The following is a 72,089-nucleotide window of genomic DNA, read 5'->3' on the forward strand; positions in this document are numbered from 1 at the left end:
TGTTCAACACGCGCTGGGCCCACTTTTTCAACTTTCTAAAAAATAAGCTATCAGTTCAAAAGTAGCTTTTACACTTTCCAAAATTTCAAAAAGCTATCACTTTATGTTTTAGATAAAAATATTATTTATAATCTACTTTGTTAATATATTTTTAGTTAGTTTATAGATTTCAATGTTTGTATATTTTATTTCAAATTTGGGCTTGTAAAATTTTGTAAATATTATATATATAATTTGATTTTATTTATAGATAAAAAAAATTTATTTATAATCTAGTTTGTTAATATATTTTTAGTTAGTTTATAGTTTTCAATGTTTATATATTTTATTTTAAATTTGGGCTTGTAAAAATTTGTAAATATTAAATATATAATTTTATTTTATTTATAGATAAAAAATATTACTTATAATCTACTTTGTTAATATATTTTTAGTTAGTTTATAGCTTTCAATGTTTATATATTTTATTTCAAATTTGGGCTTGTAAAATTTTGTAAATATTATATATATAATTTTATTTTATTTATAGATAAAAAAAATATTACTTATAATCTACTTTGTTAATATATTTTAGCTAGTTTATAGTTTTCAATGTTTATATATTTTATTTCAAATTTGGGCTTGCAAAATTTGTAAATATTTTATTTTGTATTAAGATCAGAAGTTACAATTATATTGTTATAGTTTTCAAATTTAAAGTTAACAATTTACTTTGTAATTATTTCGTTTTGTATTCAGTTTGACTGTATCCTTTAATCTTATTAATTTAACATAATGAACGTTGATATTTAAAAAAAAATATATTTTGTACTCATGTGAATTTTACCGTCTTTATGAAAATTTCTATTCATTTAACGTTTCTTAAGTTTTGCTTATCACACAGGTAGGTGAAAATATATTTGATCTCTTTTTCAAACACCGTTAAGTGGTAAAGAAAAAAAAACCGAAAGAATCGACTAAAACTGAAACAAAAAAAAATGACTTTGCGTGGTTTGATTTGGTATTTAGATTTAATAAACCAACAAATTGGTTTAGGTTTTTTTTAATGAAAAACCAAACCAAACCGACCTATGTACACCCCTACTTCTAAGTCATCAAGAATCGTGGTTGAGTTCAAAGGTTAGCTTTTTCTTGATTTTATTTTGTTAGCTTTTCGAAGAAAGGAGCAATTTAACTTATGATAATGGAGGTTTTTTTTTTCCAAACATGAACAACAATAATAAAGAAGAAGACAATTGAGTTAATATTTATTTTTTTCAAGTTTATTTGAACACATGGCCAATTTTTATTGGTCAGTGCTGTCTAAAAACTGCACCCACACACCTAACATAGGTGAAGTCATGGACTCAGCCACGTAGGCTGAAAAGTGGTAAAAAATTAACTAAAAAATAAGTTCGGGGGGAGNGGGGGGGGGGGGGGGGGATAGGACTTAGTAAAGGTTAGGTGTGTCTCAGGGATTTTGGGCATATGCTGGGGGGTACTCATGCATTTTCCCAAAAAAAATATATTCAACAATATCAAACAAATTTAATCAACCATTTTTTATAATTTAATATGACATCTGGTTAAAGTCAACAAAAATCAATCCTAAAAAATAATGACTCAAGCTCTATAGTCATGCCTCCAAATTAATTTCTTAATCGAATTACCCATTCTATAAGAATTTCAAATATATGCTTAGACTCCCGATCCTAGTTCAAATCGACATTTAAAACTCCAATATATATTTTCTTAAACATAGACAATTTTTCAAATTTCACATAAATTTTATATTTAAGGTAAATGTAATGGTAGTTAATACATATAATTACAGATGAGTTTAGATTGTTAATCTCAATTCAAATTATAAATTTTCCAACAAAAATTATGCTAACTCGAACTTAAAATCACAAAAATGATATTGAAATGAAATAGACTGTGAAACTCAACATTTTATAGCATACTTTCTCTCCGCGGTTGAAATAAGAAGCCATGTGATCACGAAGAGCAATCAAACATAAACCCTACACAAATACGACAAGAGGCTTGCGACCAGAATGACAAAAAAAGATCCTAGCATCATCACAACACTAATCTTTCGACCGCGAGAGTCTACATCTAGAAAATTCAAATAAAATCCTACACAATTAAATTGAGTGTTTTCGTTAGTCTCAAAATCCATTTGAGCCTCTCAAATCCTAACCTAAACCCTTAAACAAGTGTCAAATGGTTATACTAACTTGTACACAATCTTGAATTCTAAAACGAGACGCTAAAATGTAAGCATTACGAGTTGAGTTACTACAAAACATATATATGTAGGGATGACAATGGGGCGGTGCGGGGCGGGGGTGGAGTAAGTTGAGCTTGATCTGCAAAAATTTTAATTCATCCCGCTCCGCTTAACAACATTTTTTATTTCAACCGCCCCACCTCGCCCTGCATAAATTTTTTAAAAATATTTTATTTTTCTAATTAAGTTTGATACTAAAAATAAAATTCATAAACACAAATTCATATTTTCATTAAGTTGTATTAATTTAACAGAATAGTGACTTAAAATTTTACTTTTTAGATGCCAATTGGGAAACATGTAAGAGAATATATTATTTTTTATTGAACAATTTTCATTATTTTCTTGAATATTTTAGTAGTTTTACAAAAATTATCTTAATAAATAACACTCTATCACTCTTATAACATGTAAGAAGTTAAAATTAAGTTTGAATCCACATAAAATCACATATACTCGCAATCCGTCCCGCGCCCGCCCACATTAATTTTTAAAAAACCCACTTCAACCCCCCCCACATCCCACCCGTCTCGCAAAACCTTAAACCCACCCTGCATAACCTTAAATCCACCCACCCCATTGCCATCCCTATGTATATAGAATTGTTTATACATCTCAATGTTAGCCCCATATGACTGATTGATTTTGATTAATGAGCCTTAAGTAAAATAATCCTTCACAAGAGAAGAAATACAAAAATGACAGCATAAAGAAAAAGCGAAATAAATCATAGCAAATTATAAATATTTGGAGGATCAATCTGGGATTAATCAAGACAATAAAAGATCACATACTGCAAACAAACAAGTAAATCACAAAGATAGATGGATACAATCAAGAAGGAAATTTGTCTTATTCAAACAAGAAATATGCATGCCAAGATTAGGGGAAGAAAATCATCAAGTCTAGATTTACGAGAAAGGAAGCACCACGCTAGAAGAAGAAAGTTGCAATAATATCTAATCACAGATGGGATGAAATTATTGCACACATGAACATATGTGACATGGATATGGTAATACAATCATCCTCAATCAAGAAATCATTACAAATCCTTCATTAAAAAACGTATCCTTAGATTTTTTTTTTATTGCAATAGCAAAGAGCTAGACCATATAAACTAGCTTTAGAATTAGGTGAAATCGGCGCACTTTACTTAAATTGATGTACTATATTTATTTTACTTTTTATAAAATAATGTATTCTCTGTCTGCAATTGTAAGAAAAAAAGAAAGAAGAAATAATTCGAGTTATACAAGTAGATGTTGTGTCTAGAAAGTAAAGTCTGTAAGAAGTTAAAAATCAAAATTGTTGTACAGTCTACAAATAACTTTTAAGGGAACCCTTAAACCCCAAGAGAACTAGACTAGACACCACATTGGTGATCCGAATCAGTATGAAATTTCTTGTCATCTTTACTTTTACTCTTGATATTTTGTTATTATATATAACAATAATCTGTAGGCAAATCAACTTTCCCCTTCAGACAGTCGACTAAGGAGGAGTTTTTTTTTTAATTCACAACCCTTTAATTTTCAGTCAAGAGAGCACCCACTGACATGGCCGAGTCGTTAATAAGATGGTTTGAAAACTATGATGTCTCATATTCAATTTTACTAGGTAATTTGTTTCATATATCTAAGCCTCGAAGGATAGAGTTGTTAAATGTTTACGTATTTGAATTTTGATTCCTATTATGCCCCTCACAAAATCAGCTATATTGCAACTTTTTTTTATACAAATAAATGATGAGGTTAAGGGGGTAAATGGTAAGAAAATAGGGTGCAAATAAATTTTTAAAAAGTACTGGATACAAAATGCTTTGGATGCAGTGTGCACGGCTCTAAGGCGGGAAATTATATTAAGCAGCGACGATAGAAGAAAGGGGCATTCCAGAAACCATTTCGTCGGGAAAATGGCCGGAGGCGGAGGACGGGTGATAAGGGTACTAAATGTGGCTGAAAAGCCGTCGGTGGCCAAGGCAGTGTCGGGGATACTATCGAAGAACCAACCAGGTGGCATGAGAGTAAGAGACGGACGTTCCAGGTACAACAAAATCTTTGAGTTCAACTACACCATTCGGAACCAGCCTTGCCAGATGCTGTTCACATCCGTCACGGGCCATCTCATGGAGCTTGAGTTTGACGAGCGTTACCGGAAATGGCACTCGTGTGACCCGCTCGACCTCTATAATGCGCCTGTTCGGAAGTTTGTCCCTGAGGTACCTCTTTATCCTATTTACCTTAAGTTTATCTCCTGCCGAATATTTGTTTCCTGGTAGTTTGGTCACTTGTTGAATAAGATATTGAACTTCATGTATGCGGGAGAATCCAATCCAATTGCTAATGTGATTGCAAACGGAGGCTTTTCAATGTAAATGATTCAATTTGCAGAATATGGTAAAGTTGGTCTGAACTTAATCAATTTCTGAAAGGTCATTTGCTTTGATGTATTACTGAAGTCGTGCCTGTATTAAAACTGCATCAATCATGTCGTATTGGTGTATTATTTTATATTAATGGAAAATGGAAAGTAAGATTCAAAATTTGATAAACTCTCCCTTTAGCTTTGATACCATGTGAAAAACAAGAATAGAGAAGGTAGGATTTGTCTTTTATGTAAGAGACTTCAGCCACATATGTCAATAATGTCATGGAGAGTTGTAGTTTCCTACTTCAAAATGAGATATGGCAATAGAAGAGTGTAAAGTCCTATTGTAAGCAAATTCAATTAAAGACAGATGTTCCTTCCAAGAAGCATACTTCCTTTTACCCATAACCTTTAACATATTTTCCCGAAGTCCTATTGACCACCTAGGTTTGAGGGTGACCTGAATTGGAAAATAACAAATCCGAAATAACTAGGAAACTACATGCAATTTATGTAGATGCTCAACAAATAAAGAAGCAACATGTGTAGCATCATCACTCTTGTGGAAAGGATTAAAGTGTGTCATCTTTAAGAATCTGTCAACCACAATACAAATACATTCTCTACCTCTACTAGTCCTTAGTAATTGAAACACAAAATCCGTAAAAATGTCAAGCCATGCCACCAAGAATTTGTAGGAGGTCCTAGCACTCCCATGGATAGATTTTGTCTCCGTCGTGAAACAAATTCAGTTGCAATGCTCACTGATGAATTTGGACTTTGCTTCAAAATAGGTATGGAATAGCATTATCAGAGGGAGTAAAAAGATTGCAAAGAAGAAGCCCTAGATTTGTTTGCAAGAACTGAATGCATAAAATAAGCTCTTTTTTCATTGGATCAATGTTTTTTGCTTTGGACATATGGCTACTCAGGAGTGGAAATCACTCACATATAGTATGCTGATGATCCACTCGTTCTATGTGGTGCTGCGGATCACAATTGAGGCATATCAGGATAATTCTGTTATTACTTGAAATGATCTTTGGTGGCTTAAAGACAAACCCAAGTAAAAGCTCTATCTCTGCTGTTAATGAAGTGCATAACATACATGATTTGGGATAATGTCTTGGGTTGCCAACTTGGAGAACTACCCACAAAATATCTTGGTATGCCATTGGGTGCTAGGTACAAGTCTAAACCGGTGTGGAGAAAATGGAAGAATGTTAAAATAAATTGGCTATTTGGAAAAGGCAATATCTATCTCTTGGGGGCAGGGTAGTTTATATAAACAGGGTTCTTGACTCCCTCCCTACATTCCTTATGTCATTGTTCCCAATGCCAGCTAGTGTGAGAATGAATTCGGACAGGTTCAGATGGAATTTTTTATGGGGTGACAACAAAGAAATGAGGGCTTTTCACTTGGTTTAATGGGACAAGGTGACAATAGATAAAAAAAAGATGTAGTCTTGGTGTCAAGTACTTGAATTTGCATAACGATAGCTTATTAATAAAATGGTTGTGGAGATTAAAAAGAAAAAGGGGGGGGGGGGACCTATGGAGAACAGTTGTTTCTAGTAAATTATGGAGCACAATCTTCTTGGTTCTCTAGCCTAGTAAATGCTTCCCATGGTTTTGTGTCCATGGAAGCATATATCTAGCTTGTGGCCCTTTTTTTGGTGTGATGAAGTAAGGTTTTGTATAGTTGGCATCAAGAAGATGCAAAGTTACAAAAGATATGTTAGCTCCAACAACAATAGGCCTTAAAGCATAGGGAGCTAATCAAAAGCAAAAGAGGGTTTTGTTGTTACACAAGGATAAAGGTTGGTAATGGAAGAGATACAAGGTTCTGGCTAGATGAATGGATAGGGCTTACTCCACCAATGTCTTCGTTTCAGAACCTCTATGCCTTCACCTTAAATACTGGTAGTTGGTTTCACATTGCTGGATTAGAAGTAACTGGTGTCTTAATTTTCTTAGAAATTGTTTCAATGGGATATTCCTAGAATAGATACACTTTTGAATGATTTGGAGAGGGTGGTCTTGAATGATGAGGGGTCTTATACACTCAAATGGACTGGAAGAGAGTTTCCTCTGTGAACATTTGTTATAAGATTCTCAACAGTGAGGGGGTCAACACTACTAGCTGACTTTGGAGATGAATATGGAAGTCTAAAGCCCTCTGTAAAGTTAGTTGTTTCATGTGGTTAACCACACTTGATGCTTGCCTCTCACAAAACAACCTTTAGAGGAGAGGTGTATTAATTTGTAGTCGATGCTTCATGCGCAACAGTGATGAGGAAAGTACCAACCACCTTGTTCAACAATGTTCAATTGCAAGACAGACCTGATTGTTGTTTTGAAACCTATTCATAGTCTATTTTATCATGCTGTTTACAATGAAGGATCTACTATTGAGCCGGCGGGTTTGGGGGATGTGCAGATCAGTGAAGATGGTGGAATATAGTGCCCAACTCGTATATGTTGGGTAATAATATTTGAAGGAAAGACTAGCAAGTTTTTTTGAAACTTTAGAATAGTTCAAAGGAACATCAATTGAGGTAGATTGCTTGATATGGTTAAGGAATATGCTGAACAAATTTACAGTGAAAGCAGCATACATTGTATTTACAACCTCAAACAATCAGAGTGGGACTTGGCCTTGGAAGATGATCTGGAGGGTTAAGATCCCCACAAAGTTACATGCTTCTCTTGGTTGCTAGCTAGAGATGTTGTACTCACACAAGATAAACTCACGAGGAGAGGCTTAAATCTTTGCTCAAGGTGTTTTCTTTGTAGTAAGGAAGTAGAGACAATCTCTCATCTCTTTCTTCACTGCAGATGGATTGACCAGTCGTGGAAGATTTTTATTAACTTGAGGTTGCATTAGCTGGACTATGCCGCGAAGAGTATATGAGGTATTGAAATGCCGATTGAAAATTGTCCCAGCTTGCATTTGGTGGACTGTGTGGTTAGAAACTAACCAAGTTTATTTTGAAGACAAAGCCATTTGTAGCAGAAACTAAAGATGAAATCTTTAGGGCTTTTTTTTTTTGTTGTGTAAACATAGATTAATGGAAGAGTTAGAATCAATTTTTGATGTACTAGATTCCTTATGAGAAGATAAAGGACTAGGAGCTTATTTTTTTGCTCATCTGGATGTAAATATGGGGGACTACACACCCTTTGTGTAGTTTGTTATTAATACACAAGAATGTTACCTGTTAAAAAAAAGAAAAAATAGAAATGCTTGATGCTTTGAAGACAAAACAGAGGCTGTAAAGAAATTAAAGTATACTTGTGGTATTTGGTTTAATTTACTGGATGTGAAACATGAATTTGACATGCTTGACTTTATAGACTCACTATAGAGTAGGATCTATATAAGCGAAGCCTTTTCTTTTTGTTTTGTACATATATATATTTTTGTAATTCTCTGGCACTAAGTGCCAAATTTCTGATTTTAATATAATTACTACTTACCATTTTAAAAAAAAAGAATAAGTAGGTGTATATAATGTCTGGGGAACAACCTAGACTTAGCTTGTTTTCGTTCTACACATTGACCACACTTTTTCACCATCACCTCTCATCTTAGGCCAACAAATATGTTTTTTTCCAAAATGTCTAAAGTCCTGGGAACCCAAAATTCCCTATCATCTACCACAATTGCTCCTCTCGCAAACAATTCCTTTCAAGAAGACATAGATACACACAACTTTCCATCCTAAATAAGAAACCATCAAATTTCTGAAACCTTCCAAATTTCTCTGGTTTTCCACACCTAGCATAAACATCTCCAAACCTTCTTCTTGTACTTGAGTTTGATGTACTTGAGCTGAGGGTCTTTCAGAAACAGCCTATCTATCTCCACAAGGTAGTGGTTAGGTCTGCTTACACTCTACCCTCCCCAGATCCCACTTAGTGGGATTTCATTGGGGATGTTGTTGTTGTAATATTTTGTATTAATTGGCACTTCACTTCAAAAAGATGAGCACTGCACTTCTCGCCTCTGTGAAGTGGGCCCTCATTTTTTTTGTCACCTCTCACCTTCCAAAACGCCAGTTTCAATAAATTCTACCCAATTAGCGCCTTTTGCTTACCTTACCTTGGCTCTTAAGATGTCTTAAAGATTCATGAACGGTTCTAACTACAAACTCCTTGGGCCAAAATTAGTATTGCCAATTAGGTAGGCCTCATTTGAATACAACTTCCTATCACACGTGGAATAGTTCAAGATTGGACATGAACTGGCTAACAACACTTACTGCAAAAGCAATGTCTGGACGAGTCACAACAAGGTAGTTTAACTTTCCAACTAACCTCCTGTATCTCTCAGGATCATCAAAGGGGTCGCTATCATCTTTCATAAGCTGCACATTGGGAACCATTGGAGTACTGCAAGGTTTAGCTGCCAACTTTCCAGTGTCTGCAAGAAGATCAAGAATATACTTTCTCTGAGACAAAAGAATTCCCTTTTTGTTTCTATTTACCTCTATACCCAAAAAGTACTTCAACTGACCCAAGTCTTTCGTATGAAACCTAGTATGCAGGAAGGATTTGAGGGAAGAGATCCCTGCATAATCACTTCCTGTGATGACAATGTCATCAACATACACAACCAGCAGGATAGTGCCAACTGTTGATTGTCGGTAGAAGACTGAGTGATCACATTTGCTCATTTTCATCCCAAACTCCAGGACTACCTCACTGAACTTCCCAAACCAAGCTCGGGGACTCTGTTTCAAGCCATACAAGGACTTCTTCAAATAACAGACTCTCCCATACTCCCCCTGAGCAACAAAACCAGGTGGTTGCTCCATATATACTTCCTCTTGAAGATCACCATGAAGGAATGCATTTTTGATATCCAACTGATGTAAAGGCCAATTCTCAGAAGCAGCTAGAGAAATGAACAAGCGGACAGAAGTAAGTTTCGCAACCGGAGAGAAAGTGTCTGAATAATCCACTCCATAAGTTTGAGCATACCCTTTAGCCACAAGCCTAGCCTTAAGTCTTGCCACAGAACCATCTGGATTAACTTTAATTGTGAACACCCACTTACATCCCACTGGNCCTATATATAGCTATGCATATTACTAGGATTAAGTCTATATACATTCTATAACAATTATTAAGTTTCTCATTGAAGTAAGCTACAAGTTTATAGCCTTGCATTAACACAACTTCCAAAGTAATTGTAGTAGAGGTGAAGAACTATCCTGCCTGGATGATGTTTAGAGGTCATTATTCAATTCCACCCTAGACTTGTTCTAACATTGTTAGATATTGAACACTAAAGCATCCAGAAGACTTTCAGGATTTGAAATGGCCAATAATTTAGAGTCTAACTGGGAAGCCACACACCTCCAATATGCTGATGACACATTAATTTTCTTTGATGTTGAAGAGAGTCAACTCAGAGTACTTAGGACTATTTTGGTTCTATTTGAGGGCATGCCAGGGCTACACATCAACTGGTAAAAAAGTAATTTGTATCCTATTAACACATTGCTAATATGGAGCTTTTGTCTCATGTCTTGGGAGGAGATGTAGGTTCACTGCCTACTACATACCTAGGAATGCCTCTAGGAGCCAAATCAAATTCTAAGGGAATTTGGGATCCAATAATTGAGAAGTGTGAAAAGAAACAGATAGGGTGGAAGGCTCAGTACTTATCTTGGGGGGGGGGGGGNGGGGGGGGGGCATGGCCACTCTTATTAGTTCAGTGCTTGATGCTCTATCAATATATATGATGTCTTTATTCTCCATTCTAGATGGGGTTATACAGAGGATTGGTAAGATTAGGAGGGATTTTTTGTGGAATGGGAACAAGGAGAAAAAAGGATTACATTAAGTCAAATGGTGCAAGGTGATGCATGGGAAGAAACAGGGTGGGTTGGGCATCGGGAATTTAAAATGGCAGAGTAAAGCACTCAAATTGAAATGGTTGTGGAGTTATTCTCAGGAACCTCAAGCTTACTGAGTGGACATAATAAGAGCTAATATGGTGAGGATAACAAGTGGATAACAAAGGAAGTAAACTCCCCTCATGGAGTGAGCTTATGGAGATCCATAAGAATACTTTGGCCTCTGATGAAGGTTCACACCTCTATCAGGGTAGTTATGTTTGCAGAACATCTTTTTGGGAGACTAAATGACTTTCTAATTCTTGTTTGAAAAATCTCTTTCCAAACATCTATTGCCTAGATCTACAACAAGAGAAAACAGTAGAAGGAGCATGGTCAACACAGGGATGGAACTTCCGGTTTAGAAGAAACCTGAATGATTGGGAAGTGGATACATAGTTGAGTTGTTCAGAACTCTGGAACAATTCAAAGGCACAAAGGAAGATCCTGATAGACTTTGGTGGAAAATGGACAGTAGAGGATGCTTCAAAGTTAGTTTAGCTTATAAGCTTCTCAATAGAGACCTTCAACTGATGGATAACTGGCCTTGGAAGAACATATGGAAAGTTAAAACACCTTATAGAGTAGCATGTTTCAAATGGTTGCTAGCTTGGGAAGAGGTGTTGACACATGACAACCTTAGCAAAAGAAATTTCAACCTTTGCTCAAAGTTCTACATGTGTGGTGAAGAAACTGAGACAATCAGCCAACATCTATTCCTAAATAGTAGGATCACAAATCCTATGGAAGATCTTCATTAGCCTCTGAGGTATTGTTTGGGCAATGCCAAGAAAGATTATTGAGGCCTTGCTGTGCTGGGAAGAAGCAGGTACAAGGTTGACACATAGAGATAGCTGGAGTATTGCCCCAGCTTGCATTTGGTGACAATCTGGAAAGAGAGAAATTCCAATGAAGACATTAGCAGTTCAGTTCAAAGGATTAAGTTGAACTGCTTTAGACTTTCTGTTTTTGGGCTAACTAGAGATGCATAGAAGATACTGCTTCAATGATAGACACCTTTGATTTTTGTTAGGCTGATGAAGAATTTGTTCTTTTTTACTTGTAAATATGGTTTCAGCACAACCTAGGTGTTGTATTGATAAATATATACAGATTGTGTATCTATGAGTGTGCCACATAAGTAGAAAATTCCACATATATGCTTGGGTGGATGACATGTGGCATAAGTGGGGTGTTTTTAAATTACTTAGTCAAGTAGAGGGGTGTTTTTAAGGCTGTCAATAGTGGAGGAGTAATAATTCATGCTAAGTTTAGGGTGTTTTCAATACTTATTTTTTTTTTTTTGGATGAAGTAGTAAGAAATTTCATTGCTGGCATCAAGAAGGTGCAGAATAGTACAAAAGTTAGGAAATTGACAAAACTTCATTAGCTCAATTACAAAAAAGACTAAACTAGTACCAGGGAGCTAACAAAGTTCAAAAAGTTCTCAGGAGAATCTATGGGTGAAAGATTATGCCAACTATATAGATACAAAATACACCTAGCCTTAGAAGGCTGTGATTGGTCCAAAAAGCGGGTCACAGACGGATTTCTCGGTTATAAAAAAAAAATTAAAAAATACACCTAGCCTTAAGAGAGCGATTTGGAGTTGATAAACCTTCAAAACATCTGCTGTTCCTTTTTGACCATACACACCAAAAGATACTAGCAGGTATCATCTTCCAGATTGGCTTGATGGCCTTACTAACTCTTCAGTTATAGTAGCATTCAAAGGCATCTTTGGTGCTATGTGGCATCACCCAATTAATACCAAATATAGACAAAAACATACTCCACAAGTCAGCGACTGTACAATGTAAAAATTGATGGTTGTTGGAGTCAAGGTTCTGTTGGCACATGTAATATTTATTGGCAATCTGAAATTTTCTTTTCTTAAGGTTGTCTTGAGTGAGGCAAGCTTCATGAAGAGTAACTGAAGCATATGATCTTTGTTGGGAGCATAGTCTTCCATATCAACTTCCATGGCCAGTTATCAATATGAGTTTGCATAGCCTGCTTTCACTGAGTATTTACCATCCTTGTCAGTGCCCCACCTTAACTTGTCTGCTTCTGGACATTTATCACCCTGCCTTCTAGCCTAAAAAACAAGTTGACCACTTCTTTGATTTCCCATTCTTGTAGGTTCCTTTTGAATAGTACATTCCAGGTGTTGTCTGCCCTATTATGAGAGATGGAAGAATTTGGTTCATGTGTTACTTGAAATAGACTTGGGAATTTCTCCATCAGAATGATATTGTCCAGCCACCTATTCTTCCTATGAGAAATATAGGAGAAGAATATTATTGAATTGTTGTCTCTACATTATTACATAGACCATATTTATAGACACTACAATAGACACTTTTTCAACTAGGACACTACAATACAACCATTTTCTAAGTAGGACACTAAATACTTTTCCTATTCCTACTTCTATTCTAAGTAGGATTGTATATACCTATTATTATTCTAACTCTCCTCCTCAAGCTAGTACATACAAATCATATATATCTAGCTTGTTACAACAAAATTATGTGGTTGCTCCATGTAAACTTCTTCACAATGCAACGGTCGCCGAAAAGTGCTCAAAATCTAGTATAAAGTATGTACATCGTGTTGTGATCAATAGACGAGTCAATATTAAACAAGAAAGTCACTGAAAAATTGGTCTGAACATGCTCATACGTCGGAGTATTATATTTGATGGCTAAAAGTAGTCACAATCTAACAAATAATATTATATGGGTAGGGTCGGAATGATGGCACGACCCAACTGGAAATTAGAAATTATATAGGAAAGATCGGATTGATGGGACGATCCTATTGAAAAAAGAGAAATAATATGGGTAGGGTCGGAATGATGGCACAACCCTAAAAAAGAGAAATAATATGGATAAGGTCGGAATGATGGCACAACCCTACGCAAATCAGCTTTGAGGAGTCACCAGAGAGACGAATGGAACTATGCAAATCAAATCTGAGGAGTCAGCAAAAAGATACACGGTGCTATGCAACTCAGATATGAGAAAGTAGTTCGGAAAAATCCACGGTACTATGCAAATTAAATGTGAAAAGTAGTCCGGAGAGATGCACGGTGCTACACAAATCAGATATGCAAAAAAAAGTAGTCACCGGAAGGATGGCACGGTGCTACACAAATTAGATGTGAGAAAGTAGTCATCGAAAAGATGGCATGATGCTACATAAATTAAATATGAAAAAAAGTAGTCACAAGAAAGATGGCACGGCTCTACAAAAATACGACGGATATAGGGTTGACACAAAACAGCCTTAGGAAGTCATCACAAATAGATGCACGGTGACCTGTCTGGCTGAGTTTTCTTCCCTTGAATATGGGGTTCATGCATATATCATTGGTGTCACTTTTGTTAACATAATCATTGGCCAGTCGGGCGGCATATATGGATAATAGCCACCCTCCGACAGCGGAAGTTTTTTTATTCTCTACCAAAATCGTAGAGACTTTGATACCATGTGACAAATAATGGAGAAGAATATTATTGAATTGTTGTCTCTACATTATTTCAACCATATTTATAGACATTACAATAGACACCTTTTCCAACTAGGACACTACAATACAATCCTTTTCTAAGTAGGACACTATATACTTTTCCTATTACTATTCCTATTCCTATTCCTATTCTAAGTCGGATTGTATATACCTATTATTATTCTAACACTTCCAAAACCTGATTTGTATACCGTTGCCTGTTGCCAATTTAGTGTTTTGAAAGAACTCATCTTTAAGCTTGCATATACTCTTCCATAGGCCTTAACCATGAGGGGATCTGGACAGCTTGGAGCACCAATGATTTTAGACTCCATGTTTTGCCTTGATTATTTCCTTCCATAGAGTTTGATCCACTTGAGTGTACCTCCATAACCATTTTATGAGTAAGCATTTGTTGTGAAGAGCTAAATCTTTTTTGCCCAATTCTCCCAATTGTTTTGGCAGTTTGCGTACGATGCCAGGTTTCTTACTTTTCATTCTCCAATCCAAAACTTTATTGGCAATTAGAGCAGCGTTGTGATCTGCCTGTCCTTAATGAAAGCATTTTGATGATTGGAAACAGGTTTGCCCATTACACCCTTGTGCCTTTGTGCTAGTACTTTGGCTGCAATCATGTAAACACTCCCAATTAGACTAATTGGCCTATAAAAGATTACAATCTTGTTCTGTGTTAAAGCTTCCAATAGCTCATCCAACTATCTATACCATATATTCTTTACACTAAAAGTTCAAATAAGATGGAAAACCTCCTAATCTTCCACTTTCTACTTGTCAAGTATCCATCTAGCTCGTCTCTCCAAATATACACAATGGCGTAACCTTCCAAATGTGCTTCCCCCTCCTCCCAAACAGAAGTTCTAGACTCAAGTTACGTACCGCCAATATAAAATGCTTCAAGATAACCAATTTTTTTTTCTTTTTTGTATTCCTGTCAAATATTGTTGTATTTGTGTTTTTCCTTTTTCTGTTTTGTTAAGTGAACTTGGGCCGGGGTCTATTGGAAACCGCCTCTCTACCTTCACCAGGTAGGGGCAAGGCTGCGTACACACCACCCTCCCCGGAACCCAAATGTGGGATTACAATGTTGTTGTTTTGTAAAGTGAAAACCAAATACAATTTTCTCTTTTGGTATATCACAACGTTGATGTGATTGAAATTGAGACATCATTTGTAAAAGCATATGAAAATATGGCCTAAAATATTTCTGGTAATTTGTAGGATAAGTTGGATATCAAAAGGACACTGGAGGCAGAAGCCAGAAGTTGTCAGTGGATTGTATTATGGCTCGATTGTGATCGAGAAGGAGAAAATATTGCATTTGAAGTGTTGGATGTATGTAGACAAGCGAATCATAACCTTAATGTGTGGAGAGCTCGGTTCTCTGCCTTAATTGACAGGTTCTGCCAGCTAGTTGACATCTTCTGTTCCATACTAAGTTTTTATGTGCCACTCACGAATTGTCATTTGTACTTTCTGAAAAATACTTTTGAGATCACCAGGGAAATTCACCAATCAGTGCAGACCCTTGTTCAGCCAAATCAGTTATTTTCTGATGCTGTAGATGTTCGGCAAGTGAGTCCCGTTGCTCAAGTCATTCTTATTTTAAGACAGTGAAAAACTTCTTTAGATCTGAGACAAGCAAGTAAAGTTTGACCTTCATGTTCCTGTGGCAATTAAACTGCAGCAACATTCTTAAATAATAAAATAAGTACTAACCATTATATTTTGATAGGTGGAGCCTTTTGGTCAAGTATGATAGAATGGCCTGATTTGGTTCCTTGCTGTATTTTGCGATTTGAATTTGCAGGAGATAGATCTTCGTATTGGAGCTTCTTTCACAAGATTTCAGACAATGCTTCTGAGGGGTGCATTTGTCCTTGATTTTGCTACAGATGATAGAAATATTGTCTTAAGCTACGGTCCCTGCCAGGTAACAAATATATTGCATTTTCAAAAAGTGAATTTATTTTACAGTCTGAGGTGTAAAAGTTTTCATCGTACTCCATATGTTTTTGCTGCAGTTCCCTACACTTGGCTTTGTTGTGGAGCGGTATTGGGAGATACAAGCACATGAACCTGAAGAATTTTGGACAATCAACTGTACTCACAACTCGGATGAAGGCACTGCTACCTTTAACTGGATGTAATGTTGCACTTGGTTCCATCATAAAATTATTTCTGAAATAGAAGGTCAAGGTACCTATAATGATTTTGACTTGGCAGGCGTGGTCATCTGTTTGATTACACATGTGGAGTAACGATTTATGAGATGTGCATCCAGGAACCCATTGCAACAGTGAGCTCCAAAAAGCCAATTCTCATAGCTAAGCCTAATTATAGAGTAGAAATTTGAGGCTGCAAAGCTCACTTAATTATGTTGTTTTGGAAAGGTTACCAAGGTTAAACAGCAAGAGAAACTCAAATACCCCCCTCATCCTTTAAGTACAATTGAGCTTGAAAAGCGTGCATCCAGATACTTCCGTATGAGTTCCGAGCAGACAATGAAGGTTAGTATTACTCAAAAGTTTTTCATTGGAATGTCTCTTTTCCTTATGTTTATTTATTTTTAGTTTCCTTGTTATGGAAATATTGCAAGTTTTTCCTTTTCTTTTATTTACCTCTTTGGTTTCTTTGTAAAATTGAACTCGTTAATTTAGGTAAACTAAGGTATAAAGTTTACATGGATCATTTGAGAAATGTAGGAGAAAAATATTATTGAATTGTGTACAGAGACCCTATTTATAGACATTATAATACAATCCTTTACCAAGTAGGATACTACATACAATTCTTATTCCTATTCTAAGTAGGATTGTATATACCTATACCCATTCTAACACCCCCCCTCAAGTTGGTGCATACAAATCATATGTACCTAGCTTATTACAAATGTAATTAATACGAGGACCGGTAAGGGACTTGGAGAAGATATCTGCAAGTTGATCACTTGACTTCACAAATTTTGTAATAATATCTCCTGAAAGTACCTTTTCTCTAACAAAGTGACAATCAATCTCAATGTGCTTAGTCCTCTCATGTAACACTGGATTTGATGCGATATGAAGGGCCGCTTGATTATCACACACAAGTTCCATCCGACCGATTTCTCCAAATTTTAGTTCTCTCGGCAACTATTTGATCCATTCTAGCTCACAAGTTGCTACAACCCTTGCTCGATATTTTGCTTCTGCACTAGATCGAGCAACAACACTCTGGTTCTTCTTTTTCCACGATACTAAATTACCTCCTACTAAAACACAATATCTGAATGTAAAATGTCTATTAGAGGGTGATCCTGCCCAATCAACATCTGTATATCCATTGATATGGTCATGGCCTTGATCCTCGAAGCGTAGTCCTTTATCCGGAGCTGACTTTATATATCGCCAGATACGAACAACTGCATCCAAGTGACTATCACAAGGGGAAGTCATAAACTGACGTACAATACTCACAGAAAAAGAAATGTCAGGCTAGTCATTGTGAGCCATCTATACCTTTAAGGATTATTGAGTGGCTCCCCCTATCCCAGAAAGAGTTTAACATTTGAATCCATAAGAGTGTCAATGGGTCTACATCACGTCATTCTTGTTTCTTCAAGAATGTCTAAAGGCATACTTGCGTTGAGAAATAACAATATCCGATCTAGATTGAGCAACCTCAATACTAAGAAAATACTTTAGTCTATTGAGGTTTTTAGTTTGGAAATGTTGAAAGAGATGTTGCTTTAAATTCGTGATACCATCTTGATCATTGCCGGTGACTACGATATCATCAACGTAAACAACCAACGAAAATACACAAATTTGGTGCAGAATGCCGATATAACATAGTTTGATGAGCTCCACTACAAGTCATGCCAAACTCCTGAATTATTGTGCTGAACTTCCCAAACCAGGCTCCATAGAGTGACCTACACAATCGACATACAAGGGTACTAGACTCCCCCTGAGCAACAAAACTAGGTGGTTGCTCCATATAGACTTCTTCCTCAAGATCACCATGCAGAAAAACATTCTTCATGTCCAACTGATGAAGAGGCCAATGACAAACGACAACCATAGATAGAAAAAGACGGACAAATGCTATTTTAGCCATGGGAGCGAAAATGTCACTATAATCTAGCCCATATATCTGAGTATACCCTTTGGCAACAAGGTGAGCCTTCAAGTCGATCAACTTGACTGTCTGGACTAATTTTGACTGCATCAACCCAATGACAACAAATAATAGATTTACCTGCAAGAAGGTAGACAAGCTCCCAAGTACCACTCGTATGTAAATCAGACATCTTATCCATTATAGCTTGCCTCCAACCAGAATGAGAAAGTGCTTCACATGTAGTCTTAGGAATGGAAATAAAGGACAAAAATGATACAAAGGCATAATGGGGCAATGATAGACGATGATTACTCAAGAAAGTATAATGTGGGTTAACATTTTGAGTGGATCAAATACCTTTTTGAAGTGCAATCGGTTGGCTAGGAGTAGTTAAGTCCGTAGTAGGAGAAGGGTCTAATGTATGACATGGTTCATCTAGGACTAGTGCTAGACGCGGACGACGATGATAAGTCAGGAGTCGTGGCACTACGACGGAAGATGTAGAAGTAACTAGATTTCTCAAAAGTCGGTTCAGGTAAGACCTTAGATATATCAGGATGATCAGAAGATGAATAGTAAGGTTGAGATTCAAAGAATTTGACATTGGCGAACATAAGGTATTGACAAAGATCAGGTGAATAGCAACGATACCCTTTTTGAACTCAAGAGAAACCAAGACAGCCACATTTGAGAGCACGAGGAGCTAATTTATCTTTACCTGGGGCTAAGTTATGAACAAAGCATGTGCTCTCAAAGACACGAGGGGGGATAGAGTAGAGATGTGAGTGAGGAAACAATATAGAATGTAGAACCTGATTCTGAATAGAAGATGAGGACACTCTATTAATTAAATAACAAGATGCAAGGACTACATCACCCCAAAAAGGCAGCGGAACATGGGATTCAATGAGAAGAGTGCAAGCAGTCTCAATGAGATGCCTATTCTTCCTTTTTGCTACACCATTCTACTGAGGGGTGTACAGACAAGATGTTTGGTAGATATGCTAGGGCTCTTGTAATCTGTAAAATAGGCTTGCATTGTTTTAGTGATGTTGTGAATAAAATGTTACCAATTTCAAAATGTGTAATACTTGTATGCATAATTTCTAGTGCATCAGAACTTTGCAATCACATTTACTAGGGGCGTCAAGGGGGCGAGTTGAGGGGGATCAAAATAGCTTGAGCCATTAAATGATTTATAACCTAACATTACCCAATTTTACTTAGATCAAGATGGGTGACGTCACTTTGACTAAACTATGGGTCATAGCCAAACCTTCTGAAATCAAATCATTTTTCCATTGATTTGTTTGTTTTTAGTACCATCGTATTTAATTACCAAAAGTGGAAGTGTATAATGAGAAATATTCATAAAAAATTAAATAAAATTTCATTTTCAACTTCTTGTCAATGTATACTTATGTGCCAAATTGGGCTGTTTTGAAGCTTTTGGATGCATTTTTTTGGGTTGTTGTGCCAAATTGACCAATTAACGAATGTATTTCTAGCCCAACCTGCCCAACTTCAAGGGACTCGGATGAATACGTGCTTGTTGACTAAATTTGATTTCCTTTGTTATTTTCTGTGTTACTTCTTGTGTCTCAGATTGGTTGGTGTTAGTTAGGCATTAGTAGTTTGAAAAAATGTCTACTTCCTTTGTCGTTGTCGCATCTAATATAACTTCTTTTGGGAGGCCAGAATGCAAAGTGAGTGATGTAACATAAAATCACAAGAGCATGGATAGAAGATAGGATAATAGAAAATGGAGATAAAAAGAAGCTCGACACAATTGAGTCAATAAAATAGGAAATTATTGAAATGAATCACAATTACCTCCTAAGTTGGAATCAACAAGCACCTAAAGTTATAGGAACCCTCTATAAGGAATGAAATCCTCTTTCAAGTGCCACACCAAGTTTGGATCATCCAAGGGCATAACCAATCTTCACCATTTAGGCTTACAGTCATCAGAAATCTGAGTAAAATAATGAATTAATGTTCTATTTAAACCAGGGCTAATTTACTAACAGTTACTTAATTACCCTTAAACTAGGCCTAAAATTAGAGAAGAGCGGAAATACCACAATTTGACAGCTATTAGTCTCATCCTCGATCACACCTTTACCACTGACACTGGCTTCCGCGTTTTCAATGAGATCCGTGATCACAAAGGCCATTGATTGCTCTGTGTTTGTGTTTGGGATCAGCTCAGATTCAGAAATCCTGCACCTTCTATTTTGCTCTGTTGTCCCCTTCCTCGGCCTGATTCTTGGTTTCTAAGACCTGTTGAAGCACTCTAAACTTATAGTGTTGAGAATGAAGCCTCCAAGCTCTTGCGTGCCACGTTACATCAGTGAGTCACATGAACTGCGATAGGTTTATTGTTGCATATCTTATTCCAGTATCCTTTTTCTAGGTCAGAGATTGATTGTTCTGGTGATCAGGATTATGACATTATTTGCCTCATTGATTCGGCATGCACTTTACTATTGCTGATGCATATGTTTTATTTCAGAACACGCTTACCTGATTAACTTCCTCTATTCCTTTTCGAGTTTTTGATAGGTGGCAGAAGATTTATATCAAAATGGGTTTATCAGCTATCCTCGCACAGAAACTGATAGCTTCTCGGAGAAGACCGACTTGCGTGTGAGTTTGCTATTTCTTTTTTGATAAGCTAAGGATAAGTCATGTTGTATGTAGTGTTCTTCAAGCTATGCGCCTGTGCCACTGGTTAAATCATTATGATAAATATGTGAATGGAAGATAACTTATGAAAATGCATCACTGCCATTGCCCCATTTCACTTTATACACATGCAATGATGCACTATTATGTCCAATAAACCAACTTCCCTCATAAACTCCAAAATATACAGTATGCTGTTGCTGTATGAGTCAAACTAATTCCTTACTCTTTGTGTACAATCAATGTGTGTCAGCATTAATGGGAAAGAGGAAGTTTTACCAGAGATATGCTGGTGGAAGCGTGATAGGAAATGTACTTCTACTGATGTTATTGAAGCTTAGGTTTCTTCTTCTTCTCTTGATCCCATTATTCACTTTAAAAAATCGAACTGGGTGATCCAAACTGCTCTTTGGTTTGGTTAATAATTTTATAGGTTTTTAGTGTTTTTTAAGATTTTGATTATTAGTCACAGTTTGTTGTTTGTAAAGGAATAACTATCGAATATACTGAAACTTTATTCTGGTGGATAAAATCTATTTTTTTGCTACATGCGGTATGCAAATAATATGATGCTGTAAACATTCAGTTGGGTTGGATAGAGATGGAAAATGAAGGACCATTTCTCTGAATTCTTCTGCACTCTCAACTACAGCAAAAACAGGAAGAAACATAAGCTTTATTGTTATTCAAGGACAAAGCAAATCAGTCATTATTACATCGGTGAGTACATATAAAGGAGGGGGGTGGGGGGTTGGGGTGGGGCGGGGCGAGGGGGACATAGCACACAAAGTGGCAAGGTTCATCTAGAACCAGAGAAAACAAAGGAGATTCCACCCATAACCCAGTTGACTTCATCCTTCAAAGAGGTCTGCTCAAATAACAGAACACAGCTACAGACAAACAATGATAACATAAGAATCATTAGAGGCTGTAAGTTTTGGTACCAAAGTTGTACAATTTTATTCATCCATAGAGATACAAATTTATAGTATAGAAAACTAAACTAACTAGCAATCAAATCCCTTGATTCTGGCAGATTTGAGAATCAAGGGGTGGTTTTATTGATCTAATATCCTAACCTATTCCATATCATATCAGATATGATTTTATAAGATCAATTTAAATCCTACAAAATCATATCTGATCATACTTAGATATTTACAAATCAACAGAGGCATGTTACCTTTCTAAAAAAAAAAACAAAACAAATCAACAAGAGGCACATCAACATCAGAGAAGGATCTTCTAAGCAGATGTATGTCGCAAGTTTCAGAATCCAACACATGAGATGCCAACCCCAAACAATGTGAAGTGGTGGGCATGCAATAATTGGAAGATTGCTTCTGGAATTAGTATTTATGCGATGAACTATGGCCAATTCCTCTTCGGCTTCCCTTCATGAAAAGTTGCTGAACATGTCCAAACTGGAGAATGGATCTGGAAAAAAATGAAGCTAAGGCTTGAATGGTTAGCCCAACCAACCACGGGATGCTGGCCAGCGGAGATACAGAGGGACTGGGTATGGTTCAGAATCTTAGGGCTCCCACTGAGAATGTGGTTGCACAAGATGTTCAAGCAGATCGGTGACCAGTTCGGGTGGATTCATTGAGACAGAGGAGACAACTCTCGAAAATCACCTTCACTAGGCTTGTATTAAGGTGCAAGGAGACGGAAAGAGAGGTCTGAGAGAGATAGAGGTGACCAACAAAGGTTATGTGTATATGATTCTGATAATGGGTGGAGGCGCCGGTCACCGTCAGAACAGAAAAAGTGAAGAGAAAGGTGGAGGGTTTTGGACCAGTGGATAATACAAGGCTGGAGAACATTTTCGTGAAAGAGTCAGCGGATGTAAGGGGTTGCCACGTGGGTTCAGCAAAAGGCGGAGAAAATTAAAATAAAATGTCACCCAGCTGTCAGTTTTAGGAGAAGGGCCCACTATGGACTGTGGCAGGCTCTATTGGATTGTGTGACCATCTCGTTTTGAAGTTTAAGCTGTTAAAGAGAGCATACTTTATTCATTTAATTCTATCATGTCTCAACACACATCCTCACACGTGTGCCTGATTCTTTTTTATGGGCTGAACACGTGGAATATATTGTTTTGATTTTTAGGTGACGCTAAGATTTGAACCCTGGGTCTTGCCTGCTCTGTTACTGCATTGAATTGTGTGACCATATCATTTTTAAAAGCTTAAGCTGTTAGATAGTTTAATTGTACTCCCTCCGTCCAATTTTTTGTGAGGTAATTTGACTCGGCACAGAGTTTAAGAAAGAAATGAAGACTTCTAAAACTTGTTTCTAAAATGAATGATAGAAATTTGTGTGGCTATAAATAATTTTATTAAGGGTAAAATGGACATTTTAAAGTTAAATTGTTACTTAATATAGAAATGTGTCAATTCTTTTTGGGAGTAACTAAAAAGGAAAGTAAGTCATATAAATTGTCCAATTGGGACAGAGGGAGGAATTGTTTAATTATATTATATTTCAACTCCTCTCAAATCCAAAAACAATTTTAGCCACAGGGCTTTTGTTAATGGTAATAATGCAACTTGTGATGTGTGAGTAGGTGCACAACACGGCTTAGAACCCTGTCACGAACAAAAGCTTTGTATTTAAGTGGAGAAAGGTAGAGAGGTGGACACATTATCTATCGAGTGTCGAAATGTGCACCAGTGACCCACAATGATTTCTCAGTTATCAAAAGAAAAACAAAAAAAGAAGCCATAAGCAAATTCAATATGAGTTTGGATTAGAAAACAGTTTCCTTCTGTTTGATTCTGCATAAATTTTGTATTGGGAAGTGTTCAGATTTTGTTGTGAGAGTAATTGTTTCTGGATTGTGCTGAGAAATGACTTTTTTTTCCAGATCAAAAAACAATACTGTTTATAACTAAACATTTTTCTTTTGAAAATCAAAACAATTATTTTCCATCATACTATTGTTTTTCAAGACATTCAACCCCAAAGATAAGAACTGGTCAGTACTAGTACTTATGCTCTTAACTCTTAAGCTTAATAACTCATACAAATACAAGCAACCTGTAACATATTAGGAGAAGTATATCCAAAACACTTACCAGCTTAGTCAAGCTGAATGACCTTATTGCCTGTATACATGCTGTAGCAGAGGGCAGAATAAGATAGCTCAGCAAATTCAGGAAAAAGCTAGGAAATTGCTGTTATTAGTCTTAACATTAAATCACTGATAAAAATTGAGCAGAGAAACTTCAGCAACAACTAAAACGTGGAATTCAGTTGTGTCAGTTAACCAGAATGCTGGTGCTGCTTAAGTGTGATATTCACGTGACCAGAATGCTGATTCTACATAAATTCTCTGAACTGTTTCAAATGAGTCTGTTGATTCTTAGAGTTCACTATTTTAGGTATCATTATGAAAGTACTCAGTTGATTACTTTGTGTCAACAGACAATGGTGCAAGAACAAGAAGGTCATCTTGTATGGGGCATATATGCGCAGCGCCTACTAGACCCTCAATCAGGACTGTGGAGAAACCCTAGTGGAGGTGGGCATGATGACAAAGCCCATCCTCCTATTCATCCAACTAAATTTTCTGCTGGCGAAACCAGATGGAGCCAGGATCACCATGTTAGTACTGGATCTGACACTATTCTTAGTTGGTGGCAACTTATATAGAAGGAGTTGCTCTATGACTTCCCCTTTCACCTATGCTGGATTACTTTTCTACTACTGACATTTGTTCTGTGCAGAGAGTGTATGAGTTGGTTGTTCGCCATTTTTTGGCCTGTGTTTCTCAACCTGCTGTTGGGGCTGAAACAATAGTTGAGATTGATATTGCTGGTGAATCCTTTTCTGCATGTGGGAGAGTGATACTTGCAGTAAGTTTCCAATTACGATACTAGTTTCTATGTATGCATTCCGTCTGACTGATAGCACATGCTTTGATAGCAAGCTGCCTTTTTTTTTTCTTTGATGAGGTTGACAATGTGCTGCCATGAGCAGAATAAAGGGAGCATATAACATGATACTTTTTCTAAATTGCTTCTTAGTTCTTGTAAAATACAAAGAAAATGGACCAATTTTGTTGTATTATTCCAAGAACAACAGCTATTTGTAGGTGTACAAGTAAATCTGTCTAAAGAAAAAAATCAGAAAAAGTTCTAAATATCTCTACCTATGATTTTGTTATGTATACTATATGTAGACATGTGTATGCAACACTCCCCCTCAAGTTGGAGCATAGATATTAATCATGCTCAATTTGTTACAAAGATATTCCACCTGATTTCTATTTAAAGCCTTTGTAAATATATCACCCAATTCCTCCCGTCTTCACATAGCTGGTGGAAATCATGTCCTCTAGAATCTTCTCACGGATAAAGTGACAATCAACCTCGATATGATTCGTCTGTTCATGGTATACTGGATTTAAGGCAATGTTCTAAGCAACCTGATTAGCACACCAAAGTTTTGTTGGAGAAGAAGGCTTCAAACCAACCGCAGCTAAAAGATGATGTATCCATCACATGTGGATTGAGCCATAGTTCTATACTCAGATTCTGCATTAGATCTAGATACTCCATTTTGTTTCTTACTCCTCCAAGATACCAGATTTATACCTATAAATACACAATAGCCAGTAGTAGATCGTCTATCAATTCTTGATCCAGCCCAATTAGCATTTGCAAAACACTCAACACGAGTATGCTCATAATCTCTATACAATATGCCAAGGCCAGGAGCTCTTTCAAACAGCACAAAATTTGTTACAAGGCTGCTCAGTGTTTGACTATTGGTACATACATGAATTGACTGATAATACTGATTGCATAGGCAATATCTGGACGGGTCAAGTGAGGTAGTTCAGTCTCCTAATAACCTTCTGTATCATTCTGGATCATCAAATAGTTCAACATCATCCTTAGCAAGATGTACATGAGGAACCATTGGTGTGCCACAAGGCTTAGCTCCCAACTTTCTAGTTTCTGCAAGTAGGTCAAGTACATACTTTATTTGGGACAAGAAAATCCCCTTCTTGCTTCTTGTTACTTCTACACCCAAGAAGTATCTCAACTTCCCCAAGTTTTGGTATGAAACTTGGCGTGTAAAAACTTCTCTAGAGAAGAAATTTTTGCACAATATCTCCTGTAATAATAATATCAACATAGATAACTAAAAGAATAATACCAGTAGTTGATTGTCTGTAGAATACTAAGTGATCACAATTGCTCTTTTCAACCCAAATTCTTGAACTACATCGCTAAATTTTCCAAACTAGGAATGAGGGCTCTGCTTTAGACCTTATAAAGATTTCCTCAACTGACAAACTTTCCCATTCCCCCTTGAGCAACAAACCTACGTGGTTGCTCCATATAAACCTCTTCATAGAGATCGTAATGAAGAAACACATTCTTGATATCCAACTAATGTAAAGGCCAATGCTAAGAATTAGCAAGTAGAATAAACAATGGACATAGGTGAGCTTGTCTACTAGGGAGAAAGTGTCGAAATAATCCACCCATAAGTCTGATCAGCATTGCCTTTAGCCACAAGTCTGGCTTTAAGTCTAGTGAGAGAACCATCAGGATCTGCAAAAACCCACTTGCATCTTTCTGCCTTATTTCCTTTGGGTAAATCCACTAAATCCCTAGTGTGATTTTCATCTAAAGCATGTACCTCTTTAAGCATTGCATCATGCCATCCAGAATGATTCATGGCTTTTTTTTAATGTTTTAGGGATAGTGATAAAATCTAGAGAGCCAATCAAACAACTAGATGCAATGCATAAGTGATCATAAAAAACAAAGTTAGCTATGGTATAAGTGGATTTGCACTGATGTGTACCTTTTTTTGAGGAACTTTTTTTTTTTTTGAGGAACAACACTGATGTGTACATTTCCGAAGAGCAATAGGAAGGTCTAGATTTTCCTAAGGATCAAGTGGAGAAGGATCTATGACGAAGGAGTTGATGTAGGGTGTGTATCATTAATCTCTCGCCTCCTTCAGTAAACTTGAACAATTGGCTGTTTTGCCGGAGTAATTGAAGAAGTTCTGAAGGCACAATAGTTGATTGGTGCTTTATAAAAAAACTAATAGATGGAGGAACAATATTGGCCAATTGTTCTGTTACAACATAAGTAACTTGATAAGACTAACCACTCATCTTCCTTCCCCCTTACTTGTAGAGACGGGAGGTGCATAAAAGGGTGGTGTAGTCTCTGTAAATACCACATCAATTAACATCAAATTATCAAGTTCAGTAGAATGACACTAACATTGATACCCCTTTCGAAGGCGAGAATAGCCCAAGAGAACACATTCTAACGCCTTAGGATCCAACTTAGTAACAAATGGTCGAACATCTCGAACATAACATGTGCTTCCAAACACCTTAGGTTCCACCGAAAACAATGATTTTTTTTGGAAAAAGAACACTATAAGGCATATTACCAGCTAACATAGTTGATGACATGCGATTGATCAGAATACAAGCACTAGAGACAACATTAGCTCAAAATTGCTTAGGAACCTTCTTTTGGAACAACAGTACCCGAGCTATAAATAGATGCCTTTTCTCTCTCTCAGTTGCTCCATTTTGAGAGGGTGTATCAACAGACGAAGACTGATGGAGAATACCATGTTATCTCATGTAAGAACTCATGTAAGAATGAAATAATTATGACATATATTCTTTGGCGATATCATTCCTTAGAATGCGCGTTGGGGCATCAAATTGAGTTTTGACTCTAGCATAAAAGGCAGAAAAGTGAGTAAACACTTCAGATTTGCTCTTCATAATGAAATTCTGCATAAGCACAGTCAAGTTTTCTATTTTAGTTAATAGAACTCCTAGTGGTTTCTTTTCATCCCAAAGGGGATTGAGACAAGGTGACCCCCTGTCACCCTTTTTATTCATCTTAGCAATGGAAGGTTTGAGTAACCTAATTCACACAGCAAAGAGGAAGGGTTGGGTAAGGGGCTTTAGGGTGGACAGCAGTGCACAAAATGGCTTGGAGATTACACATCTGCAATATGCAGATGATACCCTTATTTTTGTGAAGCAATGACAGAGCAAATGTTGATCCTAAGAGTAAAATTCATCATCTTTGAAGCAGTCTCTGGATTACATATCAACTGGGGGAAGAGTTTCATTTATCCCATAAATGAAGTGGCTCAGGTGGAGAGTCTGGCAGGGGTTTTGGGTGGTAGGGTAGGGGAACTACCAACCATATACCTAGGTATGCCATTGGGGGGAAAGAGCAAATCAATAGGGATCTGGAATGGAGTGATAGAAAAATGCGAAAAGAAGCTTACCAACTGGAAGAGCCAATATCTGTCTAGGGGAGGTAGATTAACCATGGTTAATAGTGTGCTAGATGCAATACCTGCTTATATGATGTCTGTGTTCCCAGCACCAGACAATGTCATACAGAGGATAGATGCTTTGAGAAGAAGTTTTTTCTAGCAGGGAAATGAAGATAAAAAGAAGTTTCATCTAGTCAAATAGGAAGAAGTCATAAAAAATAAGAAAGAGGGGGGACTAGGGATCAGGAACATGAAGAAACAAAACAAAAGCCTAATGCTAAAATGGCTTTGGAAGTTTATGACAGGAGAGAATATGCTATGGAGAGAGGTGATCAGGGCAAAATATGAAATGGAGAATAGGTGGATGACAAAGATGGTAACCACACCATATGAATGTAGTATCTGGAGATCAATAAGAAATCTTTGGCCTCTGTTCCTTTCTAGAATCAGATTCCAGGTGGGTAATGGAATGAAGGTGTCATTTTGGGAGGATAGATGGATAGCCCAAAGAACCCTGAAATAATTATTCCCAGACTTATATACACTAAGCCTTCAACAAAATGCAACTGTGGCTGAAATGTGGACAGGACAGGGGTGGAACTTACATCTTAGGAGGAATCTAAATGATTGGGAGATGGGGAACATAGTGGCCTTCCATGATACAATGGCACAATTTAGCAATTTGACTAGGGAAGAAGACAAGGTTGTGTGGAAGATTGGTAGCAAAGGGGTTTTCAGTGTCAAGTCAGCTTACAAAGATCTTAATCAATCAAATTCAAATGATAGGATGGAGCTATGGCCATGGCGGATGATATGGAGACCTAAAATCCCATACAAGGTAAATTTTTTCACATGGTTACTAGCAAAGGAAGCAGTGCTGACACAAGAGAATATAAAGAAGAGGAAGTTCCAACTATGCTCAAGATGCTATTTGTGTGAGGAACAGGAAGAGACAGTCAACCATCTCTTTTTGCATTGCAAATGGACAGATCAATTATGGAGAATATTCAGCTGCCTTAGAAAGATCACTTGGGTGAAACCAAGAAACATAGCACAACTCCTAAATTGTTGGATCAATATTGGCAATACTACAATTAAGGAGGAGAGATGGAGGATTGTCCCAGCTTGTATATGGTGGACAGTGTGGAAAGAAAGGAATCAAAGATGTTTTGAGGGCAAGAAGAACAATGTGCAGAATTTCAAGATGAATTGTATAGCTCTTTATTATTTTTGGTGTAAACAGAAAGTCTTAGTACAGGCAGAAAAACTTTTTGATGTTTTAGACTATTTGTGACAAAAAGCACAGATGGAGTCAGTCTAGTTTGTAATACTTTTGGAAGAGGGGCTACTTTGATGTAGTATACCTGTGGATAAATTATAGAAAAAGTTACCATTCTCAAAAAAAAAAAAAGTATATCCAAGTCATTAGAGAAAAATCATTCACAAAAGTGACAATATTTATGCCCAATTTTAGCAACAACTAGACATGGTCCCTAAACATCAAAATGAATTAACTCAAAAGTTGACTCGACTCTCTTATTAACCCTTAGACCTAATGAGATGCGATGATGTTTAGCAAATTGACATGACTCACATCCCAATGAGGAAATATTTTGAAACTGAGGACAAAGCTTTTATAACAGAGGTAGTGAAAGATGTCCCAATCGACAATGTGAATCTAATGGAGACATGACACTCTAGCAGACAACATACTGAGAGTCCCACTCATCAAGGATTCTTTACCAATAACCTAACTTGTCATTAGTTCACGAAACAAACAATAATCAGGAAAGAGCGAGTTATAACAATTAAGTTCTTTCGTAAATGCACTAATAGAAATCATATTGAAGGTCAGATTTTTGGTAGACTTAATACATATAACAAAGTAATTGATGATGTTGGTTGAACAATACCGAATGCAACACTGTTACAAGTTGATCCGAGGCTGCTTTGTGTGATTGTAAGCTAGAAAAAATATTAGGATACTTGTCATATGATTTGTGGCACCTGAATCAATCACCATTTATTAGAAGACGTGATAAGACATGTTTTATCTGACCTAGCAAAGGTATTAACATAAGTTTGATTCCTTCAATGATTTTTGATATTGAGAGAATTTAGCAAACTCCTCAACCAAAACCAAAACCATTTTGTCGGATAATGAACTAGAAGCAACAAGTTTGAACCGATCGGTCATTTTCTCTACTGTCTTTGAAAGTCAGTCAAAACCCCCAACGAAACAAACATCAACCGAACAACACAATAAGAAACTTGACAATAGCCAAACTCGATGCTGCACTCTGGAAATAATTTCCCAAATAAGCTTTAAATAGCCTCAAACAAACATTATCAAGTCACAAGTTGGTCAAGCAACAATTCAACTCACTGCTGCACTCATACACAATTTCTAGAATCAAGGATGATTAGCAATAAACAGAGTAGTCTCAAACCTGACCAAAGAGGGTTCACTGATTCTATTTGGAGGATTTTCTTCTTGGAAAAATGGTCATATAATTAGGGGACCACCACAAGTCGATCAGGAATGCCAAGCTGACACTGGAACAGAAAGCTGGACCACGATTGGTCCATTCACGTGCCTCCACGTGTGCTTCGAACTGGGTTGTCTTCGGAAACTTTGTCGTCGTGTGAGACTCACGTACTTCTCCTCTAGCCACGGGCTTCTGGGGTTTTGTAGATCGGGGAAAGGCGGTCCTCCTTAGGTTGGTGGCAACTATTAAATTTCAGGTTCAAAAATTTCATTCATGTACACTGATCCTATTCCGGCAATCTCCGGTGAGCTTTCTGACCTAACTCCGACAAAGAAGATATAATGCATTGGTACCATGTAAAATACATCGACAATGGACCAATTTCCTTGTAGTATTATTCCAAGAATAACAACTATTTGTAGGTGTACTAGTAAATTTATCTAAGGAAAAAAAATCAGAAAAAATCCCTAAATATCTCTACCTATGATTGTGCTATGTATACTATATGTAGACATATCTATGTGCATTCTGCAACAGTTCTAGTTTTGTTTGAAGTGATTAAAGTCTACAGCTAAGATATAAAAAGGTATATTCTTCTAGTTCTTTAAACTTCTTCACAGGAAGATAGTCTTTTTCGGGATACAAGTCAATTGTGAAATATATGGGCTTCAATGTTCTGAAATTGGGTCTTTCTTTTCAAGTACAAGTTGCTTCAGTAAACCCACTGAAAGTCTAATCCACCATAACAGGTTGGAAACTCTACGTCACCAAGATACTATGTCAATACAAATTGCTCCATGGAGTGATATGGAACCATATGAGATGCAATTTTGGGGCTTATAAGAGGGTTAATTGTAAGAACAATTGCGTAGAATTTTGGGGAAGAGAGTCGGAAGATTAAGAGGAAGGACAGACATCTTAGGACGATATGTCCTTCTATAGAACTCCAGCCAGAGAAGAAAATACTGGATAATACTTGAATACAAGTATGCATTCATTTTCCCAGCAACATCAAACTGGGAACCTATGTTGCTCGGACTCTTCAAAAATGTCAATGGGTGCATGTTGAATCCTTCAAAAGTAGTGCATTTTTGAAAGATCCGACACGGGTGCGGCATCATTTTCGGAGAGTCTGAGCAACATAGCTGGGAACTACAAATTGCAGTTTTTACTAGTTTAGAACTTGTATATTGGAAGTAAGGTAGATCTATTGAGCAAATACAAAAGGTTGTTAGAGTAAACAACTCTAAACCGTCTTTCTTAACCGTGAAAAGAAGTATAAACAGACATTGGTGGGATGTGGATTTCTTTGTCTCCTTATATGGTCTTTGGGAAATCTTCAGCTCTTGAGCTAGCTTTTGGGGGGTTGAGTTAGGCTCAATGTCCATTTCTTTAACAGTTGGGTTTGTAATATATTGCAATCTTTGTGTTTCTGGAAATTCCCTTTATCTCTAATGCTAGAAGACAAGGTGTCTGTTTCTGTTTTGATTATTTTATTTGATAGAAGTAATATACCAGCACAAAGTAATCTGACCCCAAAAGAAATGCTCAACTCAAACAAAATTAGAATCTTAATTTAAGTAAGAAAAAAGATCTAATGAATCTCAACGAGTCAAAGGAACAATCACATGAAGCAGAGGAGTGAACTAACCAGGTGTAGTTGGGAAAACCACCGACGGCATTGGCTGGAAATGGAACTTCTGACAAAATCAAAAGAGATCTAGAAACAACTTTAGAGTTCCCCAAACCAAGTTTCAAATCAATCAGCAGGAAGCGAACTCAGTTCACACTCGCTTAACAACCTCCAACAGTGCGTAAAATCAGAACAGTCAGTAATAAAAGATTTCAAACCTGACCACGAAATGTATTGACAGAACTGATTTGAAGCTTTTCTTCTCCAGAATGTGGTGCTATGATTGGAGCACCACCATAGCTCTATCAAAATCATCAAGGTGATGTTGGAACAGGAATCCAGAAAAAAATTGGTCCACCAATGTTCCTCCACACGTGTCGGAATCTGCATCATATCTATCAGCTAGCCAGCATGTGTTTCCTCCGGCCACTGGATTCTGGGTAATGACAGATTGAAGGAGATGCTTCTCCCCAGGTAGGTGGTGACAACTATTTCGATGTTTCAAGCACAAGAACCAATGCGGCCCTTAGTTCCAGCAACGGACAGTCAAAACTTCCGATGACAAGGCTCTGATATCATGAAAAGTGACAAATAATGGAGGAGTTTTCCATGTCTATTACTCAATATAATCATTTTCTTAAATGCACGAGGAGAGGTTCTAACTAAGGTAAACTAATCCAACAAATCCGTACAAATTTGTTACCTAGATAAATTGTGTAACACAAAAATGTGTGGAAAGAATTTCCGTGCAAGTTTGGGGGATAAAGTATGTATTAAGCCAACTGTTTTTATCCCATCATAGGTGCCCTACCAGAAGTTACTTTGAAGTCTGTACAATTTATTACTTACATGTGCTGGTGTAATAAGTTGGAATACTGACAGTTTGCTCTTGATGAAAACATTCTTCCCTCGTTGCACACTTTCTTTTGTCACCCTGTCAGTCTCTTCCCCACCATTTCAAGTTTCAGGTTCCAAACTATGAGATCCCTATTTAATGCTCCTGGATGTAGCCTAGATTGGCTGTTTTGGTCATATAGCTTAAGGACTATCCATAGCTGATCTAAAGGACATTTAGTGTGATGTTTTAAGCTTTGAGGTCAGGTATGCCCAAAATTTTTCGTAAACATGTTTGATTTACCAATAATGGTGGAAGAAGAAAATTTAACTGTTATATTGTTTTTATTTCATTTGAATGCTCTATTTTTTTCATTCTCTTTTTTAGCCATATCTCTTTTCATAATATCTTCTGTTTTCTTAAACTGGACCAATTTGTACTTTGGGGATAGACTTGCTACATCTATTTAGAAACCAATACCTGGAGGCAGAGGATGTTAATTATTTCTTCTCCTTTCTGAAATTTGTTTTGCACTCTAACTCAATCATGTGATTTCTTCACTTTAAACAAGATACATGTAGAGAACTAGTGCAACTGCAATCTTAACTGGCTATTTGTAATAAATTATCATTTTTCTTGTATTCACAGAAAAACTACCTTGATGTGTACCGATTTGAATCATGGGGAGGTTCAGTGATCCCCACATACAGTTTCGGCCAACAGGTTGGTTTGTGCTCTTTGTTTCTATCCAAAAACCAATTTATTATTCTATTTATGACATTGCAATTAAGCAATGGTGAGGCAAAGCATGCACTTTTTGGTGAGTTCCTCTGAAGTATTTTGATTATCATCTTCCCTATGACAAGCTTTATTGTTTCAAGCCATTTCTAAGTAAATTCTATAAAACTTCTATTTTATACTTGCAAATTAAAGAATGAATCTTTTTGTCAAAAATTAAAGAATGAACCTATTGCCTGTGGGGTTGACAGCTGAATTGACATGTAATCTTGATGTGCCCTTTTGTATTCAGACTTGATTCACGATTCTCTTAAGAAGTATGAGTTCTCTTGCACTTTTCTTTCCTTTGTTACTTCTGGTAGTGGTAGGTGGCTAGATTCTTTTTTTTTGATGACTGTGGTGTCCGGGCAAACTTTCGTGCACCTCGACTAATTCCACGGGATACCTGCCACCTGCCACCTCCCACCACTAACACATACTTGGTAACTCTGTCCACCAAGGCTAGGATAGATGGGAAGAATCACCTAGTATTTTTGGTCTCCACTGAGTTTTGAACTTGAGACCTCAAGGTTCTCAACCACCAGGCCACACCCTTGGGACGGTAGGTGACTAGATTTGACAAAATTGCCTAAAACATTTCCTACCTTTCTAGCCCCCCCTCCCCCCCTCTTGATCACCATCTCGTCCCTTCTTTTTCTCCAAGGGTGTCAGTAGCAATGAAAGTGGGGCTGTTATGAAGGCTGGTTTGGAAGCCACTAAAACTGGGAAAGCTTATCCAGAATAAGAGTGTTCTCTCCAGCTACTGTCAGTCTTTTGTTCTGGTTACATCTTTTCGATGTTCTTTTCAGGGATTTCGATGTTCCCCTCTCAAAAAATTTAGGAAAATTTGAACATCAGTCCTCCTTTATGAATGTATATGCAGTTTATCTCCTAGCTGCCTCATTGTGAAACTGCTCGTCTAGTTTATGCACCAAAACTAAATTTGATATCATTACCTTTATGATCGAGCAGTTAGTGTTGGTGTTGACTGAGCAGGTTGGTGGGCTGTTAGTTGAATCTGCCAGGACTTGAACAGGGGAGGGTTCAATAAATCATTAGATTCAGTGGCTAGTGCTCAACTTTGAGTTGACTGAGGTTGATCGCTGAAGTTGGAGTGCATACAAGAGGCCAAAAGGTAGCTCAAGGGGGATAGATAGATGATACTTGATAGAGAGGGGGATGATGGGGGAAGAAGATGAAAGTGGAGGCAGTGGTGGGATTAGCGAGGGGCCTGTCAGTAGTTTCTTTTTCGATGTTTAGTGATTTTGTTGGCAAAACAGGGTATGACCCGGTACAAAATAATTATACAAGAGTATGCATCACCTTTAGGGGGAGAGGGGTTCCCACAATGTCCATCGAATTGTCTAAACAAGTAGATTACATGTGCTTGAGGAAGAGTAAAAGATAATACAATCTGCCTCTCCTGCTGGAGCTTTGCTGTTTCTTTTTATTTTGGGAGTTTTTCTTTTAATTCCCATCTTACCACTCAAAAGTCAATTACATCATGTGCATGCTAGTGATGATAAAATTTCTGTTCATCTTACTTTAATTTGAGTGAGGAACCATTTAAGGTTATGGTGGGATATCTTTAGTTGGTTTGGCGTATCTTGGGTGTTGCCAAGTTCAGTGGAAGAGTTGTTATTCAGCTGGAAGAGTGGAGCTAGGAGAAGAAGGCACAAGACTTGGAATGTTAACCCCCTTGCTTTGATGTGGATCATTTGGAAAGAGAGAAATAGGAGAGCTGTTGAAGGGGTGGAGACAAGCTTTTCTCAATTAAGGAGTGGTCTTCGATCCCTTATTTTCTTTTGGTGCACCCATGTTGTTACTAATTATATAGAGGATTGACGGACTTTTGGAGAAAACCTTATTTTGTAGGTTTCTTCTTTTTGGTATACCTCTTATATATGGCCAAGATGACCTTGTATTATCAATGAAATCTTTTACTTTATCCAAATACAATAAAATGCAGCAACAGTTTGAAGACCTATGCTAAATTTTCAGCTTTAGCTGAGCCAAGGAGCTAGTTCTGTTTATTACAAGATCAGGTTCACAGTAGGCATAGAATCTGTGAAATTCGGCATATATGCTGACAATCCATTTCTGCCTGCATATTGTAATTCTTGATATTTCTTGATGAAATGGTCCATATTTGCAAATACAACCTTCCATGTTGAGAGATCATATTGGAAATTCTTTCCACTTACATCAGATTATTTACATGCATTCTAGGAAAAACAAAGCTTATGTAAAGAAATGAGTTATTCAGTTATATAGATTGTCTTCTGTTTTCTTGCTGCAAGATGCTTGAACACACGTACCTGTTTGTTGTTGTAAAGTGCAGTTTACACCAACAACTTTGACCCTTGATTCAGGAGTTACAAGACCTCCTCCCCTTTTAAGTGAGGCCGATCTATTGGGTTGTATGGACAAGGTATGAATTCTGTGATGCTAGTTTGTTTTTTCAGAACAGTGTTAACCATGTTTTATGATAAACAGTGTGTTTTCATGTGCCTGACATTCAGTATTAATAGGTTTTCCCAGAAAATGATCACATGGATTTTCATCTATTTCCTTATTGTTTTTTCTAATAGGCTGGCATTGGAACAGACGCAACAATGCACGATCATATAAAGAAACTACTTGATCGATTTTATGCAATTAAGGACTCGAACACTCGATTCTCACCAACTAAACTAGTAATATCTTTACTCAACTATATTATTTATTATCTTATGCGTATTTCTTTTTTTTTCTTTATCACTTCTCTGTCTTCTTCCATTTTCTTTTCTCACTTGTGTATATATTGCTTTGATTAGAAATAAGTAAATTTTATATAACCATAGTAAAATTTACTTTGGATAGTGAATACATTAAATAGGGAAAATTCATGTTTCCCCTTCAATCTTTTCTTGAAGTACTTTGTTCTTCCTTTTATGAGAGCTTGTATAGAAGTATCAGTTAGTGGAAGTAGATAACATTTTAGTGTCTATGGAAAGAGAGGGAGTGTCAAATTAAGATATTTATCTTTCTCATTCAGCAGCAATCAAGTATTCAGTGCATGTCCCGGTTTTCATACTTCCTACTTTTACTGGTAATAAATGTGTCTCGTGGACACTCCTCCCTTAAATTTCTCTGGTAAAGAAATGATCAACCTTTTACTGGTTTTGTATTAGAGGTTTTTATTACATGCTGCAGGTCCCTTTTCAGTTCAATATGGCATACACCGGCATTATTCTTTGCCCGAATGAATTAGTGAATATCATGCAATACAAAGCATAACTGGAGTTTCACAAACTATATTCATGCACTTGTCACCATCCATGTTTTATTAGTAAACATTTTATTGGAAGTTCCTTTTATATATATATATATATATATATATTTATGATAACCGTACGGGCCAGCCACCTTGACTTATTCCATGGGGTACCTCCCACAAGCATAGGTACCGAGTAACTCTGTTCTCGAAAGCTTGTACTAATCAACAGTTAGTCTGGACCACAAAATACTCTTTTCCTCTACCAGCAGACTTGTTTCCATTCTTGGTAATTCACCACTACCCACTAGATCTTCTTCTTGGTCTCTGCCTAAATCTTATAATTTTCCGGAAGTCTCATTTGTGAATATCAAACTGCAGAACTTCCCAAAAAACTCATCTCAGAACACGGTCTAATGTTTTCTCCCCTGGTCTCTTTATTGGAAGGTGAAATGCTAGAGAGATGAAGACAACATTTGTCATTAAGAAGATTTATGATTTCTTTGATTCTGCCTGTTACATTACATCATGTGCAAGTGTAACAAGAAATTCCTCTAGAGTTTGTTTCTCCTTTTGACATGTGTTGCTGTTGCTTCTGTATCTGTAGGATATCAGTGGTTTCAGTTTTGTTCTCTGTCACATTAGGACCAGTAGTGGACCCAAGATTTGGTCAAGCAGAATCAATTAGGCAACGCAATATTAATAACATGATGGTCGACAATAAGGATTATTGTGTACGACAAAGTGAATTTTGTATGTTTATCTTGTTTCTTTTTCCAATAATGCCCATGAAAACTTTTATTTGAATATATGTATATAGAGGGATAGTCAGCTATAAGACTTAAGTCTTCAATTTTAACTTTTATGTTTTATTCTTTAATTTTTAAATAACAGTAACAATTCAGTAATTCTGAAACACCATAAAGATTAAATAAAATAAAATACTAATTTACTAATACAATAAATAAATAAAAATATAGAGCCACACCCAAGGGTGGCCTAGTGGTCAATGAAGTGGTTGAGAACACTCAGGTCTCAGGTTCAAAACTCAGCGAGACAAAAAACACTAGGTGATTCTTCTCTTCTGTCCTAACCTTGGTGGACAGAGTTACTTGGGTACCTGTTGCTAGTGGGAGGGGACATGTCTCTCGTGGAATTAGTCGAGGTGCGCGAAAGCTAGCCGGGACACCACGGTCATAAAAAAAAATATAAAAAAATATAGAACTAACCTCACGTTCATGTATCCCAAAAAATAGAAAAGATAACTTTATAACATATAAAGGTATTATAATACATAAAATAAACAGTAAATACACAAGTTTACACATGCAAGTTAACTTTCAAAGTTATTATTTACAAACAATAAATAATGTAGTGTAAATTGTAAAAAATGTGACAAATAATAAACTTAAGAGAAATTGTGAGACGACAATTTTAACATATTATTAGTTGAACTAATTTAACATAAAAAAGATAAAAGAAATGAAGCTAATAAACTAAACCAGTATGCTGTGGTACTCCCTTGCACAGTATTGTTCTAACGTAGTACTAACATACCCGTGACTGAAAAATATCAAAATGCATCGTGACTGTGCACAACTAGGCTCGAACCTATGTGCTCACTGATGAAATGACTCTTCTCGGCCACTTAGCCAACCTTCATTGATGTGTCAAGCGGATTCATTCAGTATTAGATATTCGTTTCAAGTATAATGTACTCATGTAAGTAGCAAAATTTTTCAGCGAAGCGGATTTAGTTGAACTCTCTTATTACAATGTGGGTCGGCTCCTCATTGAGACTGGTTTCCAAAATTGGCAAAATTACAGGAAATAGGCCTGGATGGATGGAAAACAATTTATCTGGTTTGACTTGCTCAATGTCTTAAGCTGCTGATATGATGCAGGGATATGGCTTTTTTTTCCTTCTAATTTTTCAAATAGACCAATGACATAATGTGAAGCAACTTGTTCAACACTGGTACTTATTACGGATAATAATGGAAGAAAACTTTTTTCCTTATTAGCAAACATAGTCTCTTTCCTTGTCCTTTTTGAGAAAATAAGTTGGTATTTTTGAGCTTTCAATATGCTTGTAAGCTGCCTACTGCTGTTATAGCCTGGGTTTGCTCTCTTCTCTGCTACTGTATGCAGTTCTCTTTGCATCTTCTTCACATTTCTGAATTAATCTCTTAATAAGGAGTTTTCTTAAATCCAGGGGGAAGCACTAGTAATGGGATATGATGATATGGGGTGAGTACTCAGATCTAACTTGTTTTTCTTGTACTCATATCTCGATTTCATCTTTGAGCTGTCTTTCTTATTCTTTTCTGATGATTATGCAGTTAATAACATATTAAACCGTGTTTCTTTGACGCGGGGGGNGGGTTGCACAGTTTAATCTTCCAGGCTTTCTATTGTGTTCTACATAAAACCATCTTTTTCCTCACTAGACGGATGAACAACTACAGGGTAATGTTTGTAGCTAATTGATACGGTATTCTATTTCGGAAGTTGTCTTCCTGGGATTAGGTTGTGTCATTACTGGCATGCATTTGCAATTATTTTTCCTAAGATTACCTTGTATGTTTCAAAATCAGATGCTGCATAAACATGGTTAGAAACCTTATGTACTGTGCAAGTGAAATTGTTGCCAACTAGCATTCCTTTCATATGGTTCATATATAGTCTCTGGCTTTCTCAGAACCAATGATGGCTTACACTTACTCAAAGTGTCAAAACTCAGTGCTCGACATTATAGTTAAATTTCCAAAATAGTTAAGGTAAAACTGAGCAGCTGTTCTAGTTGAGTATAGCAGTTCTATGCTTGATATCAGATGCATCTGCTGAAATTTCTCTTGCTCAGATCATTTCACTGAGACTCAAAAAGTATATTGCTCAAACAACCTAATACTTTTTGGTGAATCATTTTCTTTTTAAGTAGACCAATTGTTATCATGGAAAACATTTGTTCTAAAGTCAATGTGGAATTCAGCTTTAGTGAGTAACCAAGGCATCCTTTTTGGATAGAGGGAGTACCTCTTGAAGTACACAAATATATGCAGAGCTCAAGATATAGATGCCCATTCTGGTAGCAATTAATTGGGATAGCTTGAGTAGTGGAACTGTTTGATCTGATAGATTAGGGACATCTTTTTGGCAAAGGAAGAAGTGACAGCAAATAATGCCCTTCCCTATAAAACATCAAAGATTATGTTACTTATATTTTTCAATTCCCCTCGAACTTCCTGAGGAACAACGGTTGGAATTGGTGTAGCCTGTAGGTAGTTTCTTTGCGGCTAGCTACTGAGTTCGTGAAAAATGATGTCAACCCTCCAGTCTCCAAGAAATTAAGATTTAGTTGCAGTGCAGTTGCGGTATGTTAATGCAGATTGTAGTTCATTGGAATTCGGATGTAGGTTAGAAGTCAAGGCAGACATTGGTAGTAGTGCATGTCACTCTAAAAGGGTCTTCCAGTTGAGTAGGGTGTTCTCTCTTTCCTACCCCAAATTCTTCTTGTCTGAGCTAGATAACGACTTCGTAAGCTATCTGAAGGTTACATTCATCAGGCTCTTGAGTTAGAACCACATCATTAGAAGTGTTAATAGACCCTCAAATGAATTGATATGTGATCTGGTGAGCTCTTTAAGGTTTTTCAACTTTCTTTCCAACTTGAATAGAAACAGTGTTCTGCAGACTTCAGAATTGATGGTCAAACATCATTGAAAGAAAGCAAAGACTAAAAAGATTTCACTAGCTCCATGTCGCATGTTGTGCTAAAGCTATTGGCATTGTTTTCTTAGCCCAATATTACTTGATAAGAATCACTGTGTTCTCATGTACAATGAGGCAGGAAGAACTACAGAGTACAGCTTCCAACTTCTGGCCCTAAGATTTTTCCTTCAACTTCTCTGATCTATAAAGAATAAAGAGCACGGCGACTTTAAGCCGTGGTGTCAGAGGAATCAGAGAGCTTTCTAGAAAACCATTTATTTGACTGTTAAAACCTAACACATTGTTGCACAAGTTATTTAATAATCATATTTCTTTTCAAAGTTGTTATCTGAACTAAACAAATTTATGGTTCATTTTCCACTATATTAAATTTAGGTGATTAACATTTGTTCATGTTGTCTTCACATTTTTCTTCTAAGCTTGATTGTGTTGTTGCAATGCACTAACATTTATATTATTACATTAAATACTGGCTTGCAATACGTAGGTAACTTACCTTTTTGTTCTTTTCTTTTTCTATTACAGTTATGAACTATGGAAACCATATCTCCGGGCTATGATGGAATGTGATATGAAAGCTGTTAGCATAGGAACCAAGAGAAAGGCTGAGGTTCTAGAAACTTGCTTGCAGCAGATGAAAGCTTGCTTTTCAGATGTAAGTCAATAAAAAAAATCAGAAAATACAGATGCTTTTCAAGATTTTTTTATCTTCTCAGATAAAAAAGAGGAACCAGAACTGTCATCTACTTCACCATATTCACTGCATATTTCATATATTAAAGAAATTACTAGTTTTCTAACTTGCCATTAAATTGGCCCCACATGCTATCTCTGTAGTTTGATTATGTATGTCCACTTCGTTAGCTCAAACTGTTATAGAAGGGAGAGTTCTGTTGACAACCATGGCCCCTAACCTAGTTGCATATTGTTTCTCCTTAAGGCATGTGAGATACCTATTCCCAATATCAGCTCCAAGATCAAATCGAACAGTGACCTCACCTGCTTTCCAATGATTTAAGATGTTAGAAACGGTGATCATTCTGTTTCTTAGAATCTTCAGCATCTCCTGCTGGTGGTCCTACAAAAAGAATTTTGGGATAAGACAAGTGTGTAAATCGTAACATAATTATAGCTAGACTTTGTTGGAAATGGGCTTCACTACATTTTTGTTCAGGCGACAAAGGTATGCCTATGCTAAGATAATAATCAGAATGAGACACACTGCTTCTTTGTACCATTAGGTTCAAGGCACTTCGTTACTTTTTATGTACTCGGAAAAACTTTTTTCAGGCCAGAACAAACAAAGGAAAGCTCCTTGAAGCCATGGCTATCTTCTTTGAAAGGTATGTCTTTTGCTTGCTTTACTTATGCTCATTCCTTTGATTGCCTGAAAAAATTGTGGCTCTGCAGATCAAACAGATCCAGTGGTGGCGAGCAACAAGCAGTTGGAGATGTTGTTCGGAGATGTGGACTTTGTCTAGAGTCAGATATGGTGCTCAGACAAAAGCCGGTAATAGCTTATCTGTTGCATGAAATCATCTATTGGCTAGATTGGGGTATATGAGACAGTTGCATGCTTAAGGATGTGTTATGTCTGATTTGCACTTCTATAGTCAGCTGCTTCTTATTTTCTAATTAGATTTTTCCTACCTTATGCACATTTTCTGATAAAATTTTCATTTAATGCAGGATGGGAACTTCATGGTTGGTTGTTTGGGTTACCCACAAGTAGGTGCTTTTCCTGTAATTCTGTTCAATAGCTATCGTAGAAATCTTGCACAACTGTTTCTAGGGAGCCTGTAATTCCTGAATAGATAAGACCTGCAAATATAGATTGTCATTTTTCATTGTTGAACCAAATTTTATTTACACAACAATTCAGTAGCTGCTTTCAGTCTAGCTGGTTCTCTGCTAAACTTACCTTCTCTTGCAATTCTTGCAAGGCAATCAATCTGAGTTCTATTAGTACCACTTTCTTTGTCAGCGTCACGACCTTTGACTACCTCTCCAGTTCCTTAACCAGCTTCTCCAGTTACATCAGCTCCTCCAAAACCACTAGCTCTACGAGCTCCTCCAACTTCACCTCTCGTAACTTATCATCATTGCAAGATCTCTAGATCAAGTCCTAATGATTCATTCTGCATTGGATCAAGCACCTGTTGTGAACTTTTCTTCTAGTCCTCCAATTGCCCTTCGAAAATGGTATTCACTCCACTCTTTAATCCTAACACAGTTATGTCAGTTTGAGTTATTATTGTCTTCTATCACCTTGTTATGGCCGTGTCATTCTTGTCTTCTGTTAGTATCCTTAAGTCTACAGTGAAACCCTCTCTCATCCAAGATGACGACATGCTATGATTGAGAAAATGTCTAATTTACATTGTATTGCCACATGGGAAATTGTAACTCTATCTCAAGGTAAACTACTGGTGGCTGTTGGTGGGTTTATGCAATGAAAATTTGCCGAGATGGTAAAAGTGATCGACTTAAGGCACGTTGAGTGGCCAAAGGTTGTACTCAATATTTTGGACTTGACTATAGGGATACATTCTCTCCAATGGCTAAAATTGCATCTATCCATCTTTTTCTTTCTATGGTGGTTGTTATGGCCTCTTTACCAATTAAACATCTAGAATGTTTTCTCCATGGTGATCTTGAAGATGAAGTATATAAATGGACCAACCACCAAGTTTTGTTGCTTAGGGGTGTCTTGAGATTTTGTATGCTGGTTATGCCTATCCCTGTATGGTCAAAAGAAGTTAACAAGAGCATGAATTGGTAAGTTAAGTACAATTGCTCAGGAGTTCGGCATGACGCGTAGTGAGGCAAATCATTCTGTGTTCTATCATCATTTTGCTTGAAATTTGTGCATTTATTTGGTGGTTTATGTCGATAACATAGTCATAATAGACAGTGATCAAAATGGTATCACTAAGTTGAAGCAACACCTTTTCAACATTTTTATACGAAGGGTCTAGTCATATTACAATATTTTCTAGGCATTGAGGTGGCCCAATTCATACCAGGTATTGTTCTATCACAACGGAAGTATGCTTTTGATATTTTTAGGGAAACAAAGATTGGCCAATTGTAGGTCTGTTGATGCTCCCATGAACCCAAATGACAAGTTTCTACTAGGTCAGTTGAATTATCTCACAGTGGCTCGACGTGATATTGCCTTTTCAATAAGCATTATAAGTCTGTTTTCAAGCTCTCCATGTGATACCCATTGAGTTGCCGTTGTCCATATCCTTCGTTATATAGAAACTCGCTATATAAAAGCTGCTCCCGCGAAAGAATTACTTTACAAGGATAGAGCATAGTGTGCCCATACAAATGCAGATTGGGAAGTCACCTTCAGATAGACGCTCCACCTTCAGATATGTTTTGATTACTGTGTTGCTCAGACTTTTCAAAAATGTCATCGGGTGCATGTTGGATCCTTCAAAAGTAGTGCATTATTGGAGGATCCGACACTGGTGCGACAACATTTTTGGAGAGTCCGAGCAACTTATTTGATTAGATGTAACTTGGTGTCTTCAAAGCGTAAGAAGCAAAATGTAGTTGGTAGGTCTAGTGTGGAAGCAGAATACTAAGCCAGGGTGGTCTAGTTAGAGAAGGGTATTCTCTGTGGCATTGTCACAAAGTTCATAAAGTCAAATGGTCAACTTGCAAATCTATTTACCAAATCTCTTGCCAGTCCCCGAGTTAGTTACATAAATACAACTAATTTGAGGGGGGCTGTGATATAACAATAAACATATTGTAGAATCAGTACGAATCAATTAGAGATTCTTTTAGAACCTTGACATCCTCCCATTTTAGAATAGGTATACATCGAACAATTAAGCTAAGCTTTCTCTTGTGTTCCTTATACAAGCATGGTTTGTGCGACTTGTATGCACTAGCTTGAAGGGGGAGTGTTGAGAATATTCCATAGATTTTGTAGAATCATGTAGATATGATTAAAGTATGTATATATGGTTTATATTAATTAGAATCAATTAAGGAGGATATTATTTCTTTGAAACTATGTAAACCTTGAAGGCATTTAAACACCCAATAGCTTGAGAGTATGATGAAGCAATCCATTCTCCTATCTTCCTCGATTGTGTTACTTCATTTCTCACACCAACCAGGGGCGGATTTACGAAGTATCAAGGGGTGTCACGTGACACTGCTTCGTCGGAAAAATGTACTAAATATGTTTATATGAAAAAGGAAAAACTGGTATAAAGGATATATAATTCTGCTGACACTTCTTAAACCAAAAATGGTGTTTAGCTCAATTGGTTTGGTGCTGCTATTCCATAGCTTAGGTTGTCTTCAAACCTAGACAGATAATTTGTGAAATCCACTAAATAAAAGTGATCGTTTCGCTTTGCATAGAAAAAAAATAGTACTATTATTTTTAATGTAGTTATTTGAATATATTTTAAAAAAAGAAAATTAATCGAGAAAAGTGATACTCCCTCTGTCCCAATTTATGTTACTTGCTTTCTTTTTTAGTCAGTCCCAAACAGAATGACACATTTCTATATAAAAAGATTTAACTATAAAATGTCTATTTTACCCTTAATGAAATGATTTATAGCCACACAAATTTCTATCATTCATTTTGGATCACAAGTTTTAAAAGTCTTCCTTTCTTTCTTCAACTCCGTGCCGAGTCAAACTACCTTCCATAAAATGGAACGGAGGGAGTAATATTTTTAAATTTTATTTTTTTAGAAAAGGTATAGTTCAATAAGTGTATTGTGTTTTATTTATATTTTATTCCTTTTTTAATATGATATTACATTATTTTATTTATTGTTCTCATTTTAAAAGGTGACATTGCTGACGAAAAATCCTGCGTACGCCAGTGAAACCAACCAACCATTTGTATCTCTTAGGATCACTAAGAGGTTCCCCTTGCCCTAGGATAGCTTAGCATTTAGATCCATGGGAGTATCATTGGGTCTACAATCTTGTCATTCATGTCCCTTTCAGAATGTCAAGCGCGTACTTACGTTGTGAGATGAGAATTCCTTATTTGGACTAAGCGACTTCAGTGCCTATGAAATACTTCAATCTGCCTAGATCCTTAGTTTGGAAGTGTTGTAATTTAGTTATATCATCCTGATCATTGCCTGTGATAACTATAACATCAACATATACATCCTAATAAATGCACAGATTTACAGCAGTATGTAAATAAAATATGACATGATTAGCCTCATCATTCCAAACTTTTGAATAATTGTGTTGAATTTGCCAAACCATGCTCGATGACTATTTCAAACCGTATATAGACCAACATAACCGGCACACCCCCCTCGAGCAACTTAATCATAAGATTGCTCCATCATATATGCTTCATCCTCAGGATCACCATAATCAAGTCTAAAGATTTGCTTATAACCCTTGACAACCAAACATGCCTTTAGTCAGATCAATCTGCCATCAGGGCCAACCTTTATCATGTATGCATACTGAAAATTGACGTTGATTTCTAGGTGTCAAAGAAACAAGCTCCCAAGTACCTTATAAAAAAAAACAAGCTCCCAAGTACCATTCGAGTGTAAAATAGCCATCTCATCAATCATACTTGTCGTCTTCCTGGATGGGACAGAGCTTCATCTATAGTCTTAGGAATAAAAATATATGGAAGTGATCAGTTCCCCTTATCTCAAAAAAAATAAATAGATGGAAGTGATGACACATAGGCATAGTAAGATAATAACAAGTGATGATAACTCAGATAGGTATAATTAGGATTACGAATAAAATGAGTACCACATTGAGTAGCAATAGAGGACTCAGTGAGGGAGACAAGTCTGCAACTGGCAAGAGATCTGGTGTCGAGCGTGAGTTGTCTGGACCAGATGAGGAGTGTGAATGTCTCTGATAAGTTAAGACTGGTGGAGCTGTAGGAGATGAATTGGTAGTTCTTCAGAAATCTCTAGGTGTTCAGGAGAAGAGGGTATGAAGTACAGTTGAGTTTAAAAAAAGTTGACGTCGGCAACATGCGGTACCATCACAGATCAGGCAAGGAACATCGATTTCCTTTTTTCTATCTTTAATTACCTAGAAATGCTTCCTGAACTTATCCAAGATAAGTAGCTACGTATATAGACGCTAATCTGAAACTTAGACTGTACTTGTATACCATTTTTTTATGACAAGGGAAACCCGCAACTGCTACCCTTTGGGTGCGCACAGGGTAAAACCCCTACTCCTATGCAATAGCTCACAAACCACATAGGAGAGGTAACCCGCACTAGGCAAGCTCGGTACGACAAGCTCGACCCAAAAGGCAAACCCCTTGCTTTCGTTGGCAAGGGTTTCAAACTTGAGACCTTCAACATGGAAGTGCCAAGCCCAAACCACTGCATCACCCCGAAGGGTCAACTGTACTTGTATACCATTTACATATCCAAATCTTGCTTTGTAAAGTTAGTCAACTGAGAAATCACATTATTTAGTTGAAATATGTCATTTCTGTATAAATCACGAACTTTTTCCCAAATTAAAAAGCAAGCTTAGAATGGATGAAACAAGAGCATCAATTGACTTTCACAAGAGGTTATTGTAAGGATTTTAGACTGTGATTCATAAACGATCTATCATGAAATCCTACCAGTTATTCATATTTGTTGGAACTTAATGATTTTCACGTACACATACAACATCAGTAATTCAGTCAAGACTACATACCCGAATTGGCCATAACTTGTTGAATCTCGACTTGAATTGAGCGGAAGCACTTGATTTTGTCTTCTTGAGAAAACCAGTTTTTCTCTATCGTTTCATTTCTGTAGTTCTTTCAGAATACTGTAGATGGAATAGGTTATTCTCTTTTAATAGGCAGAGAGAGGGACCAAGTGGTTAATTCCCACTATCCATCAAAGTGGGTGTTAGAATAGAAATATGAATAGAATTGTATATATTGTCCTACTTGGAATAGGATTATAATATAGCTTCTATAAATATGACTTATTGTACTCCGTCCGTTTCAAAAAGAGTGACCTGGTTTGACTTGGCACGGAGTTTTAGAAAATAAAGAAGACTTTTGAATCTTGTGGTCCTAAATTAAAGTTATGTCAAATGAACTAAATTGCCCTTCAGTCTTGTGGCTTTAAACATTCCACGTGGAAAGCTGAAATTAAAATGTTACCAAAAAAAGAAAGAGGTCATTCTTTTTGAAACAGACTAAAAAGGAAAGGAGGTCATTCTTTTTGAAACGGAGGGAGTAATAATGTAGAATACACTATTTCAATAATATTTTTCTCGTTTATTTTTTCACAGTGGGTACTAGGAGGTTTTATAAAATAACTCCCTAATTATAAAATCAAGAGTTTAGCAATTATTTACTAAATCAAATAACTGTTCGTGTGGGACAAAACTAACAGTTACACAAGTGAGCATCAACCTTTTCCCTATTCTTCCTAAACTTTCTCATCAATATTCGTGGCTTGTTTGATCTAGTGATCTTGAACGCCTTGTACTTTGCGCCATAATTGAACAGACGAAGATCAAGATAGACAATTTGCACTATCTTTCAAGGGTTCTATGGTGATTATTTGGTTCAAGTTGCTGGATCCCATGTTTATAGAACCAAAAATATCCAATCTGACTAACATTCTGATGAACCAAAGAAGTTTCAACACAAAATTGAACTATTTGACAAAGTAGCTTTAGATCAATGAAGATATAATTACCAATGTGCCCAACAATATCAGAAAATTGGCTAGGACTGGCTGGAAACTGAGAGGAAATTGGATGGATAGAGTCAGGATAAAGAGGCGATACTCACAAAAGAAGAATCTCGCTGGAAGGTGGCAGGAAATCGTACTCGGAGTGTGAACTGGCTTGCTGCCAGAGACTGGAGATCAGTTGGTGCATGGAGGCACGTTAGACATATTTTTCAGCTGGGTTTTGGTCTTTCTATTGGTGACATTGGTTTTTGCCCAACACCAATTACCAAAAGACAATTATTCGGACAGCCTTTGCGATCATTGAAAAATGTGCAGTGGTGATCTTTTTTCTTTTGATGATACTAGTGATTGCACAACAAATAGTTTAGCACAAATGCTCTAATTCCATGTGAAATGATAAAACAAGGAGGATAAAACTGAAGTTGATTATTCCCTCAATCACCTTGGTTTAAATAATAATTGTGCAAGTGCTAATATTTTAGGTACCTAATATCAGGAAAGAATCAATAGAATTAGTTCTAACAGTCCCCACTTGATACTGTGTCATTACAATATTCTCAACATTTCCCATTCTAAATGTCGAGATTCTATTCACATGATATGTTAAGATTATCTGGTGATTTATTGTATTTTGATATGATTTGATTGATTCATACAGTGCAGAAATGTTGTCTGGCTACCTGGATCTGTCTCAGAAGCTTCTGTTACTGAGAATACGTGCACTAGCTGCAGTCCAGGTTGCTTCTTGGAATTCTTCTTATCTCGTACTGGATTGGGTACCCTTATTACATCTTTTTCCATATTTGGTTTCCTGATTTCTGAATATGACTTTCAGGACCTGTTTTCAAGATTCAGTTTAAATTTCGACGACTGGAAATACCGCCAAATTACAGTGTTCAACATTTAGGTACGCTGGAGAATAGGATTGTTTTGTGATCTAGTTTAAGTCTTACTGAGAAACCCTATCCCTTTTTATTGTCCAATGGAACATTAAATAATAAAAAATATTTTTTCCTTCAACAAATATGAATAAAGAAGTACAAGGTGTGGTGGCTCCCTTTCTCAATATCTTGTCTTTGGTCTTTTATCTTCTGACTTCATTTCCAATTATTTAACAAAACTAATCTTTTCTTTATGTTGAACATATATTTTAAGAACTCTCAAATACTAATGGTGAAGTCTGAATGGTGAATATGCTCCAAGATAATGTACAAAATGGAATTCAAAGTCACGAAAATAATTATTTGCAAATTGCAATCCACCTTTTCTTTTCTGTGTGCAACATTTGTGATAAACTGTTAAAGTTGGTCAAATCTTCTCCAAGTTTAAATACTTTACAGTTTGGTGGGTGTTGAAGGTTGGCGGGACTTCAGATTGGGTAGTGACAGCAAGGGAGATGTGGAGGCATTACCAAAATGAACTTTTTTTGCTTAACTTTCCAAGAGCTACACAAAGTTGAATGATACTACTGTGGTGTCATTGCTGACAGCACAACTGAGTTGGACATTGTTAATTTCACCAATAAACTAGAACATTTCTTGGTGCTACTATATAAGATTGTGTTCTCTTTTCAATGGTACAAAGGGAGGGTAAACTAAAAATAGGAGAGGAGACTTTGACAGAAGAGTAAATTGTCACATGCTGCAAGGAATTGTCTTTTAGCATAGAAGTAATACAATGTCTTCAAAATAATATTGCCATTACTAGTTTAATTTATGTAAGTGCATCAACACAATTTATTGTTGCCTGTAGGCGGTAGATAATGCAGTAATGTAGCCGTGCATTATTTATAAATCTTGTCAGGTTGCATTGGTGGCTGTGATGATATTCTTAGGCAGCTTGTAGAAATTTGCGGAACTGGTTCTCGCAATAATTCCAACACTTCAGGTATGTAAGGGACACCCATGTAGTGCTTTTTTGTTTTAATGTAATTTCATGTCCAACTTCGATAGTTTGCTTTTCTTTTTGAGGCAGTATTTAAGTTCCATAAAACAATGGTTTGTTTTCTATTAGAGAACATGCATTTTATTTTCTTCCAAAAAATAGTTGGAAAACAAAATGGAAAAAGTGAACTCCGTTTTTTTGGAAGAAAAAGGAAGTGTATTACGGTTTTCTTTTTGTTGAAAATGGAACACTCCGCAAAAGCTGAAATCCATTTGCATTATTGCCCAAGTGAATTATTATCTAGATTGATTGTTTCCCCTTCAATCGATAAATGTTCTATTTGAAATACGATTAGTAGCAGTCTCTGTCGTCTGGTTGGTATTATTCTAATTAAATTTCACCCTTATGAAAACTCAAAAAAAATTCTTTTAGTGGTTTAGTGATATATTTTTTTTTTCAAAAAATAAACCCAAAGTGATTGATGGAAAAATTCCTAAATCAGTTCTCTGTGGACCAAATCCAAACTCACTATTGTTTCTCAGAGAAAGACCATAAACAAAATGAAGGCAAATCCAGCTGCCCTAAAAGTTAGATACCTTTCAGTTGCTGTCAAATTAATACTATGAATTTTTTGCATTTGAGGTTTCGGTAATTTCATTCATAAGTATTAAGCTTGTGTTACTGAACAAAATATTGGAGGAATTTCTTGTAATGTCGGTCAAAGTAAACTATGCTATATGTACAAAATGTAGTGAATATGGTAACTAGATCTGGAAATCCCTACAAATCAACTATATTATCATATACAAGATAATGTAGTGCTGTAAACCTTAATAAACACAAGGTAATGTACACCTATAATGATTCTGTAATACTCTCCCACCAAGGTGGAGCATAAATTTTAATCATGCCAGCTTGTTACAAGGATATTCTGTCCAGTTTCCATGAAGACTTTTGTGAATATATCATCCAATTGCTCTCCCGACTTTACGTAGCTAGTGGAGATCAGGTTCTCTCGAATCTTTTCACGAATAAGGTGACAATCAACCTCAATATGTTTAATCCTTTTGTGGTACACTAGATTTGAGGTAATGTGTAAAACAACTTGATTATCGTACAAAGTTTTGTTGGTGACACATGCTTCAATTAAAAGGTGAGGTACCCACAGTATTTCACATGTGAACTGAGCCATAACCCTGGACAAATTCTGCTCTGGATCGAGATAAAAGTATTTTGCTTAAGAATAGGAATAGGAATAGTAATAGTAATAGGAATAGTATGTAGTGTCCTACTTAGAAAAGGATTGTATTGTAGTGTCCTAGTTCAAAAAATAGTTTATTGTAATGTCTATAAATAGGGTCTCTATGTAATAAAGTAGATACAAGAATTCAATAATATTTTTTCTATATTTCTCACATGGTATCAAAGCCTCTACGATCTTGGTAGAGAATCAAAAAGCTTCCGCTGCCGACAGGTGGCTATTACCCATATATGTTGCCCATTTGGCCAACGATTATGTTAGCGAAAGTTGGGTCACCGTGTATCTTTTCAGTGACTACTTTCTTATATCTAATTTGTGTAGCATCGTGCCATCTTTCCGATGACTATTTTTTCATATTTAATTTATGTAGCATCGTGCCATCTTTTTGGTGACTACTTTTTCATAATTAATTTTTGTAGCACCGTGCAATCATTCCAGTGACTACTTTCTCATATATGATTTGTGTAGCACCGTGCAATCATTCCGGTGACTACTTTCTCATATATGATTTGTGTAGCACCGTGTCATCATTCCGGTGACTACTTTTTCATATCATATATGTATAGCACTGTGTCATCCTTCCGGTGACTACTTTTTTTTTAATATCTGATTTGCGTAGCATCGTGCATCTCTCCAAACTACTTTTCATATTTAATTTGCGTAATACTGTGGATTTTTCCGAACTACTCTTTCATATTTGAGTTGCATAGTATCGTGTGTCTTTTTGGTGACTCCTCATATTTGATTTGCATATTTCTATTCGTCTTTCCGGTGACCCCTCAAATCTAATTTGCGTAGGGTTGTGCAATCATTCCGACCCTATCCATATAGTTTCTCTTTTTCAGTTGGGTCGTGCCATCATTTTGACCCTACCCATATAATTTTATTTCTTAGATTGTGACTACTTTAAACCATCAAATCTAATACTCCGACGTATGAGCATATTTCAACCAGTTTTTCGGTGACTTTCTTGTTTAATATCGACTCATCTATTGATTCCAACACGATCCATATACTTTATACTAGATTTTGAGCAATTTTCGGCAACCGCTACATTGAGAAGAAGTCTATATGGAGCAACCACCTGGTTTTGTTACTCAGGGGGAGTCTAGTAGCCCTGTATGTCGATTGCGTAAGTCACTCTATGGTCTGAAACAGTCTTGCAAGCTTGGTTTGGGAAGTTCAACACTGTAATTTTATCACTCTGTGTTTTATCGACATTATGCATCAAATTCAGTATTTCATGAGAAGACCAAGCATATGATCGACTGACATTATGCATCAAATCCAGTATTTCATAAGAAGACTAAGCACATTGAGATTGATTGTCAATTTTGTGAAGTCAAGTGATCATGCAGATATCTCAGCAATCCCCTCGTCGGTCCTCATATTAATTACATTTGTAACAAGCTAGATACATATGATTTGTATGCCCTAGCTTGAGGGGGAGTGTTAGAATAAGTATATACAATCCTACTTAGAATTGGAATAGAAATAGTAATAGGAATAATGTGTAGTGTCCTACTTAAAAAAGGATTGTATTGTAGTGTCCTAGTTGGAAAAAGAGTCTATTGTAGTGTCTATAAATAGGGTCTCTATGTAATAATGTAGATACAACAATTCAATAATATTGTTTTCCTATATTTCTCACAGTTCCATTACAAATGGATTCCCCTCTATTTATACTACTAACTTAGAGGCTAATATGTAAATAATAATTGTCAAGCAAGTCCCTACATATTTACAAATAAGTTCTTCTAGAATTCTCTACATAACTAAAATATTCTAGGGACCTTCTATGCAATTCTATATTCTTCCATGAAAAATCTCCATATTTCTCTAGAATATTCCTTGTTCTTCCAATGTAAGTCTTCCACATGGACAAATTTATGCCATGTGGCGTTTGAGTGGCATGATGACGTGGCGGGTAATGACAATAGGCTTCATAGGGAATAGTCACTTGTTTGGAAGAGAAAATTGTAAGGAACCCCGAGAATCATGACTTGCTTGGGAAGATATGCTACCAACAGTGGAGGAGACATAATTTTTACGGAGGAGGTTCAAATTATAAAAAAATAAGTACAAAAAGATTGCATGATGATAAATGGGGCCGGGCAGCGAAGGACAAAACTAACTTCAACTTACCCAAATTTTAACTCACCTTGTCATGTCTCTTTTATCAGTTCTTCCTACTTTTTTCATGCTCCATCAATTCTGTTTAAAAGTTCTTGTGCTTTCTAAAAGGGTAAATTTGAAAAAAAATAAAATTAATACCTTCTTGATTTCTTACAAAATTACTTATTTTGGAACACATTGAAAAGGCTAGAAAATCACTTAAAAGAGAATAGAGGGAGTAGAAAATCATTTGAATTGATAGAATTCGTTTTTTGAATTACATGGTGTTAGTTTTTGAATTTTATTTGAAACAGATTTTTTTAAATTTGAATTGAAGAAAAATATTTTTAAAAAGATAAAATAAAATAACTCACCAATTTTTTAAAAATGATAAAAATAAATATCATAATGTTACTACTCCCTCTATCTCTATTTACTTGTCTATTTTTGACTTGATACATCTATTAAGAAATTAATAATTGACATAGTGAGTTTACCATTTTACCCTTATTAATTGATAGAATTCCAAAATCAATTTACTCATTAAAGAGGCTCTACCTTTTTCGAAAACATTAACTATCTAAATAAATTGAAGGCATAATAGGTAAAAAAAATATATTGTATTTTCTTGATTTGTCAAAAATGACAAGTAAAAAGAGACAAGTAAAAGTCAAAATTGGACAAGTAAATAGGGATAGAGGGAGTATATGGTCATGATATTTTTTTTATGTTCTTTGAAACCTATTTGCTACAGGTGACTCATTTCCTTTTATTTTGTACACTTTTGTTAATGGGAAAATTGTGTAGAGAAATAAAATTACAGTTGAAGTATTTTTTAATTTTTGATAAAGGTAACCATATTACAGTTGAAGTACTATTATGACAGTTAAATTTGATGTGTCTAAACAAATAAAAAAAATATTAATTAAGCATAAAAGATAGGATGATAGAAACAAGTAACGAGCCTTACTTCTACTGATGGGAAAGAAATCTGGAAAATGGTACTTTAATGGCTGAAAGTTGTAGGCAACGACCAAACCAGAAAAACAAAAAGAAGAAAAAAGTACTGCAGTGACCAAGAACTGGAACCAGTCAATTAGCGACCTTGGGAAATTTTGAACCCCCTTGACCATTGAGTCAAGCTTCTAAGTAGTGTCAAAGAATCAATACATAAGTAGTATATGTACCTAGCAATCAAATTTGACCTTATATATAGTGTAAGCGAACGGGGTTTGGATGACACCCTTCCACCCCCTAACTCCGCCCTTGGCTACCGGTCATAGTTACGAGTAGGATCTTTTGTATAGAGGTGGACATCATCTAATCATCACAACAATCAATACAGCTCATTTTCGTTTCATTGAAATTCTTTTAAGCTTTCTTTGCAAGTTTTCTTATAACTTTCCATAAATATCTCATTAGACTAAATGCTAGACATAATTAGGTTCTCTTACACAAAATTTACCAAGTTCAAAAAAATAATAATTAGGTTCTCTTACACAAAGCTTCTGTTCATGACTTTCAAAATTACTGACTTTCAAGAAGTAAAACTAGAAACCCCTTAGTCATGATGAGTAACAACAAGAATAAGGGTTGAAAGAATTCATAAATTTACTTTGAATATAAAAGTTTGAAAGAATAATTGTGTTCTTCGTTCTTCACAAAAGTAAGAAAATAAAGAGAGAAATATTGGAACTACAACTCGTTCAAACTAACTACCAAAGCAGTCTCCTTGTCAACATTAATCATCTGACTTTCATTTAGAAACTTTGTCGACTATTTTGGCTGCCACCTGCACTTGCTAACCAACTAAAACTTTTAACCAACACGTTTTTGAGTAATCTATTTTTTTTCAATCTAACGATTTAGTTAGGAAAGATTGGTGATTGCATAATAATCAAACAATCTGAGACTTTTGGTATGAATATCATGATTTGTTTGTTGCTGTAGGAACTTAATTTCCCAAGTGATATGCTTGTCTCCTTAGGACTGACTGTAGCTGGGGTTCTTTTGCCAGGCAGAGGACGTGGGAACCCTACAGCATCCAGCAGTGCACAAAGAGGCAATTCCAGAGCACAAAGTTCTTGTGCATACTGCAGGCAAACAGGGCATTTGTCAAATGATTGTCCTTCACAGGCTTCTCGTGGTCGCACTACTCGGGCTCAGGAAGTTGACAATGGTTTGGTGCTCTTCTGTTACCTTATCTGTATATCTTGTGTACAATGATCAACACCTCCTGCAACTTTCCCACCCTCCTTCTGTAGCCATAGTTGAATTTGGGAATGAAGCAGAAGTTATCACTTTGTCCTTTGGCCACCATATTGGTCTTTGAGTATGAGAATTGAAATATCCTTGCAATTTGGGTTATTTAGCTGTTTATATCCCTTACCAACGTAAGGATGTTCTCCAGTTACATTTACTCTCTAGTCTTTCCACTTCTCACCCTATCAATTAGAATATTGTTAAAGCAACTAAAGAATACATGAAGTGATACTGTGAAAATAGAATTCAAAATGTGAAAAATATTGGTCTGTGATGTGATATAGTATTTGTTCCTCTCTGTTGTTAATTAAAATGACATTGTTGACGCCTTTGTAATAAGCAGGACAGGCGTACATTCAGTGGTGCATTCTCTTGAGAAAGTCATGTGCATTACATGCACCACCTTATGTTGAATGTTACGATCCTTCAATAACTTTATAGTTGATCCCTTCTGACAATGCAGGAGAATCTTCAATCCCTTGTAATTCATGTGGAGCACCTTGCATTTTGCGCACTGCCAATACTGCCAACAACAGGGGAAGAAAGTTCTTTTCATGTCAATCACAGGAGTGCAACTTTTTTGTGTAGGGAAAACTAAATTTCAACATGAGTTTTTATATTTATACATGGTTTCCACCTGCAAACTTACTATATGTAAATATTTTCTATCTTGTTGTACCTCCTCTCTCCAATTCTTGATTATAATATGATCCATGATCTATCACGATGCAACCCTGTAAATGCTGAGAACTAATTATAGTTCTTCACCAATAAGCTGCCTCAGACATGTCATAGTTGACAATATCATAATCTGTTCGGCAATCTGTAAAACACTGTCAGTCTATCTCACTTTAATAGCTACACTCATTTACAAATAGAAATCACATCATCATACTGCTATAACTCTTTTATGTATTGGAGGTAATTACTATTCAGGAAGACGAAAAAATTGAATTGCTAACATTGGAACTTCGTTATAATTGCTCCGACCTCTGTATTACTCAGTTCTTGATTACGTTAAAGTAGTTTGTTTAGTTGATACACCTTTTTTTATCTGTACTACAGATGGGAAGATAATCTCAATGGAGGAAGAGCAGAGCGTGCAAATACTTCTGCATCCACTAGCAGCGGAAGAGGTGGCCGTGGTCGTGGCCATGGCCGTGGCCAGAGTGGTGCACATTCCAGTAATGTGTCATTTGTGTCGGCAACAGGTGAACCAATAACTGGCAGATGTTTTATTTGCGGTGATCCAGGTCATTTTGCTAACGTTTGCCCACGTCGTGGTTGATGAATTTTGAACTCTCTTGCATTAAAGGTGTTCTCTTTGAATGGCAACTCTTTAACTCCCAGAAGTAGTATTCCTTTTTATAGTACCATACTACCATTATATATGATCTTGGTCATTGCAATGTGCCTAGCAAGGGAGATGATGCACTCGCTCAGTCACTCTAATTGATGGTCTCTTCTAAATAGGATGTGAACATAATGCCTATTTTTGGTGTATATTGCAGTCTTGCGATGCTCCTTTACTTTGTTCAGTAGTTTTTTGTTGTGTGTGTGTGTATGGAGAAATTTTCTTGGAGTGAGATGGTAAGCTTGGCCTCAACGACTGGTTCGTTATCTCAGGATCTCCTAATTTACCTTTGACCATTGAATGAACTATTCGGGTCTAATACTTGTAGTTCTAGTTGTGGCAAGTTACCTGAGGGACATGTAAAACTTCCCATTGAAATTCACTAAAAAGATCCTTCATGAAATTCTAAAAGCCATCATAAAACTGACTAGAGTTTATTGAACTGTTTGAAAGAGCTTTAGGTTCCAATTCTTACTAGCAAAACTGAATTGAGTTTGCTTTTTTCGTCCCTTTCTTTTTTATACTTGTTACTTTTGAAGAAATACGTCTACATTCACTTTTTAGAGTATTTATATCTTTCAGTCTTGAGCGGGTGTGCAAATAGAAATTCAATCTTTTACCTTATAAAAATAGGGATAATTTCATAACAGAGCAAACTTCAGCTGTCTAATTACCTTTTATAGAGAGAGTTTTAAAAAAAAAATATCAAACATATACTTTGGTTTTATAGCACTCAAAATATAACTATGTTTTTTGATAAATTTTTGGAACTATCACTATAACTATTAATGATAATTATGATTCAAATGGTAACTATTTATGAAATTTCCTCTAAACATAACCAGGTAAGTCCAAATCCAAGTTCACTTATAAGCTCAATCATAGGGTTCATGACCTCTGACAATATTTCAATTTAATAGTTAGTAATGTTACTGCAATAGATAACTAGTAATGAGTCATTCCTAGATAAAGTGAATGACTAGCAACTTCCAATTGATCAAGGAAATACATCCATAATTCTTTACCGATTGACTATTTTCACCTAACAATAAAATCTTGAAATGTTCCTCACTTCCAACCTTAAGGTTGTGAGTTCGAGTCACTAAGGATGCAAAAAGGTGGAAGTTCTTGGGAGAGAGGTAAACAACAACAACAAAAAAAAAAAAACAGTTTTGACAAGAGGGAGTTACTCGGCTAGTAAGCACTGCTCACATTCAACCCTGAGGTTGTGAGTTCGTGTTACCAAAGGAGTGAAAAAGTGAAAGCTCTTGGGGGTAAGGGTTAAAAAAAAATCTTTAGTCTCTTTGTAACGAGTCCACACAAGTACTATCTACTAATTTTTGGTATGTATAGTGCATGTATATTGAGTTATGTATTATATGATTTATATAGTAGAATCTTGAATAAAATATTATACAAAATCATACGCTTCTAATAAAAAAAACGAATAGTTCTATAAAGATTTGTAATATGAATATCCTAAAAGAGTACATTTTTTGTGAAGGACTAATGTGGATCTATCATATGACGATGACTTGTTTGTCGATGTCACAATAATGGATCTAGTTTGAACCTATGAATGCATATTATAATTATAATTTAAAATCTGAAGAGATCAATTGTTGAAATATATTAAATATTCATCTAATTTATTTCATTAATATTAGACATTTCAATAACATAATTGAAAGGTAAATATATGAGTCCAACATTGCCTATGGTTACAAATATTTTTGGTCTCAATTTATTTTTACGGATACATAGAAATGATTATCGGATAATAATAGTAGTATTTTATAAAAACTCTATGAAAATACGGATTCGAATCACTTCTTTGTTGTATAAGTCATTTGTTTTCTTTCCAAATTTTATAAATTATTCTGAAATGTTTATTTGGTTGTGACAATTGATCATTGTTATCTTTTTCTATATCTTCCTATAAAACCCCAAATAGAGGAATATATACATAATATATATTCTATCTAAGATTTTCAATTCTCATATTTGTGAAGTTATTCGTGCAAACTGATCTTTTAGTTTGTATGTTATAAAATGTTATTTATGCAAATTTTGTTTGCTAAAAGTTACATGTACTTTTTTGATAATTTTAATGTGCATCGATTTCAATTGTACTAAATTACATGAAATTTGTAGAACATTAGTATCATTACCTTCTAAGTTAATTTGAGATCAAAATGAAATTATCCATTAAAACGGTGGATTTATCTCAATTTATCTTTGGCACAATTATTTAAAAAAAATAGTTGATCCTTATTGGTTTCTTTAATACAAACTAATTTATGTTATGAAATATAGGCTAGCTGGATTTGATTCAGCTATTCCCTCTGTCTCATATTAGTTGATTATCTTATTAAAAATAATTATCTCATATTAGTCGCCACTTTACTAAATCAAGAAAGTTGTAATTAAAAATTTCTTATATTATAAAGTTACCAGTTTCAAAAAAAAAAACTCTTATATTATTCTTGTAAGTGTTCACATTTATTTGTAAAATTCTCAAGAAAGTTTATTGAAGGAGAATTAGTAAAATTATCTTCTTTAATTTCTTAATGTACGTGTAATAAGGAAAGTGATCAACTAATATGAGACGAAGAAAAATATTTCTTACTCCATTATTTTTATCTTGGACCGACACCGATATGAATTGTGTAAGAAAAAGTATGTGATATAATGTTATAAATTAAAACTCATACTTAATTTATAAGTTATCACTATAGATTTTTTTTTAAAAAAACAACTACTATTAAGAATGATATAATTAAAAAAAATATACATGAGTATATTTTGTAACGTTGAGAAACCTTGGAAGTTGTCAGACGGTAAGGAGGGGTGCGGATTCCAAGAGAGAGTAAAACAGTCCCCATCTGCATCTAATGCTAACTTTGACAAACTTTTGACTAAAATAATTGACATATACCATCGATATAATGATTTACTTCTAAAAGGGTGTATATATAAGGTATAATAATCTCAGAGATAATTATGTGTGTGGTTATAGGTATTAAACAGTCCTGAGGTTATTTATTCACCATTTATATCTTAATAATTTTAGGTTATTTATTCACCATTTATATCTTAATAATTCTGAAATAACTTGTTTCTAATCAAACAATTTTGATCAACATAGATTTTGTCACGATCTAAAATTAGAAATTGCCATAGCACCTATGTTCTCAACCGATAGGTAAGCTAATCCAATATTTTTACCGATTTAATTAAATAAATAAAAATAGATAAATAAGCGACAAATAGTATATCCCAATGTTAAGTCTTTCAAAAGTATGAAATGCAGAAAAACTAAAATATCATTCAAGATTTGATTCTTCAATATACACATCTAAACGTAAAAAATACCATATCTAAATACTAAATCGATAGAATAAACTAAGAGATAGATGAAGGTATGGTCCACTAACTCACATGACAAAAACCTTTTAATAGTTAAAAAACAAATCACAAACCAATTCATTAACCAAACACATTTCGACATTACTCCCTCCTTTCCACTTTGTTAAAAACATTATATTTTTATTACATAGTTTTTGTTAGAAGAAGAATGACACTTTTTTTTATATATATTTCCTTAATTGATGAGAGATGTGTATGGCCACACAAATATCATCACAACATTTTGGTCAAATAAAAGACATTTGCACATAAGATTTGGAACATGTTAAGAAAGAAAGTTACTAGTACTAATAGTTAGTAAATGTGAATATAGGTACATAAATGGATAGTATTATTACCAACAGAAAGAAGAAGGTAACTTAAAAGAGAAAGAAGAAGGAAGATGACCAGTCCTCCTTATATAATCTGCCTTTTCTGATGTCTTCACAGCTTTTTCATTCAACTCTGCTTCTGCATTACCTCTTTTCTCTTCTGCTATTCTTCTTGATGCTGCCAATTTGTTTTTGTACTTCTCCTCTGCCCTTGCTTTAATTCTCTCTGCCTTCACCTGCAAAGACAGTCGATAAAGTTCAGTGATCATACGTGAAAAATAATAATTTTAGTATAGGACATAGGGAAGTTGATTATTTTCAAAAGTTACATTGATATTAAGTTCATACTTGGTGTAACAACAACAACAACAACAACGAGAATTCATCACACAAGTGAGGTCTGGAGATAATAGAATGTAAGCAGAACTTAGAGGCTCAGTGAAATCCCACAAGTGGGGTCTGGAGAGGGATAAAATGTGCGCAGACCTTACCACTTACCTTGTAGAGTTCGGGAGACTAATAATTTGCATCCATGAATTTTAAAATATTAAATCCGCCTCTAACAATAACTCAAATAGTTACCATCACAAGAGGGAATGTAATGGATTAAGATATATTACCTCCATTCTTTTCATTTCCATTTCAGCTTTCCTCTTTTCATGATTTTCCCAAGCTTGTATTTTCACCTCTTCGCGCTTATACCTGCATATATTTGTTATTACTCATATGATCAAATGATTAAAAGTTGTTAATAAACACTTTTAAGTGCTGAAACTAGTTTTATAGATTTTGACAAAAGTGTTGAAACTGATAATGAGTACTAATTCCGAATCAGTGAGGCAGATTATCGAGTACATTACCTTGCCATATACTTAGCGCGTTCAGCCTCATCCCACGCCATTGCACGAGTCTCGAGTGGATTAACCTTGTTGGGATGATCTGTTTCCTTCTTAGCTGCTAATTCATTGTCAACAGTTTCCTCTACATCACGAACAATTCGTGTTGTCCCTGCATTTCCCCTGTTCTGACCAATGTTGGCAACAATTTGACCATTTTCGATTGTCCCATTTTGTCCCCTAATAGGAGTAGAAGATCCTGATGATATTGGGCTTCTTACCGCTGGAGTTGTTGCTCTAATTGGTGTTGCTGTTCTTGATGGTTCTTGGCTGGCAATTGGTGTCATTTCTGTTCCCATATCCCTAACACATATCGATCGAACAACGGATGCAGAATTATTCTTATTTACTCTCCATATTGATTCATCACAATCAACTTTCTTTGTTTCAACTTCAAATTGAATCATACTAGAATCTCCTTCATCGTCACTCGAATACTCTTCTTTCTTTGGAACAGGTGCAATCAACCTTAAATCATCAGCATTCGAGTTTCGAGGTGTGGCTTTCGATTGATGTTTTTCTCCTCTTGATAGATTAACTAACCATTTTTGTGCATCATCCCATTTTGATGGTGTTGGTTTACCTAATGCTGCTGTTCTATGATGAGTCGAAGCTCGATTTGTTCCATGAAACTCAAAATTCATACTACTACCTCCTACAACCTCTTGTTGTTTTTGTCCATAATTCAAACATCCTTTATCCTCTATAGATCTCATTTTCTCACTCTTCTACTTCCCTTACAGACACTTGAAAATCTTACGGAAAATACCTTCTCCACCACGAATACTTCTACTTTTCCAACAATTACCATGGATTTACAAGGCAGATCTACAAATACAAAGTTTTTCATCAATTAAAAGTAACACAATACGAAATCAACATTCAACAATTACAAACCTTTTTATGTTTTAACTCTTAAATCATATGATAAGTTAAATTAATTGTACTAAATGCAACAAAAACTTTTGTTTAAACAAACAAGTGAGACACAATAGGAAATCAACATTCAACAATGACAAACCTTCTTATGTTTTAACACTTAAATCATATGCTAAGTTAAATTAAGTGTACTAAATGCAACAAAAACTTTATGTTTAGACAAACAAGTGAAGTTAATTTAATTAGTAAGAAAAAAAGATAACAAAGTAAAGAATTACATAAACTAAGTTGAAGAGAAGCTGACCATTTACATGTTGAAGAGCAAAGCAGAGAATACTAAGAGGCCTTGGAACTATGAATTTTTGAGATACAAGTTCAGATCCACTCTCAAAACTTTAATACTAAAATACTCTTCATTTGCATGCTACACACACAAAAAAAAAAAACTACTCTAGACTATACTAGTGTAAAAATAATAATTTAATACTATTATCGGTATATTTTAACATGTAGTAATAAATAATTACGTACTATTTATAACTATCTGAAAATGACTTGATATTATAAAAAAAATTACACTATTTCCTTCTATTTCATTTTATGTGACATTTTTTTTATTTTTTTTATTTCTCATTCGATATTTGCATTAGAGCTCTGACTGAATTCAGACCATGCACTGCAGGATCCATTCGGGGGTAGTGCTCCCAACAAGATTTTTTTCATATGCAGAGCTCGAATCTGAAACCTCTGGTTAAGGGTGGAGCAGTCCCATCACTGCACCACAAAATTCTTCTTTTTGATTTATAATTACACAAATATCTAAAATTTATTTTACAATACAAGTTTTTAAAATATTTTTTTTAATATTGTATCCAATCAAACGATATCACATAAAATATAGAACGGAGAAAGTAATATAAAGGGAAAAAAGGAAACAAAGTTTCCTCTTTCTCTGTAATGACGTACTAACTCTATTACCTAGAAAGTAGTGCATATTATTCCTAAATATACATAGTGACTTTTGTAACTTACCTCCCACTATTTCACTCTCTATGGAATCTTGGGAATAGTTTCAGTGACACCCTAACCCAAAAAACCATACATAAATAATGATTCTTGTGATTTTTTAAGACACTGCTCCACCATATATAGAATAAAAAAAGATAACTCCATTCAATATTTGATTATACATAATTTCTAAATTGTAACGGTTAGTAGCTATAAGTAACAAAAGGCAGCTGTAGACATCAATTGAGAGTGACACTTGGGGTTGGGGGGGTGTACAATATTTAATGTAGATGTCAGTATGTGAGTTTTTGGCAGTGTTATATTAGATAGATTGCTAATAAACAAAAACAAAATTCTGATTTATTTCACATGGCCAGGATGGGCATAGGACTGTGTTATTTGTTTTCTAGACTATTTTTGTGTAACAATTTCTGAAAATATTAAAAGGTTATGCCCCAATTTTTTACTATATATGGAGGTACTCTATTGAGGAACACACTAGTGGATTTAGGATGGGTTTATTGGATGACTTTTTGATTTAAAATAGGTAGGAGAAAATGCATAAGTATTCCTTTTATTTGAGTCAATTTTTTAATTATACACTTAATATTTTTGCGTTTTATAAAAATGGAATAAATATATCATGAATATTGAGGTGGTCATAGAGAGTGTGTTCACTCTTTTAGAAGAGCGTGAGAGATAAAAAGAAGTTGAAAATTGATTAAGAAAGATTCACATCATAGTCTAGACCTTACGATTAAGATAATTAACGAGAAGTTGATTTATGCAGAAAATAGGTGTTTGCGGATATCATTTATGGCCCGTAAATTGAATCATGGGTCATAGATAGTACACGTGAACTAAACTTTAGAAACTCAATATTTAGCCTGATTTTTATGGATGCGTTTACGGGTCGTAGATCCTTTTACGAGCCGTAGATCTTTTTAGGGGTCGTAGTTGGACTTGTGAGCCGAAGTCCTATAAATTTCAGCCTGATTTGCAAGATTGGAATCTACGGTTTGTGGATTAAACCACATATAGTAGATGGCCCTCGTGGATTGAAGTCGAACAACTTTTAAGTCATGGTTCTTTTGGTCTTTTCTCACTCTTTCTAAGCCTAATCAACAACGTTTCAACATTCTAAAAGGGGTGTATTTCATTTAGAACCTGGTTGTTTTTTTAATATTCTTCTACGCTCGCAACTCTCCAAAACTCAGAACAATCTCAAGCAATGCAAAACCTAGGATTCCAAGATATTCGAGCAAGTTCTTCCTTTTAATCTCAATCTCTCTAGTATGTAAGGTTTTCGATAAGGATATTCTTTCACTCTCATGCTTAACTTGATTTGTTTATTTTCAAGAATTCTTACAAAAGTATTAAAAGAAAAGTTAGGGTTTATACGAGATTCATGATTTTCTTCATACGCTTATGTTCTTGACTTATTTACTTCAGTTTCTAAACCTTATTGAACTAATTTAATTGATTCTATGATTTCTTTGATTTTGATGACATTTAAGCATGAAATTAGCATTACACAAATTTCAACTTCAATATGGACTATTTGAGATATGATTTTTGAGCTTATTCTCACACTTGATTAAGATAGATAGATAGTTCACCTATTTATGAGCATTAATAGATGAACATATTTTGGGAGGCTTATTTAGTACCGAGAAGACGTGGACTTATGTTACCACCTAAATATAAACGTGATGACACTTGTCTTTTTTCACCAAGACAAGTCAGTCTCAACTCATCGAAAATGAAAGAAAAGCGGAAAATAGTAAAGATGAGGATAAGATAAAGCGAAAAACTTAATCTTCTATTAAAATCTCGAAATCTAGTTGTCACATGTACAAGCCACTAAATATATAAGTGCAGAATCACGAAATAAATACAAGTCTCAATCTTTGTTTCTCAAACAGAACAAAGTGTAAGGAAAGGAAAAAAGAGGGTCCGCCGAATGACAAGAAGCTACCTTTTCAAGTCCTTGACGAGCCTCAAGATCAATAGAAGGAGAAAGAGATCACACGGGTTCGGGCTTGAAACCTACACAAGTGTAGAAGCAAGGGTGAGTACCAACAACACGGTACCCAACAAACAACCTACTAAATAAAACAACTAGCTAGAAAATGAATACCCCTTAAATTCCAATTGAACCTCCTTAAATTACAACCTGCACAAAAATCAGCCCAACCTAGCAATTCTACAATACACCGCTCACAGGCCCAACATTCCCAGTTCAATCTTCACATTCCATAATTAATAAATCAAATAAGTCAATCTCAATGATAAGTAGTCCAGTCACACATAACAAGAACATCAATCACAATTCACAAGTAAGTCACACATAAACATCAAGTGTATTAAGTTACAATGATCATCACTAGCCGGAACCATTTTCCATTGGCTCTACAGCACTTGTCGGCAAACACCTCAGCATGATAACACTCACCGACGAGGACCTCAGCATAATAACACTCACCGGTAAAGACCTCGACATAATAACACTCGCCGGGCAAAGACCTCGGTATAATAACACTTGCTGATCAAGACCTCAGTATAATAACACTCGCCGGCAAAGATCTCGACTTAATAACTCACCACATGGCTCATCATGGTGTTCAACGATCAAAGCACACAAGCAGTATCACACCACATAGAAGAGACAACAATTTGCACAATTCAAACCCATATTTATGTTTTCAAGCATTTCATCACTCAATCAATAAGGGTTCTATTAAGGGAATTCACATCTTCATGTTCAACACATAGCATTTTTTTTATTTCAACCCTTTTTATTCATTTAAATGTGACAAGTGGACAATTTAACCCTCTACCTCATCTCCATTACTCCTAACACACAGGCAACGAAGAAAGCATACGAATTCAACTATAATATAAGGTTTAGCTAGCCACTTGCCTTAAATCAATCAACAATTACTTCAATAGTTGAGTCTTCTCCTTCCGAATCACTTCTGAAGCCACACAGTCTATAAATAAGCAAGTCTTCACAATCACTTTCCGGAAACAACAACACCCACAACAATTCCCTTTAAAGGTGGGTCATTCAACACAAATCCAATTTCGAAAATAAGGTTTGAATCCAAAATTTAATACTTGAAAAAATTACTCAAGGCTTTAGAAACTCATTAGGGAAAATCATTTCGAAAATGGACTTGAAAATCAGAACATAACTCACTTTTACTTCAAAACTCAAGTTCATGAAGAACTTTCAGTTTATCAACCCAAAATCTTGATTTAAACTAATAAATACAAAAATAATAATGGGTAATCAAAGATTTAGAGTTAAGAAACGTTACCCAACAAATTTATCTTGAAAAACCCACTTAAAATCGCCTCTATCGAATTATGAAAGCTCCAAAAATGGAAATGGGGAAGAAACACCAAAATTGGGGTTTATCACTGCTAGGTCCTCTGCGAACGCTGACAGGACCTTCGTGAACGCGGAAGGTCTCCCGCGAACGCGCCAAAAGCTCCGTGAACGCGAAGGGTTGCACCAGAACACAAAAAAAATAGCAAACTCAAAATCATTGAAAGGACCCTCGAGATTCGTTCAGAACCCGGTCAACACAAACCACTTATGCAAATCGATTACACTCGCGTTCCAGACTCAATGGAACCTTTAAAACACGAATCTGAGGTCTACTTAACCCAACATTCGTAAAAACCACAATAAACTAACTCGATGCCTAAAAGGGCTAAACAAACTTGAGACTTCTCAAAAATCAGCCAAGACCTCACTTATGCCTAAAATCATCCCCTGAATCCAATGGAACTCTCAAAATTCTGATCCGAGCATCCGAACCCCGAATATTGACCAAAGTCAACCTAAAGGTTAAAATTCCACAATTTCACAACTTAGGATCTCAAATCCTCTAAAAGATTTGGAAACTGAAACTGACAACTCTCACGGATAAAATTTCACATTTCGGGATTGATGGAATTGATGAAAACCCATTCCGACGCTCGGAACTCTAAAAGACAATGAAAACCACTCTCTTAAGAACTTAGTCTTTCAAACTCAAAACTTACCAAATTCTCAAAGTTTAAACCAACTTTTCAAACTCAATCAAAAACAACTCGGGGTCGACATTGGGAGGGTAAAATAGTAATTTCCATGAAAAAATAAAAACTAATCGACCGGGTCATTACATTATCCATCGTTAAAAATCATGTTCAACCTCAAACATAAGGCAAACGAACGTACCTGGAGCTTCAAAAAGTTGAGGATATCTGGCATGCGTATCTAACTTTGTCTCCCAAATCACCTCACCAACTGAACGATGCTTCCACTACACCTTCACTGAAGTGATCTCCTTGGCCCTAAGTTTTTGTTCCTGCCTATCCAAAATGGTTGTAGGCTCCTTCTCTAAAGATAAAGTTGGACCCAACTCAACTAAATCAAGGAAAATTACATGGGACTTATCCGGCACGTACTTTCTAAGCATGGAAACATGAAATACGAATGCACAACTGATAAGTTAGGTGGCAAGGCCAACTTATAGGCCACATCTCCCGCACGACTCAAAATCTCAAAGGGTCCAATGAATCTAGGGCTAAGCTTGCCCTTCTTTCCGGACCTCATCACACCTTCATGGGTGACACTTGGATCCAAATATGATCACCCTCCATGAATACTAGGGCTCAAACCCTCCAATCCGTATAACTCTTTTATCGACTCTAGGTGGTCAACAGTCTACCCTAGATCATACGAACCTGCTCCATAGCATGACTAAGGAAGTTTGTATCTAATGAATCCATCTCAGCTGAATCAAACCATCCAATCAGAGATCTACACCGCCTGTCATACAATGCCTCAAAAGGGACCATCTAAATACTGGAATGGTAATTGTTGTTGTAGGCAAACTCTGCTAACGATAAAATGTTGATCCCATCTAGAACCAAAATCAATCACACAAGCTTGAAGCATGTCCTCTAACACCTAAATTGTCCGTTCGAACTGACCATATGTCTGAGGATGAAAGGTTATACTTATATCTAACCGAGTACCCATACCATGCTGCAATGCCTTTCAGAAATGGGAAGTGAACAATGAACCTCGATTAGAGATAATAGAAACCGAGACTCCATGCAATTGCACAATCTGACTGATATAAAGCTCGGCTAACTTCTCCGCCGTATACTTCACCCGAATAGAGATGAAATGGGGAACTTGGTCGACCTATCAACAACTACCCAAATGGAGCCATAACCACTCATAGTGGTAGGTAGTCCCACAACAAAGTCCATAATAATCCGCTCTCACTTCCTGGTAGGAATAGACATCATCTATTATGTACCTTATAAAATAAGACTTAATATACAGAAAAATTATTCTAAAATAATGTAGCTAATTTTTCTAAAAATGATAGTTGTTAACTGTTATAATATTTATACTGTTAAACATGGAATACACTTGAGAACTAGTATATATATATGTGTGTGTGAGAGAGAGATAAAATATGTAAATAACATATTTATAACGAGATCACACATTTAAATTTAAAATTAGTCTTTAATTTTGTAATTTCTATAAGAATAGAATTGATTTATACATAGAAAAAGTTGTGCGCAATGAAAAGTGTATCCTTCATTCGCATTCAAAAGGAAAGTATCCTTAGATGGTCCTCATTCTTATCTCTCTTGTTATTTAATCTATTTTTGGATGGAGAAGTCGTGGTTTGCTATCTTCACCAAGTGACTTTGTGAGTGTAACCATGTGCACTTCCATATAGTTAATCCAGGATAGAATTTCTTAACTTTGACCTCAACATGTAAACCAAATGAGATAACTTTGACCTAAATGTAATGTATATGACTAATCCTATTAGATCTTCAGTTTTATTCATTGAAAGATTAAATAATTAAATATATTCTGACTTTTAAAAATAGAGTAACTCCCAACTAACTTATTGAATTAAAAGGTAGTACAGTGCGGCAAGCTTTCGTTATATGTTATATGTGTTTTTTTTAAGGAAAAGCCGGACATAAGAGTTTATTATATATAATTTTATTTTGTATTTCTGCCAAGGCTATTTCCACGATACAAATATGTAACCTAACCGACATAAAATAAAGCTAAAAGTCCATAAGGAAACTAAGAAAGAAAAGTTCTTTTAAAATTACAATAGATAGTGTTACATTACAAGTCTAAACCATGAAAGGGGAAGGAAAGCTAATCTAGAACGAAAAATCAATCAAGTCATGGAAATTGAGACAGAATAAATTAATGGGTAAAAAATTATCCGCTCACCAAAAAGTTGGAGCTCTAACTAAATTTGGATGAACCCAAGACCTTTGGTTAAGGGTGGAACACTTCCACCAATGCATCATAATTCATGTTGGTGATATAGATAAGTTATGTGTGTTTTTAGTTTATCTTTTTGTCGTTAAATTAAATTATTGAATTTGGCGTAATCATATAGATAAGTAGAATAATGTAATTTGTAAATTGAATCGAAAAAGAGTTTGTCGTATATAAAATTAACTTGTGAAGTTTTAAGACATTTGACATTATACATCAAAGTGTGATGTTCAAGTTAACCATTAGCTTTTAAGTATTTCCTGTGCCCCAATTTATGTGATACTTTTCGTTTTTTCGAGAGTCAAACAGATTAAGTTTGATTGGAAATTTACGTATAGAATCTTCAATTTTTTGAAATGAAATTTATATATTTGTAAACCACGTAAAAAGCATTATAAGTCACAATAATTGATAATCTAAAATATTTAAAAGATTTATGAAAAAATTACTATTAAAAATAGATTTATTTGAATCTCAAAATCCGAAAAATCTCAAATAAAATGAGATGAAGGGGTAGTATATAATATAACAAGACGACAATTTAAGTATCGGCAAGGGCCTAAGTTTACGAGGTTGGATCATGCCTTACATTGATAGCATTAATTAAATTAAGCAAATTACTTCATGTTTTCAAGTCAAATGAGTGCAGAATATTATTAATATGTAAAGGTATAGAGATGTTAAATGAGTGGTGTTGAATTAAATTTGAGTCAATCAAAATATATTGAGTTGATGAATAAGTGGTTCAAAGTTACTTGCTCTGAAATTGATTAGATTGAAATGAGCTAAAATATAGGGTCATAGCTCAATTCGTTCAATTTTTACTAAATTTTATTATTTTATTTTATAATTTTTAATACCTAAATTTGTTTGAAAATTTAACGAAATTTCTCGGGATCATTTTGGCTACATATTAATTAAACTGGAATAAATTAAGCTAATACATAGACGGATCAAAATTCACTCGAAACTTAGATAAAGTAAATGAATTATATTTTTACGGACTAATTTTATCACTCGCTCCAACCCCACCCGACCCCTATGTTGTGTGAGAGAGAGAGAGTTGTGACAATAGGTTCAGAAGTATGGACCAAGTGCAGGTAATTATTTTTTTTGACTTTTGGTGCAACTCAAACACAAGTATGATTTAATTTTTCTTGTCCATGAAGTACTAAACATCCACCAACCAAACTCCCAGATTTATTAATGAGATGATAATGATGATGAAAAAAACACAAGTATGATCTTCAAGTAATATACCTATTATATTTTTATTTTGAAATAAGTTTATATGAGTTACTGTGAGTAGTGAAAAATTAGAAATTATAATAATTCGGTAAAGTAAATGATATAAATTTATATCAAAGTGTCATAAACGAAAACTAAAAGTTATGACAGTTCAATAGAGTAAATGAAGTAAATTTATATGACGTATCATGAGAGGGAACTAAAAATCTCATTTTATCTGCGAACAACAAAGTTTTAAGTAATACAACTGTGAACTTCATGGAGAGTTCGATTCTAGATTAGGATGAACGTTGGTGGCATGCTTATTACCACATGCAAGTCGGATGAGAAATGGTGTTTTTAGTGATGGACAGGTGAGTAACACGTAAGAACCTGCCCTTGGGAGGGGAATGACAATTGGAAACCGCAATTACTAGCGATTTTGGCTACATGCAGGCGAATTGCAACGTGCAATCTGAACTGAGGATGAGTTTTTGGGGTTAGCTCCTCACGGAATCTCGATCCTTTGTCTCGCACGTGTATTGCCAAGGCAT

At 35.6% G+C, this 72,089-nt stretch overlaps 2 protein-coding genes across 4 annotated transcripts; one reads left to right on the forward strand and one right to left on the reverse strand.

Annotated features, from left to right (window-relative positions):
* The first annotated feature begins 4,109 nt into the window (after positions 1-4,109).
* Positions 4,110-57,617, forward strand: LOC125866832 (DNA topoisomerase 3-alpha). 2 transcript variants are annotated; one of them, XM_049547195.1, is made up of 24 exons: positions 4,110-4,493; positions 15,302-15,480; positions 15,583-15,655; positions 15,891-16,013; positions 16,105-16,226; positions 16,307-16,379; positions 16,474-16,590; positions 20,750-20,833; positions 24,302-24,481; positions 24,604-24,732; positions 33,765-33,839; positions 36,235-36,324; positions 36,485-36,589; positions 39,365-39,399; positions 41,407-41,536; positions 42,172-42,224; positions 42,292-42,391; positions 42,571-42,609; positions 49,240-49,318; positions 49,417-49,488; positions 50,385-50,468; positions 55,859-56,020; positions 56,567-56,687; positions 57,169-57,616. In XM_049547195.1, the coding sequence occupies exons 1-24, from the start codon at positions 4,188-4,190 to the stop codon at positions 57,389-57,391; spliced, it is 2,754 nt and encodes a 917-aa protein (XP_049403152.1). In that variant the 5' UTR covers positions 4,110-4,187; the 3' UTR covers positions 57,392-57,616. The 2 variants fall into 2 exon arrangements, with proteins under 2 accessions (XP_049403152.1, XP_049403153.1); XM_049547196.1 differs by lacking the exons at positions 24,302-24,481; positions 24,604-24,732 and having other exon boundaries at positions 57,169-57,617.
* A 3,534-nt stretch (positions 57,618-61,151) lies between these two features.
* Positions 61,152-64,210, reverse strand: LOC125869131 (remorin 1.4). 2 transcript variants are annotated; one of them, XM_049549690.1, is made up of 4 exons: positions 64,005-64,210; positions 62,058-62,921; positions 61,818-61,899; positions 61,152-61,433 (listed from the first exon to the last, which is right to left on the reverse strand). In XM_049549690.1, exons 2-4 carry the CDS (start codon positions 62,807-62,809, stop codon positions 61,221-61,223), a joined length of 1,047 nt encoding a protein of 348 aa, XP_049405647.1. In that variant the 5' UTR covers positions 62,810-62,921; positions 64,005-64,210; the 3' UTR covers positions 61,152-61,220. The 2 variants fall into 2 exon arrangements, with proteins under 2 accessions (XP_049405647.1, XP_049405646.1); XM_049549689.1 differs by lacking the exon at positions 64,005-64,210 and adding an exon at positions 63,277-63,493.
* Positions 64,211-72,089: the final 7,879 nt, after the last annotated feature.

This window comes from Solanum stenotomum, chromosome 6 (genome assembly GCF_019186545.1).
Source record: "Solanum stenotomum isolate F172 chromosome 6, ASM1918654v1, whole genome shotgun sequence".
Lineage (NCBI taxonomy): Eukaryota > Viridiplantae > Streptophyta > Magnoliopsida > Solanales > Solanaceae > Solanum > Solanum stenotomum.

What these genes read in the sequence shown, in the direction of transcription:
- LOC125869131 (XM_049549690.1), bottom strand. Translation starts at nt 62,809, where the DNA reads ATGAGATCTATAGAGGATAAAGGATGTTTGAATTATGGACAAAAACAA. An exon ending in CGCGCTAAGTATATGGCAAG is followed by an intron (nt 61,900 to 62,057) that starts GTAATGTACTCG and finishes AAATATATGCAG; the next exon opens with GTATAAGCGCGAAGAGGTGA. An exon ending in TGGAAATGAAAAGAATGGAG is followed by an intron (nt 61,434 to 61,817) that starts GTAATATATCTT and finishes CTGTCTTTGCAG; the next exon opens with GTGAAGGCAGAGAGAATTAA.
- LOC125866832 (XM_049547195.1), top strand. Translation starts at nt 4,188, where the DNA reads ATGGCCGGAGGCGGAGGACGGGTGATAAGGGTACTAAATGTGGCTGAA. An exon ending in GTTCCGAGCAGACAATGAAG is followed by an intron (nt 16,591 to 20,749) that starts GTTAGTATTACT and finishes AGTTTTTGATAG; the next exon opens with GTGGCAGAAGATTTATATCA. An exon ending in GTGGGAGAGTGATACTTGCA is followed by an intron (nt 24,733 to 33,764) that starts GTAAGTTTCCAA and finishes TTGTATTCACAG; the next exon opens with AAAAACTACCTTGATGTGTA.